This window comes from Tachyglossus aculeatus, chromosome X1, assembly GCF_015852505.1.
Source record: "Tachyglossus aculeatus isolate mTacAcu1 chromosome X1, mTacAcu1.pri, whole genome shotgun sequence".
Classification (NCBI taxonomy): Eukaryota; Metazoa; Chordata; class Mammalia; order Monotremata; family Tachyglossidae; genus Tachyglossus; species Tachyglossus aculeatus.
This window is the reverse complement of record NC_052101.1, coordinates 19326114-19398202: the sequence shown is the minus strand read 5'-3', so window position 1 is coordinate 19398202 and position 72089 is coordinate 19326114. Positions and strand designations below refer to the sequence as shown.

Genomic DNA, 72089 nt, shown 5'->3' with positions numbered 1-72089 from the left:
ATAAATAAATTACAGATATGTACATAAGTGCTGTGGGGCTGGGATGGGGGTTGAATAAAGGGAGCATGTCAGGGAGATGCAGAAGGGAGTGGGAGAAGAGGAAAGGAGGGCTTAGCCAGGGAAGGCCTCTTGGAAGAGATGTGCCTTCAATAGGGCTTTGAAGGGAGGGAGAATCATTGTCTGTCATACTGGAGGGCGTTCCAAGCCAGTGGGCGGCAGCAAATCTCTTTTATGACTCCTGTTTTGGGGTCTGATTTCATTTTTTTCTAATAATCACAAAAACTGTGGTATCTGTAAAGTGCTGACTATGGGCCAAGGACTGAATTAAAAGCTGGGCTAGATAAACAGGATGGACCCAGTCCCTCATTTGTGGCCTAATTTGTTGAAGTCACATGTCAAACTTTCATTCAGGTGACTGTCCTTTTTCTCCACTGAATAGCTTGCTCAGGAGATGTTTACTGTTATGTGTTGAAACTCAACATACGCCTCTTGTAAGAGCAAGGGAACGGGCAGTAATCCATTCATTCATTCATTCAATCGTATTTACTGAGCGCTTAGTGTGTGCAGAGCACTGTACTAAGCGCTTGGGAAGTACAAGTTGGCAACATATAGAGACGGTCCCTACCCAACAGCAGGCTCACAGTCTAGAAGGAGGAGACAGACAACAAAACATATTAAAATAAAACAGAATAGTAAATATGTGTAAATAAAATAAATAGAGTAATAAATATGTACAAACATATATGCAGGTGTTGTGGGTAGGGGAAGGAGGTAAGGCAAGGGGGAGGAGGGGGAGAGGAAGGAGGGGGCTCTGTCTGGGAAGGCCTCCTGGAGGACGTGAGCTCTCAGTAGGGCTTTCAAGGGAGGAAGAGAGCTAGCTTGGCAGATGTGTGGAGGGAGGGTATTCCAGGCCAGGGGGAGGACGTGGGCTGGGGGTCGACAGCGGGACAGGTGAGAATGAGGCACGGTGAGGAGGTGAGGGGCAGAGGAGTGGAGGGTGCAGGCTGGGCTGGAGAAGGAAAGAAGGGAGGTGAGGTAGGATGGGGAGAGGTGATGGAGAGCCTTGAAGCAGAGAGTGAGGAGTTTTTTTCCTGATGCATAGGTAGATTGGTAGCCCCTGGAGATTTTTGAGGAGGGGAGTAACATGCCCAGAGCATTTCTGCACAAAGATGATCTGGGCAGCAGTGTGAAGTATAGCTTGAAATGGGGAGAGACAGGAGGATGGGAGATCAGAGAGGAGGCTGATGCAGTAATCCAGTCGGGATAGGATGAGAGATTGAATCAGCAGGGTAGTGATTTGGATGGAGAGGAAAGGACGGATCTTGGCAATGTTGCGGAGGTGAGACTGGCAGGTTTTGGTGACGGATTGGATGTGAGGGGTGAATGAGAGAGCGGAGTCGAGGATGACACCAAGTTTGCGGGCTTGTGAGGCGTGAAGGATGGTAGCGCCATCAACAGTGATGGGAAAGTCAGGGAGAGGGCAGGGTTTGGGAGGGAAGATAAGGAGTTCAGTCTTGGACATGTTGAGTTTTAGATGGCAGGCAGACATCCAGATGGAGATGTCCTGAAGGCAGGAGGAGACATGAGCCTGAAGGGAGGGAGAGAGAGCTGGGGCAGAGATGTAGATTTGGGTGTCATCAGCGTAGAGATGATAGTTGAAGCCGTGGGAGCGAATGAGTTCATCAAGGGAGTGAGTGTAGAGAGAGAACAGAAGGGGACCAAGAACTGACCCTTGAGGAACCCCTACAGTAAGGGGATGGGAGGGGGAGGAGGAGCCTGCAAAAGAAACTGAGAATGAATTGCCGGAGAGATAAGACGAGAACCAGGAGAGGACAGAGTCTGTGAAGCCAAGGTTGGATAGCGTGTTGAGGAGAAGAGGGTGGTCCACAGTGTCGAAGGCAGCTGAGAGGTCGAGGAGGATTAGGATAGAGTATGAGCCGTTAGATTTGTCAAACAGGAGGTCATTGATGACCTTTGAGAGGGCAGTTTCGGTGGAATGTAGGGGAAGGAAGCCAGATTGGAGGGGGTCGAGGAGAGAGTTGGCGTTGAGGAATTTGAGGCAGTGCGTGTAGATGACTCGTTCAAGGAGTTTGGCAAGGAATGGTAGGAGGCAGATAGGGTGATAACTAGAAGGGGAGGTGGGGTCAAGAGAGTTTTTTTAGGATGGGGGAGACGTGGGCATGTTTGAAGGCAGAGGGGAAGGAACCAGTGGAGAGTGAGCGGTTGAAGCTTTACAACCCCCTTCCAGATCCAGGTTTATTATTCTAGTACTTAATGTTTTCGATGTGTTTTGCAGCTATGATTATGAGTCATTTTTCATCATCTTGCTATGAGGTAGGTCATTATTCTCAGCTTCTAGTAGAGGCAATTGAGCCCCCGAAAGACTGACTTAGGCCCAGAAGCTACTCAGAAGTAGTGTTGGATAGCTTACCCATGAGGGCCTGGGCATACAAGGGTGGAGAAGTTGGGCACAGTTGCCCAGGTTTGGCACAAAGAGCTCTTCTTCTGTCTTCTTTGGTTGTTTGGCTTTTGTTTTTTTTAAATGGCATTTATTATGTGTCAAGCTCCTAGATAATTAGGTTGGACACAGTCCCTCTCCCAGTCTGAATCAGAGAAAGAAGGATGTAATCCACATTTTACAAATGAGGTAACCGAAGCATAGAGAAGTTTTGTGGCTTGCCCAACGTTGCACAGCAGACAAACGGCAGAGCTGGAGTTAGAACCCAGGTCCTCTAACTTCCAGGCCTGTGTTTTTCCCACTAAGCCATGCTGCTTCTCCTTCTCCTCCTCCTCTTCCAGCGGCGTGGCTCAGTGGAAAGAGCCCGGGCTTTGGAGTCAGAGGTCATGGGTTCAAATCCCGGCTCCGCCAATTGTCAGCTGTGTGACTTTGGGTAAGTCACTTAACTTCTCTGGGCCTCAGTGACCTCATCTGTAAAATGGGGATTAAGACTGTGAGCTCCCTGTGGGACACCCGGATCACTTTGTAACCTCCCCAGTGCTTAGAACAGTGCTTTGCACATAGTAAGCGCTTAATAAATGCAATCATTATTATTATTATTCTTTTCTTCAGCTTCTGCTGTTCTTCCATGTGAAAGACATGCAGGACTCTGCTCCGGGTCTCGGATTCTTCTTGCTCTACTACACCCATATTCTTGGGAGGTCATCTACTCAACATGGCTTTAGCTACCACCTCTAGGTAGATGACTTTTTTTCAATGGTATTTTTTAAGTACTTATTATGTGCCGGACAGTATACTAAGCACCGGGGTAGATACAAGTGCTTACTATGTCCCAGGCACTGTACCAAGTGCTGGGGTAGGGGTAAGATACAAGCTAAACAGGTTGGACACAGTTTATATCCCACATAGGGCTCACAGTCTTAAGCCCCGTTTGACCGATGAGGTAACTGAGGCACAGAGAGGTTAAGTCACTCATCCAAGGTCACACAGTGGACAAGCGGCAGACACAGGATTAGAACCCTGGTCCTTCTTACTCCCAGGCCCAAGCTCTATAATAATAATAATAATAATAATAATAATGATGATTTTTGTTAAGTGCTTACTACGCACCAAGTAAGCACTGGGGTAGATACAAGGTCATTAGGCTGTCCCACGTGGGGCTCACAATCTTCATCCTCATTTGACAGATGAGGGAACTGAGGCCCAGAGAAGTGAAGTGACTTTCCCAAAGTCACCCAGCTGACAAGTGGCAGAAGTGGGATTAGAACCCATGACCTCTGTGTCCTAAACCCAGGCTCTTTCCACTAAGCCATGCTGCTTCTTGATAATAACAATAATAGTAATAATAACTGTAGTATTTGTTAAGCACTTACTATATGCCAAGCACCATACTAAGCTCTGAGGTGGATGCAAGCAAATAGGTCTCTGTGCCTCAGTTACCTCATCTGTCAAATGGGGATTAAGACTGTGAGCCCCCCATGGGACAACCTGATCTCCTTGTAACCTCCCCAGTGCTTAGAACAGTGCTTTGTACACAGTAAGCACTTAACAAATGACATTATTATTATTATTATTATTGTTATTATTATTATTATTACAGTCCCTGCTTCCACATGGCCTAGTGGATAGTTAGAAAGACTCCCCAAAACAGACCTCTAACCCTTAATCCTTCAACTCCTCTTGCCTCCTGGACATTTCCACTTGGATGTCCTGCTGGAATCTCAAGAGTAATTTGTCCAAAACCAATCTACTTTTCACTTCTCCCTTGACTGCCCACACGTCGACTCCTTTTCCCAACTTGAAGGAGCTAGAAGAAGCAGTGAATTCAGCGGGAAGGGGTTGTGGCAGCTGAAGAGACAAAACTGGGAATTAGAGGAGCAGTGTGGCTCAGTGGAAAGAGCCCGGGCTTTGGAGTCAGAAGTCATAGGTTCAAATCCCGGCTCCGCCAGTTGTCAGCTGTGTGACTTTGGGCAAGTCATTGAACTTCTCTGTGCCTCAGTTACCTCAGCAGTAAGACTGTGAGTCCCCCCGTGGGACAACCTGATCACCTTGTAACCTCCCCAGTGCTTAGAACAGTGCTTTGCACAAAGTAAGCGCTTAATGAATGTCATAAAAAAAATTGACCAGCAGCCACAGCAACAATTGAGGTTTTTTCAATGTGGAAGTGACATACAGGGCCTGCCTGATCCTGCTTTTCTCTAGGGAAATGAGGGCCCCAGCTAATTGCCAGAGGGTAGAGGGGCAGGAAAGAGGAAAAAGCAGCATGGCGTGGTGGATAGAGCATAATCCTGGGAGTCAGAAGGTCACGGGTTCTCATCCTGACTCTGCCACTTGTCTGTTGTTTGACCTTGGGCAAATCACCTCTCTAAAACTCAACATGTCCAAGACAGAGTTCCTTATCTTCCCTCCCAAACCCCATCCTCTCCTTGACTTTCCCGTCACTGTGGACACGACACTACTATCCTTCCCATCTCACAAGCCCACAAGCTTGGTGTCATCCTTGACTCTGCTCTCTCAGTCACCCCACATATCCAATTGGTTACCAAAGCTGACATTATTTATTTATTATTATTATTATTATTTATTATTTATACTGATGCCTGTTCACTTGTTTTGATGTCTTTCTCCCCCCTTCTAGACTGCAAGCCTGTTGTGGGCAGGGATTGTCTCCCTTTATTGCTGAATTGTACTTTCCAAGCACTTAGTACAGTGCTCTGCATACAGTAAGCGCTCAATAAATATGATTGAATGAATGAATGGATTTTCAATGCCTCAGTTACCTCATCTGTAAAATGGGGATTGAGACTCTAAGCTCCATGTAGGACAGGAACTGTGTCAAATTCAATTTGCTTGTATCCACCCTAGTACAGTGTCTGGCACATAGTAAGTGATTAACAAATAATAATAATAATAATAATGATAATAACAATGAGGGCATTTGTTAAGTGCTTACTATGTGCCGAGCACTGTTCTAATCGCTGGGGTAGATACAAGGTGATCAAGTTGTCCCACATGGGGCTCACAATCATCATCATCATTATTATTGTCTGCTGTGCGACCTTGGGCAAGTCATTTCTGTGCCTCAATTACCTCATCTATGGGGTGTAAAACACGGATCTATCTTATCGCCTTATCTGTTCATCCTTTACACTGAATACCTAATGAGAGAAGCCAGATTGGATGAAGATAAATGGGGAGTAAAGATTGGAGGAAGGAATATAAACAACTTTTGTTATGTTGATGATACAAGCCTACTAGTAGAAAGTGAAGAAGACTTCCAAGGAACAGAGCAAAATGATGGGCCTACATTTGAATATCAAGAAAACAAAGATCATCACAACTGGAAGTTTTAACACATTTGTAGTGGAGAGAAGATTGAAATAGCTGACAATTTTCCTCTCCTGGGATCGATAATCAAGATTGCAAGATAATCAAGATTGTCAAAGATTAATGTTAGGAAGACTTGCTTTGAAAAGCTTGGAAAAAGTCATGAAATGTGCTGATGTAACAACTGCCACAAAAATATGAATTGTCAACTCTATGGTGTTTCCAGTGATAATGTATGGCTCCGAAAGCTGGACAGTGAAAAAACATGATGGGAAGAACATCAGTTCTTTTGAAATGTGGTGTTGGAGAAGGCTTTTGCGAATACCGTGGACTGCCCGAAAAACAAATGGATTTTAGAGCAAATTAAACCCACGTCGTCTTTGGAAGGCCAAATAACTCGACTTGGATTAGCATATTTTGAACACATAATGAGGAGGACTAATTCTCTGGAGAAGACATTAGTGCTAGGAAAAGTCCAGGGAAAACGTGGAAGAGGCAGACTAGCAGCTAGATGGATAGAGACCAAAACAATGATAATGGAAGAACCGTTAGAAAGGTTGAGGATTATGGCAGAGGACAGGACGTTCTGGAGAAACTATATCCATGGAGTCGCTATGAATCGGGAACGATTTGACAGAACGTAATAATAATACAATGGGGATTAAGATTGTGAGCCCCATGTGGGACGTGTACTATGTCCAACCTGATTAGCTTGTATCTATCCCAGATTTTAGTACAGAGCCTAGTACATAGTAAGCCGTCAACAAGGTAAGGGTGGAGGAGAACAGAGGGACAAATGGGAAGGAGAGCCGGAGATTGAGAGGCTAGCTCCGTCTCTCTTAGTGAAGTGGAAACAGACAGGAATGGAGGAAGGTGGCAGAATCGGTCTATCAGTCAACTGTATTTATGGAGCGCTTGTTGTGTACTGGGCACTGTACTAAGCACCTGGAAGTGTATAGGATGGCAGAGTTGAGAGACATGCACCCTGCCCACAACAAGCTTACAGTTTAGAGGGGGAGACAGATGTTAATATAAGTAAATTATGGATCTGTACATAAGTGCCGTGGGGCTGAGGGAGAGGTGAATTCAGGGTGCAAATCCATGTGCACTTGGGGCATTGAGTCTGGGGACTTTTTAAGATCTTTATCTGTTTAGCTCTTTAATCAATCAATCGTATTGAGCACTTACTGTGTGCAGAGCACTGTACTAAGTACTTGGGAAGTACAAGTTGGCAGCATATAGAGACGGTCCCTACCCAACAGTGGGCTCACAGTCTAGAAGGGGGAGACAGAGAACAAAACAAAACATATTAACAAGATAAAATAGAATAGATATGTATAAGTAAAATAAATAGAGTAATAAATACGTACAAACACATATACATATGTACAGGTGCTGTGGGGAAGGGAAGGAGGTAAGGCGGGGCGGATGGAGATGGGAAGGAGGGGGAGAGGAAGGAGGGGGCTCAGCCTGGGAAGGCCTCCTTTAAGGGCAGGGATCATGTCTGCTCTATTGTACCTCCCAAGTGCTTAGTACAGTACTCTGCGTTCAATCGTATTTATTGATTCAATGGTATTTATTGAGCACTTACTGTGTGCACACAGTAAACCAGTCAATAAATGCCATTCACTGATTGGCGTGCAGTAAGAAACGCAACAGAGATTAGTTAACCTTGATCATAGTTTCTCTGATTTATCTGCCCTAACACAGATCTGAGCCAGGAACATAAAGGCCCTCTCTGTTCCGGGTCCCTGTTTGTTCAAAACCAGCTTTCCGGACCTGTTCTGTTTTGCTTTGAATCAAACTCCTTTGCCGCCCTCTTGATTCTTCCCCAAAGCGTAAACGTGCTCCGGCAGTAACTGCTTGTCCGGACACGGTCCTTGGCCGTTCGGTGACCAGGGAGCTCGTCTCAGAGGACGTATCGGTCAGGGGCTGGTCTCCTTTCTCCATGGGTTTGCGTCGGGTTTCCCAGAGAACTCGAGTTCATCCTCGTCACAGTGTAATATCTCAAGGGGTCTCAGGCACTGTTCCAAACGCTTTGTAGATTTCTATTTTCTCATTCCTCCTCGCCCTAGACCAGGAAGATGAGGAAGGGAAATGACTTTTTTCAAATGGTATTTGTAAAGTGCTATGTGCCAGGTTGTGTAGACACAAGCTGATCAAGCAGTTCCTGTTCATTCATTCATTCAATCGTATTCATTCATTCAATCGTATTTATTGAGCGCTTACTGTGTGCAGAGCACAGTACTAAGAGCTTGGGAGGGCATATGTTGCCAATTTGTACTTCCCAAGAGCTTAGTACAGTGCTCTGCACACAGTAAGTGCTCAATAAATACGATTGATGATGATGATAATACAACAGGATTAGCATTCATTCATTCAATCGTATTTATTGAGCACTTACTGTGTGTAGAGCACTGTACTAAGCGCTTGGAAAGTACAAGTCTGCAACATATGGAGATGGTCCCTACCCAACAACGGGCTCACAGTCTAGAAGCGGAAGACAGACAACAAAACAGTGGAGCTTACATGGAGCCACATGGAGCTTACAGTCTTCATCCCCATTTTACAAGTTAGGTAACTGAGGCCCAGAGAAGCAAAGTGAGTTGCCCGAAGTCACTCAGCAAACAAATGGCAGAGGAGGGACTAGAATCTAGGTCCTCCTGACTCCCAAGCCTGTGCTTAATCCACTAGGCCAAGCTGCTTCTCCAGTGACTTGTCCAAGGTCACAAGGACAAGTCAGTGGAAGGGGCAGAAATGCAACCTACTCTGAAGTTCTGGATCAGTGGTTTTTTTTCCAGAGTGGATGAATGAATGCCTTCCTATGGATTTCATCTCCATTCCTTTCCAGAGTGTTGATTAGCTAGAGATACAAGGCTTCCCTCCTTGGTAAATCCTTAAAATAGAAATTCAGGAGATCAGCTGGCTTCTAGGAAGACATTATCAGCTTCCCTGATAGCTCACTTTCTTCAGATCTAAATTCTAAGGCTGAGAGGGATGACGTCTCCTTAACTTATTAGCTCTAACCTTTAGGATAAAATGGTAACCCAGGTCTGCACATTAGATTTGTTTTAAACCTCTCATCGTGCAAATCATCACCCTTATGTACTGAACACCGAGCGGGAATGTATACTAGAAGTAGAAGACACAGCTGCAAAGCAGTGCAACCTGATTACCTTGTATCCACCCACTTTTCTAAGTGCTTGACACAGAGTAAGCACTTAAATACTATTATTATTGTAAAGTGGACTACCACTGATACTATCAAAGCAGGTTATTAAATAAAGCAATAAATATGAACGTATTAAGAGTAGCTGAAGGGATGACATCACCCAGGAGGTGGGGAATGCTTCCTGAAGGAGGTTGCTTTGTTTTGGAGGAATTTGTAGGTGAGAAGGAAGATAGTTTGGAGATTTAGAAGCGGGGAAGGACTCCCACAGAAGGGGACAAGAGAGCACATTGGCTCAGGGACAGAGGGAGGATCATTCATTCATTCATGCAACTGTATTTATCAAGTACTTACTGTGTGCAAAACACTGTACTGAGTACTTGGGAAAGTACAGTATAACAATAAAGACACATTCCCTGCTTAAAACAAGCTTACAGTCTAGAGGGCGAGACAGACAGTGATATAAATAAAAAAATAAATTACAGAGTCAGAAACAGAAGTAGGGAGGCCATCAACAAACTAAATTTCTAACCAGAGTCCAAAACTTATATATTTATATTAATGTCTGTCTTTACCATTCTAGACTGTAAGCTCATTGTGAGCAGGGAATGTGCCAGTTTATTGTTGTATTCTCCCAAGTGTTCAGTACAGTGCTCTGAACACAGTAAGGGCTCAATAAATATGATTGAATCAATCAATGGAATGAAGTGGGCTTTGTGGGAAAAATTGGGGATAGTCACAGTGATCCTACAGGGCAACTGGTCAAGGTGGGAATGCCGGGGTCACCTAATTCCCGGAAACAGCCATTCCTGGACTCTTTCTTATTCTGGAGTTGTGTTTTTGTCAGTTCTGATTTCTGGCACGGGACCACACTCAAAAATGTGGGGCAAACTCTCCTTTGCCAATCTTTCTTCCTTTCTCCTAGCGGATTGGAGACGGGCCAGCTGAAAACCGAGATGTCCAGGGTAAAACTGGATAAATTGACCAGTAAGTGCTTAACAAATGCCATTATTATTATTATTATTGACCACCCTGGAGAGGAGGTGAACTTGGGAAGAGCACAGAAAGCCAACTGAGGTGTCAAGAGAAAAAAGAGTGGATGTTTTCAGTCCAACGACCCTTGCTCTGGGCCTTTCCTCTCTTACCAGGGATAGGGTGGATGGCCCGGAGGCTCGGTGAGCTGAGGGGAGCAGGTCATTTCAGTTTCAGCTGACAATCTTACTTGCCTAGAGTCTTTTGTCTTTTTCCCTTGCTGCTCAGAGAAAGGTTTGGGGTTGAAGTCTAAAATGTCCAGATGATTTGCCTAACACATCCGACAAACTTGCTGCCAGCTTCCCGTTGGTTGAATAAAGTTTGCCAGCTTGTACTTCCCAAGCACTTAGTACAGTGCTCTGCACACAGTAAATGCTCAATAAATACGATTGAATGCATAAATGAAGAAATGATATGGAGAGGGAAATGGAAGCCCCAGAAATCAAACGCTAGTTTCCCCTCGGGCTCCTCAGATTGGTACTAGACACCCCCAGTTGGTCCCCAGAAGCAGCATGGCTTAGTGGAAGGAGCACGAGCTTGGGAGTCACAGGTCATGGGTTCTAATCCGGGTTCTGCCACTTGTCAGCTGTGTGACTTTGGGCAAGTCACTTACCTTCTCTGTGCTTCAATTATTCATTCATTCAATCGTATTTATTGAGCGCTTACTGTGTGCAGAGCACTGTACTGAGCGCTTGGGAAGTACAAGTTGGCAACATATAGAGATCAATCAATCAATCATATTTATTGAGCGCTTACTGTGTGCACAGCACTGTACTAAGCGCTTGGGAAGTACAAGTTGGCAACATATAGAGATGGTCCCTATCCAACAGCGGGCTCACAGTTACCTCATCTGTAAAAGGGGGATGAAGACTGTGAGCCCCACGTGGGACAGCCTGATTACCTTGTATCTACCCCAGTGTTTAGAACAGTTCTTGGCACATAGTAAGCGCTTAACAAATACCATTATTATTATTTTTATTATTCTTTTTTTTCCATTGGGAGCTCAAAGTTCTAGACTGTGAGCCCGTTGTTGGGTAGGGACCTTCTCTATATGTTGCCGAGTTGTACTTTCCAAGCGCTTAGTCCAGTGCTCTGCACACAGTAAGCGCTCAATAAATACGATTGAATGACAGTGCTCTGCACACAGTAAGCGCTCAATAAATACGATTGATGATGATTGAATGAATAAATGAAGTGGCCTCCACCCAATAAGCGCCCAATAAATAGGACTGATTGATTGATTCACAGCTGGGTAGATGAGCACTTAGAGCCACCTAGTGGCCAACAGTTGAACATTCGGCCAATAACCACACAAGTGCCCAAGGGTAATAATAATAATAATAAAATAATAATAATAATAATAATAATAATAATAATAATAATGTTTATTAAGCGCTTACTGTGTGCAAAGCACTGTTCTAAGCGCTGGGGAGGTTACAAGGTGATCAGGCTTTCCCACGAAGGGCTCACAGTCTTAACCCCCATTTTACAGATGAGGTAACTGAGGCCCAGAGAAGTTACATGACTTGCCCAAAGTCACACAGCTGACAATTGGCGGAGCCGGGATTTGAACCCATGACCTCTGACTCCAAAACCCGGGCTCTTTCCACTGAGCCACGTTGGGTACTGTACAAACCAGGGGAATTTGGGATAACTGCGACACCAAAAAAGATTGTAGAGATGTCAGTGCCTCTGGCTGAGCCATTGCTTCAGCAGATAACGAGCAGGGGAAAATCCAGAGGGCTTGGTTTGTGTTTTTTATGGTATTTGTTAATAAGAATAATAACAATAATTATGGTATTTGTTAAGTGCTTACTACCTGCCGAGCACTGTTCTAAGTGCTGGTGTAGATACCCAAGCGCTTAGTACAGTGTTCTGCACACAGTAAGCGCTCAATAAATACGATTGAACGAATACAAGATAATCAGGTTGTCCCACGTGGGGCTCACAGTCTTCATCCCATTTTACAGATGAGGTAACTGAGGCACAGAGAAGTTTAGTGGCTTGCCCAAGGTCACACAGCGGACAAGTGGCGGAGCTGGGATTGGAATCCACGTCCTCTGACTCCCAAGCTCGGGCTCTTTCCACTAAGCCACGCTGCTTCTCTAGCTTTAAGCGCCTTACTATATGTCAAGCACAGTTCTAAGCGCTTGGGTAGATACAAGGAAATCAGGTTGGACACAGTCCCTGTCATCATCAATCATCAATCGTATTTATTGAGCACTTACTATGTGCAGAGCACTGTACTAAGCGCTTGGGAAGTACAAATTGGCAACATATAGAGACAGTCCCTACCCAACAGTGGGCTCCCTCATAGGGCTCAAGTCTAAGTCCCAAGGAGAAGGATTTAATCTTCATTTTACAGGTGAGGTAACTGAGGCACAGAGAAGTTAAGTGACTTGCCCGTTGGTCACAGAGCAGACCAGTGGCAGAGGCAGGATTAGAACCCATGTCCTCTGACTTTCAGAGCTGTGCTCTTTCAACTAGGCCATGCTGCTCTCAAAACATCAGAACCTTGGTCTCTAATTCTAATAATAATAATAACAATTGTGGGTTTTAAGTGTTTCTTGTATCCCAAGTACCGTATTAAGCACTGGGGTAGAGACAAGATGATCAGATCAGACACAGCCCCTGCCCCACACGGGGCTCTCAGTCTTAAAACAGTGGTGAATCCCCATTTTGCAGTTGAGGAAACTGAGGCACCAAGAAGTTGAGTAACTTGCCCAAAGTCACACAGCAAGCCAACGGCAGAGGCGGGACTAGAACCCAGATCCTCTGGCTCCTTGGCCCAGTCTCTCTCCACTAGGCCACACTGCTTTCCATGCTGTGTCTGACCCGATATAGTGCTTGGCACACAGTAAGTGCTTAACATGCCACAGTTATTATTTAGAGCAGCAGCACGGTGTAGTGGACAGAGCATGGGAGTTGGAAAGCCATGGGTGCTAATCCCGGCCAAATCACTTATCTGCTGTGTGACTTTGGGCAAGTCACTTGACTTCTCTGAGTCTCGGGTACTTCATCTGTAAAATAAGGATTAATAATTCATTCATTCAATCATATTTATTGAGCGCTTCCTGTGTGCAGAGCACTGTACTAAGCGCTTGGGAAGTCCAAGTTGGCAACATGTAGAGACGGTCCCTACCCAACAGTGGGCTCACAGTCTAGTAATAATAATGGCATTTGTTAAGCACTTATTATGTACAAAGCAATCAGTCAATCAATCGCATTTACTGAGTGCTTACTGTGTGCAGAGCACTGTACTAAGCGCTTGGGAAGTACAAGTTAGCAACATATAGAGACAGTCCCTACCCAACAGTGGGCTCGTAGTCTAAAGGACTGCTCTAGGTACTGGGGAGGATACAAGGTGATCAGGTTGTCCCATATGGGACTCATAGTTTTAATCCCCATTTTACAGATGAGGTAACTGAGGCCCAGAGAAGTCAAGTGACTTGCTCAAAGTCACACAGCTGACAATTAGCAGAGCCGGGATTTGAACCCATGACCTCTGACTCCAAAGCGCGTGCTCTTTCCACTGAGCCACGCTGCTTCTCCAAGTCTGGGAACCCCACAGGGGACAGGGAATGTGTCCAACCCAATTTGCTTGTATCTACCTCAGCGCTTAGTATAGTGCCTGACACATAGTAAGTGCTTCACAAACACCATTATTATTGTTATTATTATTAAAAATGGGAAACCCTGGGATTCAGAGCAAGTCTAATTCCCAGGCCCACCAGTCTCTCCATGGAACTTCACCTGCTGCCAATTTGCCAGAAGGCAGGAACCTGCCCTTTACACTAACACTGACAGCACTGACATCATCATTATTATTATGATTATCAATTAATCACATTTATTGAGCTCTTACTGTGTGCAGAGCACTGTACTAAGCGCTTGGGAGAGTACAATATAACAGAGTTGGTAGATAGATTCCTTGCCCATAATGAGAATACAGTCCAGAGGGGTGAATAATAATAATGATGGCATTTATTAAGCGCTTACTATGTGCAAAGCACCGTACTAAGCACTGGGGAGGTTACAAGGTAATCAGGTTGTCCCACAGGGGACTCACAGTCTTAATCTCCATTTTACAGATGAGGGAACTGAGGTACAGAGAAGTGAAGTGACTTGCCCAAAGTCACATGGCTGACAAGTGGCAGAGTTGGGATTTGAACCCATGACCTCTGACTCCAAAGCCCGGGCTCTTTCCACTGAGCCACGCTGCTTCTCGCTACAATACCGATATAAGTGCTGCGGAGAGGAGAGGGGGGATGAATAAAGGGAGCAAATCAGGGCAACGCAGAAGGGAGTGGGAGCAGAGAAAACGAGGGCTTAGTCAGAGAAAGCTCAGATTAGCATCCTTATGATGTACCGGCATATTTTAAGTACTTGCTTGGAATAAATTATACGTAAATAGTTCTTAACTGAGAATCCTATCATCTAAGCATCTCAGGATCTCAGTGGCTACTAATCCCGCTTGTGGCTAACGATGATGATGATGGCATTTGTTCAGCTCTTACTATGTGCCAAGCACTGTTCTAAGCATGGAGGTAGATACGAGGTAATCAGGTCATCCCACATGAGTCTTCATCCCCATTTTACAGACGGACGCACAGAGAAGTTAAGTGACTTGCCCAAAGTCACACAACCGATAAGTGGCGGAGCCGGGATTAGAATCCACGTCCTTCGACTCCGGCGCTTTCCACTAAGCCACACTATTTTTCAACGAGAGAGGTGTCCATGTGTCCAGTTTACAGATGGTACAGAATGATCATTTGACGGGTCAGTGGCAGAATTAGCTAAAAGAGCCAGTCAACAGCTCTTCAGCGACATCCACTCTACGCTTTATTGAAAAAATTAGTAAAGCTCAAGCCAACTTGTACTTCCCAAGTGCTTAGTACAGTGCTCTGCACACAGTAAGCGCTCAATAAATATAATTGAATGAATTAATTTTTGCAGATCTTTGGATTGGATTGCAGAACTCCACTGGTTATATCTGCCATCGGTCAGTCAATTAATAGTATACTGAGTGCCTAAATCGTCATCATCATCGTCATCATCAATCGTATTTATTGAGCGCTTACTGTGTGCAGAGCACTGTACTAAGCGCTTGGGAAGTACAAGGTGGCAACACATAGAGACAGTTCAGAGCACAGAACTAAGTATTTAGGAGGGTGACTGCTACCCTCAAGGAGCTTGCAATCTAGAGGAGAAGCACACACCAAATAAATGACAGCTTGGAGGACCAAAGGGATGGAAAGATGCCTATGAGGATGAGAAAATGCATTAGTAGGACAGATGAATTGTTATGGACAGAAGTGTTATGGGTATGTTCCCTCTAGGCTGTAATCTCACTGCAGGCAGGGAACGTATCTACCAATTGTATTGTACTCTCCCAAGTGCTTAATACAGTGCTCTGCACACCGTAAGTGCTCAATAAATGCCACTGATGATGATGACGGTTGATTGTGAGGGCTTAAGTGAGGAAATGTCACCAAATTCCTGAGGAGGTCATGAGGAGGAGCATTAGTACAGTGCTCTGCACACAGTAAGTGCTCAATAAATATGATTGATTGATAGGAGGATATGACCTAAGGAGAGAAAGATTAATCAGAGAAGGCCTCCTGAAGGAGATGGGATTTCAGAAGGAATTTGAAGATGATCTTCACTTAGTACTTTGTCCAATGCTTTGAACACAGTAGGCACTCAATAAATATTCCAGGCTGATTGATTGACGATAAAGTTTTTCTCCTCTAAAGTCTCTTTAAGTCAACAGCAGGCTACCCTATGCGGTTTTTCTTTTCCTCATGGTATTTGTTAAGCGCTTACTGTGTTCCAGACACCATTCTATGAGGTGGGATAGATACAAGCTAATCAAGTTGGACACAGCCTTTGTGCCACTTGGAGCTCACAGTCTTAATCCCCATTTTACAGATGAGGTAACTGAGGCCCAGAGAAGTGACGTGATTTCCCCAGGGTCACACAGCTGGCAAGTGGCAGAACCAGGGTTAGAACCCAGGTCTTCTAACTCCCAGGCTCATACTCTTCCCAATCCTTACCCTCCTGAAGGGGAATTTGAAGTGTTGGGTGTAAAGGGCTGTAAAACAATAAAATAAGTAAAAAAGAACAAGAATTCCCAGGGCAACTTCTAGGTAATATTACACCAGAGATAACACAAATGGGATTGATTTAAGTCAAGATTCACTTCAGCTCCTCAGGTCAAATGAACAGATGGACATTGCTGTAGCAAGTACGTAAAAATGTAAACATTAACATAAACGAGGACTGAACTCTGTTCTTTAGGCACGTTAGAGAGGGAACTAATTAAGCGTAAAATAAAACATCTGAAATGGAAAACAAAATGTATAGAAGGGCACGTTATTACGAGTGATAAAAGACGCTTCTTTTCTCTGGGCAGCCGGTTGGAATGTAAACCAAGATTGCTGAGAAGGAAGATTTCCATCAGCATTCACCGTAGCCTCTCTGTAACTCAACTGGAATCTGAAGCCGATCTCAGAATTTTTAACAGTGATGCATCCTCAAAACTTCACTCTACAAACATGGATATTTCCACTCGTGCAAAACTGTACTGTCAAAATGGTTTGCTGGCCATCCTGGTCTGAGTTGGGAGAAGGGCATGGTGTGGGGAGGATTGGGAATGGGGTGGGGAGATAGAGAGTTGTGGGGAGTGGTTTGCAGGGGGCCGGGAGACTGTAGTAGCATACTTTTACGAACTTTAGAATCGATCAATCCTATGTTTGGAGCTCTTATTTTGTGCAGAGCACCGTGGTCAGCATTTGAGAAAGAAGACTAGAATTATTAATAATAATTACGGTAATTAACTGCTTATTAATGTGTCAGGCACTGTACTAAAGCGCTGGGGTAGATAAAAGAAAATAGGGTTAGACACGGTCCCTGTCCCACATGGGGCTCATAGTCTTAATCCCCCAATCCTTAATCTCTGAGGCACAGAGAAGTGAAGGGATTTACCCAAGGTCACACAGCAGACATGTGGCAGAGCCAAAATTAGAACCCAGGTCCTTCTCCCAAACCAGTGCTGTATCCACTAGGCCTTGCTGCCTAGACACGATCTCTACCCTCAAGGAGCCTACAGTCCAGACGAGGAGGAGAAACTTAAATAAATTATAGGTAGGCGGAAGCCAAAGAGTTTTAACAATATGATCATAGGGACTAAGAGGCGGGAGGGTGGCTTAAGGACTCAAGTGCTTTGGCAGTGCGGAAGTGTCAAAGTTGAAATAGCAAGGGAAATAAAACTTGGAAAAGCTTGTGGTGACTGCTAGGCTCTGGACAGCCCCACCTGGGTGATAAACGAGTTTGAAAAATAGCCCTTTTTAACCACAATATTCTTGTGCCCTGACAACATTCATTCTTCATTCATTCTAAGACATTTTGTTGTCTTAGCTTTATTTATTCCATCTTTCATAATAATAATAATAATCATAGCAACAGTAGGCGCTCAATAAGTTCAATTGAATGAAAGAATGTGTTAAGTGCTTACTATGTGCGAGGCACTGTTCTAAGCACTGGGGTGATATAAGGTGATCAGGTTGTCCCACGTGGGGCTCACAGTCTTAATCCCCATTTTCCAGTTGAGGTAACTGAGGCTCAGAGAAGTTAAGTGACTTGCCCAAGGTCACACAGCAGACATGTGGCGGAGCTGGGATTAGAACCCATGACCTCTGACTCCCAAGCCCAGGCTCTTTCCAGTGAGCCACGCTGTAGTAGTACCAGTATCAGTCTAGACTGTGAGCCCATTGTTGGGTAGGGACCGTCTCTATATGTTGCCAACTTGTACTTCCCAAGTGCTTAGTCCAGTACTCTGCACACAGTAAGCGCCCAATAAATACAATTGAATGAATGAATCAATCAATCTAGACTGTGAGCCTGTTGTTGGGTAGGGACCGCCTCTATATGTTGCTAACTTGTACTTCCCAAGCGCTTAGTACAGTGCTCTGCACACAGTAAGCGCTCAATAAATACGATTGAATGAATGAATCAATCAATCAGTCTAGACTGTGAGCCTGCTGTTGGGTAGGGACTGTCTCTATATGTTGCCAACTTGTACTTCCCAAGCACTTAGTACAGTGCTCTGCACATAGTAAGCGCTCAATAAATATGATTGAATGAATGAATGAATCAATCAGCAGCATTTATTGAGCACTTACTGTGTGCAGAGTACAGTACTAAGCACTTGGGAGGGTACAATGCAATAGAGTGGGTAGATACATTCCCTGCCCACAGTGAGCTCCCAATCCTCAAATCCATCTGGGCAGTCACAGGCTATAAAGTTGGGAAATTCTACTGGCCACAGTCTAATAGGCCGGAAATTATAATAGCCAGAGAGGGTCCCGAGAGTAAAGGAAACTTCCTCTGCCTTATTTCTCCAGATCAGATCTCTCTCTCTCTCCCCAAAGTGGATTTTGTTCCTCTCAATCCCAGCCTCAGACCTTCGTCTTTGCCTCTTCTGTGCCAAAACATGTAATGTTCAGCGGAGTAATAGGTGATCAGTCGTATTTATTGAGAGCTTACTGTGCTAAGTGCTTGGGAGAGTATAATATAGCAGAGTTGGTACACCTGTTCCCTTCCCACCAGGACCTTACAGTCTAGAGCAGCATGGCTCAGTGGAAAGAGCCCAGGCTTTGGAGTCAGAGGTCATGGGTTCAAATCCCCGCTCCACCAATTGTCAGCTGTGTGACTTTGGGCAAGTCACTTCACTTCTCTGTGCCTCAGTTACCTCATCTGTAAAATAGGGATTAAGATTGTGAGCCCCATGTGGGACAACCTGATCGCCTTGTATCCGAACAGGGCTTTGCACATAGTAAGTGCTTAACAAATACCATCATTATTATTATTATTAGAGGGGAAGGCAGACATTAAAATAAATTATGAATATGTACCTAGGTGCTGTGGGGCTGAGGGTGGGTAAATAAAGGATACTTTAGCAGCATGGCTCAGTGGAAAGAGCCCGGGCTTTGGAATCAGAGGTTATGGGTTCAAATCCCAGCTCCGCCAATTGTCAGCTGTGTGACTTTGGGCAAGTCACTTAACTTCTCTGGGCCTCAGTTACCTCATCTGTAAAATGGGGATTAAGACTGTGAGCCCCCCGTGGGACAACCTGATCCCCTTGTAACCTCCCCAGTGCTTAGAACAGTGCTTTCCACATAGTAAGCGCTTAATAAATGCCATCATTATTATTATTTTTATATACAGATCCAAGTGCAAGGTTGATGAAGAAGGGAGAGGGAGTAGGGAAAATGAGGATTTAGCTGGGGGGGTGGCCTCTTGGAGAAGATGTGATTTTAATAAGGCTTTGAATGTGAGGAGGGGGGTGGTCTTTTGTATCTGGTGGTGAGAGGGTTCCAGGACAGAGGCTGAAGATGGGCAAGATGTGAGTGGTGAGATAGCCAAGATCAAAGTACAGTGAACAGGTTGGCATCATAGGAGCAGAGCAAGTATGCTGAGTTGTAGTAATAATAATAATAATAACGGCATTTATTAAGCGCTTACTATGTGCAAAGCACTGTTCTAAGCACTGGGGATGTTCCAAGGTGATCAGGTTGTCCCACGGGGGGCTCACAGTCTTCATCCCCATTTTCCAGATGAGGGAACTGAGCCCCAGAGAAGTGAAGTGACTTACCCAAAGTCACACAGCTGACAAGTGGCGGAGTCAGGATTTGAACCCATGACCTCTGACTCCAAAGCCTGGGCTCTTTCCACTGAGCCACGCTGCTTCTCTAGCCACGCTGCAGAAAATGAGTAAGGTAAGGTAGGAGGGGGCAAGGTGATTGAATGTTTTAAAGCCAATGGTTAAGAGTTTCTGTTTGATGCAAAGGTGGATGGGCAACCACTGGAGGTTCTGGAGAATAATAATAATAATAATGATGGCATTTGTTAAGCACTTACTATGTGCAAAGCACTGTTTTTTTATAATAGCATTTATTAAGCGCTTACTATGTGCAAAGCACTGTTCTAAGCGCTGGGGGGATACAAGGTAATCAGGTTGTCCCACGTGGGGCTCACAGTCTTCATTCCCGTTTTACAGATGAGGGAACTGAGGCACAGAGAAGTTAAGTGACTTGCCCAAAGTCACACAGCTGACAACTGGCAGAGCCAGGATTTGAACCTATGACCTCTGACTCCAAAGCCCGGGCTCTTTCCACTGAGCCTCGCTGCAAACGTGGATTGAATGACCACATTTTAACACCAGGGTACTGCCACTGCCAGAGCAAACTCACTGAGAATATTTTTCTTCAGTGCATCAAGTCTTTATTACAAGAAGTTTTCAATATCAGTTATTAATCTCAGGATATCTTTCCAGATATCTTTCCACGAACTAACATGTATCATTCCTCATTTAGAAAGGGAAACTGAGGCTCAGGGAGGTTCAGCTCCCCTCCCCTCTACCCCCGCCGCACACACACCCCAAGTTCCTGCCACACGTCAACGGCAGAATCGGAACCAGAACTTTTGATTTCCAAACCTGGGGTTCCTCCCTTATGCGCCCCACTTGGGAAACCACATAAGATCAGATAAATGATTAAATAATTTAATAATTATAAACTCACTGATAAACAGCAACAACAAAAATCTATAGAGCCACAGTCCTGGCATCTCTATAAAGGCACATTGTTCGGAATTCACTGTGGACAACTGGTCCCATCTGTCACCCTGGCTCTGCCAGGCAACCAGACATTTTGGAAAATAACTTTCCTCATTATCCAGATGTTCTTAACTCTTAACCGTGTCGTTTCTGAGGACTAACACTCATCCGCTCTGTGTCCTAAGAAACTTAAAGGATTCCCCTTCTGGAATATGGTTTCAATAATCAACATTTGGTTAGGCCTCTTGTTGCATTAAGTGTACATTATTCTGCAGGGAATGGGTCTACCAATTCTGTAATATTATACTCTCCCAAGCGCTTAGTACAGTGCTCTGCACACAGTAAGTGCTCAATAAATACCATTGATTGACTGATTGCTATACAAACTATATTGCAGAGAGTGTGTCCTATTTGAAAGGGTTTTCAGCTTAAAGGGGAACGCTTACCAACCAGCTTGCTCCCTCTCAATCCAGCTATAGTCTTCAAGGATTTGTGGCCATGAATCATTCTTTACTTCTGGGATCACTGGTAATTTTTGTTTTATGGTATTTGTTAAGCGGTTAACTATGTGTCAAACACGGTTCCAAGCACTGGGTAGGTACAAGTTAATTAGGTAAGACACTATCCTTGTCCCTCATTTGGTTCAGAGTCTAAGTAGGGGGGAGAACATGTTATTTAATCCCCATTTTACAGTTGAGGAAACTGAGGCACAGAGAAGTTCAGTGACTTGCCCAAGGTCACACAGCAAGAAATTGGCAGACCCAGGATTAGAGCCTAGGTCCTCCAACTTCTGGGCCTGTGCTCTTTCTGCTAGGCCACCCTAAAGTCAAGCAAGGCTGGTCCCACCCCTGGAGTTGGAGAGACGAGCCCAGAGGTTTCTCAGATGGGTGACAACTTTTTTCTATAGCATTTGTTAAGGGCTTATTATGTGCCAGGCATTGTACTAAGCGCCGGGGTTGATAGAAGCAAATCAAGTTGGACTGTGTTGCTGCCTCACATAGGACTCACAGTCTTCATCCCCATTTTACAGATGAGGTAACTGAGGCACAGACCAATGAAGTAATTCGCCCAAGGCCACACAGAAGATAAGCGGCAGAGCTGGAAAGAGAACCCAGGCTCTTCTGACTCTCAGGTATGTGCTCTAACCACTGGGCCTTGCTGCTACTCCCTCACTCCTAAGTAACCCCTCCCAAAGGGAAAGGTCATCTATGTTGAGCACCATTCAAATGACTGGCACACTATTAACCTGTTAAAATCAGATGGAACCCAGCCAAACACAAGAGAGGATTAGGGAGAAGGAGCTAGCGATTTGTGGGGGGAAAAAAAATCCCTGTCCATTTTAAACTTAATTGGAACCAGGTGAGCATGAGGATGGGAAACCAAACTCAGCTGATACCGGGGAATCCTGGAGGAAGAGCCGACGAGTGAGTATAGAAGCTGTAGGTCTTCTGGAAGGGCTGTGTTCAGCCAGGTGGAGAACCAGGATTCCTGGAGGTAGGAAAGACAGCCCTGGCCCATTTGCAGGGAAGGGTAAGGCCACTGGGGAGGGGGAGATGGGGAGAGGAGGCTAACCCTTTCAGGAATGATTTAGCTTCTGGGGTGGGTGTTTCAATTCTGGATTTGATTTAAGGTCAAGTGCATAACTAAATAGAAAAGATGCCGGTTAATCCTTCATTAAAAGCTGGTTATAACACACAATCCCCAGTGTATGTGCGAGTCACATATTTCAGACAAGGAGTTTCGGCAGTGGCAGCGTGGAGAGAGAGACTGTGCATTCTCCAAGCCTAAATGAATAGCCCTCTAGAAGCTGGACTAGTTAACTGACACCCAGATGCTTGTCAGCCCACCTGGAAGTACAATTCCGAAAAGCAGGGGGTGATAGCATAACCTCAAGGGGTCCGCTACCACGAACTCCTGAAGTCACTCCTACTTCAGCAGCACGAAAGTCCAGGGTGCTTTTCTGCGCAGTTTAGCAGTGGCTCCGGGAATCATTTCAGCTGAGGAAAAGGCTTCACAAACCACCACAATCCTACTCCTGTTGTCCTGTTTACCACATCTCTAAGCCAGAAAGAGGCAAGAGGCTAGAGTGGCCCAAACGGGGAATGAATGTCGATGGAAGTAATTCAAGCACTCTCTTGTGGAGGCTGGGGTCCTGGAACATTCCCCACCAAAAGTACCCTGCTCATATCACTGCTCCATTGTTCCCTACCCATCTCTGGCAGCAGGGCGTGACTAAGTAAATTCATTCAGTCATTAGCTTCTCCATTCATTCATTCAATCGTATTTATTGAACGCTTACTGTGTGCAGAGTACTGTACTAAGCGCTTGGGAAGTACAAGTTGGCAACATATAGAGACGGTCCCTACCCAACAGTGGGCTCACAGTCTAGAAGGTGGGCTCACACTAGAGGTGTTGATGACTGATGCAGATTAGAAGCAATAGGTAGCTACTGAGAGCCCCAAAGAGATTTCTGTCCCTTCCCAAAGCTCCCAACATCACCCTCTTGTGTTTATATGTTCCTCTAGGCCAAGGCTGGTGGTTATTTATAATAATAATTGTGATACTAATCTCTACTATGTGCCAGGCACTGTACTAAACGCTGGGGTGGATAAAAGCAAATCGGGTTGGACACATTCCCTGTCCCACATAGGGCTCTCAGTCCCAATCCCCATTTTCCAGATGAGGTAACTGAGGCACAAAGAAGTAAAATGACTTGCCCAGGGCCACACAGCAGACAAGAGGAAGAGCTGGGATTAGAACGTATGACCTTCTGACTCCCAGCCTTATGCTCTACTACACCATGCTGCTTATTAGGTGGTCAATTCCAAGATTCGGTTGGCTTCTGCCAACTTCCCGATATAACTTCTTCAAATTCTATCGATGAGTCTCAGCCCACCCATCACCCCCTGATTCTTACCCAAGGGTCGACATTGGGCTTTCATCCCTGACAAACCCACACACACACAAAACCACACACCCATCTTGTCTGGCCCCTTTGTATCACTCACAGTGTCAACCACATCTCTCCTCCTGATTCCACGCCACCCCCAAGCCTGACAATTAGCTCTCCTATAATCCTCGAGGACCACCAAGGCCTGGGGGCGGGGTAGAGACTGCAGTTGAGAGGCTTCCTCCCCTCTCTGCCCCATCTCCTCTTCACCCACCCTGGGTTTCCTCTTCTTCCTCCACCAAGAGTCCAGTCAACCTCAGGTTCTGACTTCGAACTCCATCGCCGACTCCTCTGCCTGCTACGGACCCTCCATGGTACTTGCCCCTTGGGTGTCTCCCGTCGTTACTGAGCAGGTCCCCCCAAAGCAGCTGAGCACCAGCCCCAGGGCTTGGGGACGGGCACTGTGACCAGAAAGGAGGAGGGCACGTAGCCCCGCTGCCCGCTAACTTCCACCAGGCTCCATTCGGGGCTGCCCTTCTTGTCGTGGGGCTCCAGGACGGTCACCAGCTGACCAGCCTGCAGGCTGACTTCATGCTCGCTCCGGGCAGCAAACGGGTAAGCTGCCACCACCTGAAAGTGCACAGGAAAAGTCTTTGGAGCAAGCACGATCGGGCCTGGAAACTAAACCACGGCTAGCCTAGTTTCATATCGGCTGGGGTGGGCTTTCAGGGGGGCTTTGCTCTGCAGGGTGCCAGTCCTGATAACACCTCTCCGGGGACGTTGCAATTTGTTTTATGCTTCCTGTGCTGTTCGTTAAACACTCACTATGTGCCAGGCACTTAGAACATAGTAAGAGCTTAACAAATGCCATCATTATTAAGAGAAGCAGTGTGGCTCAGTGGAACAAGCCCAGGCTTGTGAGTCGGAGGTCATGGGTTCTAATCCCGGCTCTGCCACTTGTCAGCTGGGTGACTTTGGGCAAGTCACTTCACTTCTCTGGGCCTCAGTTCCCTCATCTGTAAAATGGGGATGAAGACTGTGAGCCCCATGTGGGACAACCTGATTACCTTGTATTCGCCCCAGTGCTTAGAACAGTGCTTGGCACATAGTAAGCACTTAACAAATGCCATTATTATTATTAAGCACTGGGGTAAATGCAAGCTAATCAGGTTGGACATTATCTTGACCCACATTTTCATCCTCATTTTAATCCTGCATCATTTCTCGGCTCTGCGTTGCCAGGCTTGGCGCTGAGTAAAGGGGAGAGGAAGAGGCAGGCTGATGATGGTCTAAATAGGCAAATAAATCTAGTCCTGCTTTCTTGTGCTGGTACCTCCCCATTTTTTCTGCCTCTCCCTCTCTCTGTCTCTCCTCTCCCCAACTTCTTTGAGCTTTGGGCAGAAGAGTATGATAAATATTAGGTGCTCATGCCTAGATCTACGGAAAGAACAGAAATCCCTGCACTTTCTATCAAACCTTCGTACTTGGAAAATAGGTTCAACAAAGTGGACTGGGGCTTTGGGATTCTCCAGGGGCGTATAAGAATGTCTTCTCTTTTCTCCCGCCTCATCCGGGGCCAACGTCTGGGTCTTGGGGGTCTGAGTTTGGGCCAGGTGGTAGGGCTGCAGCTTTCCAGCTGGCACATACCCTCGGTGACCTGCAAAGACATGTGGCACATGGGTTACTGTGAGTCTGATCCGCCCTTCTTTCTACCGAGGAGAGACTCCCTGCAATTGACACTGCTGTGGAGTCTTCTCCGATTCCTTTTCTTGCTGGACGAAACTGGTCTCCCCGAAACCAGTGGTTCAGGAACCCCAGCAGGGTGAAGGAATCTTGTGCCCCAGTGCTTAGGGCAGTGCTTGGCACATAGCCCTTAAAATATTATTATTATTCAAGAAATTTTCACTTATTCTTGCATTGCAGCTCTACCGGTATTACTGCAGAGCTGGGATTAGAAGCTATGACCCTCTGATTCCCAGTCCCATGTTCTATCCACTATGTCATGTTGCTTGCTAGTGGTCAATTCCAGAATTTGGCTGACTTCTGCCAGCTCCCCAATATAAACTACTTCAAACTCTATCAGTGAGATACAGCCCACCCCTCGCCCCCTTTCTCCAGCCCTTCTCCAACTTGATCCCCTCCTCATCTGGCCATCTTTTAGGAGTTAGGGTGAGAGAGCGCAGCAGGGAGGGAATGTGACTATTTATTGCTGTATCATATTCTCCCAAGTGCTCAGTACAGTGCTCTGCACACAGTAAGCGCTCAATAAATGTGAATGAGTGAATGAAAGATACTGAGACGATGGGAGTGGGGGAAAGACAGTCGGCTGCGACATCCATCATCCTTGAAACGTTCCCCAAAATGAGGGACCTGACAGACTCCATCCAGGAGAGGGTTCCTTCCCTCACTCAGAGCAAAGACCTGAGCAGAAAGACAGGAGAGCACTTTAAGATGGGTTACTTAAGGATTTAGCCAGTGATCCAGTTCCCACAGCCAAATCCCTGACATGCTTCTCTGCCTTGGACATTTCAATGCTTCTCCGAAAGCTTGGCCTCAGGGGAAGCAGGATGGCCTAGTGAATAGAGCACGGGCCTGGAAATAGAGAAGGACCTGAGTTCTAATTCCAGCTCTGCCAACTTGTCTGCTGTGTGACCTTGGGCAAGTCACTTTCACTTCTCTGAGCCTCGGTTACCTCATCTGTAAAAATGGGGATGAAGACGGTGAGCCCCCTGTGGGACAACCTGATTACCTTGTATCTACCCCAACGCTTAGAACAGTGCTTGGCACATAGTAAGCGCTTAACAAATACCATAGTCATTATTATTCTCTGAGCCTCGGTTACCTCATCTGTAAAAATGGGGATTAAGACTGTGAGCCCCATGTGGGACAGGGACTGTGTCTAACTTGATAAGCCTGAAGCTTCCCCAGCGCTTAGCACATAGTAAGCATTTAACAAAAACCATTTTTAAAAAAGTGACGTGACTACGATCTCTGTTGTATTGTACTCAGGTGCCCAACCCAGTGTTCCGCACACAGTGAGCACTCAACAAATACCATTGAGGGACTGATGGATGGTTTCGATTGGCTCAGGGTGGCAGCAGCATCCCAGGGCCTCGGTTTACCTCCAGAATCCACTAGCCACCGATCCCTGTGGCCTTTGGTGTCCCGGTCTTGCAAGAGAGCCACGATCTGCCCCCTCTGAAGGACAAGGTCCAGCTCTCGGCTCCCGCTGACGTTGCTGGTCACCTGGTACAGCTTGTCGGGGCCATGTTTGCTCACCAGCGCCTGGACCTGTCTCTCGGTTCTAGGGCTGAGAGGCTGGGAGAGGAGGGAAGACGTGGAAAATGCTGGGAACACCACCTCGTGAAACCGTGTAAAATCCCCCAGAAATCCTTCTTGAGTAGGTCTATCGTCCCCAGGGTTCTGCTCTTAGTATAGTGCTCTGCACACGTTAAGTGCTCAATTAGTAAGTGCTAGACTGTGAGCCCCTTGTTGGGTAGGGATTGTCTCTATTCGTTGCTGAATTCATCATCATCATCATCATCATCATCAATCGTATTTATTGAGCGCTTATTGTGTGCAGAGCACGGTACTAAGCACTTGGGAAGTACAAGTTGGCAACACATAGAGACAGTCCCTACCCAATAGTGGGCTAACAGTCTAAAAGGGGGAGATGTTCTGCACACAGAAAGCGCTCAATAAATACGATTGAATGAAATTAATATGATCGCCTGATTGGCTTCTCTGGTGTAGCAACCCCCCACCCTCCACCCGACACGAACTTTGGTGTGTGGTAATTATAATTATAATAATTATTATGGTACTTGCTAAGCATTTACTATGTGCCAAGCACTGTTTTAAACGCTGGGGTAGATATAAATTAATCCGGTTGGACACAGTCCCTGTCCCCCATAGGGCTGACACTCTTAATCCCCATTTTACCGATGAGGTAACTGAGGCCCACAGAAGTGAAGTGACTTGCCTAAGGTCACACAGCAGACATATGGCAGAGCCAGGATTAGGACCCATGACCTTCTAACTTCCACTACGCCATGCTCCTTCTCTACTAACACCTTGAATTAATGCATTCTTCAGAGAAAACTGGGGCTCCATGGATCGTACAGAATCGCAATTTGTCCTCCCAATACACATCCCTGGGAAACAAGGAGTGGGTAAATATAATGGTCAGAGTTCCCTATTTTGAAGGGTTTGAGCCCGTTGTTGGGTAGGGATTGTCTCTATTGGTGGTTAAATTATACTTTCCAAGCGCTTAGTGCAGTGCTCTGCACGCGGTAAGCACTCAATAAACACGATTGAATGAAAGGGTGTGTGAATTCAGATATGAGGCTTGTCTGGGATAAAGGTGCCATGCAGTGAACTGTAGTAACAATCCTCATATGTTTATTCGCTGGGCCTCAGTTACCTCATCTGTAAAATGGGGATTAAGAGTGTGAGCCCCATGGGGTCAGGGTCTGTGTCCAACCTGATTAACTTGTGCCTACCTAGCGCTTAGGACACTGTTTGGCATATAGTAAGCGCTTAACCAGTATCATAATAATAATAATAATTATTATTATTATTGCCCTCTGCCCTCGGCAATTGGGCACAGCTGAATTTACTCACCCATCAGAATAGGGGAGAATTGTGCTTAGGACTCTGTCCCTGAAGGCACTGAGAAATGGAGAGTCTAAGTGGCTCACCTCAAGGCTCACTGAGTCAGGGGCAGAACTTTAATATAAACCATAGCTTGTCTTCTTCTCAGTGTCCTTTCCTCTATGCTACACTAAGCGCTAGACTGTAAACTGTTTATGGTCAGGGAATGTGTCTGCTAATTCTGTTGTATTGTCCTCTCCCAAGCCCTTAGTACACTGCTCTGCACATAGTAAGCACTCAATAAACGCCATTGACTGCTAGTAGCTTGTTTAATTACTATTATTATTGTTATCAAATTGGTTAAGCGCTTTCTTTGTGTCAAGCACTATTCTGAGCTCAAGTTAATCAGGTTGTACAGTTTCTGTACCACTTGGAGCTCACATTCTTTGTAGGAGGGAGAATGGGTATGTAATCCCCATTTCACAGCTGAGGAAATTGAAGCATAGAGGAGTTGATATGCAACAGAGCTGGGATTAGAACACAGGTCCTCTGATTCCCAGACACATGCTCTTTGCACTCTTTGGGCAAGTCACTTAACTTCCCTGGGCCTCCGTTCCCTCATCTGTAAAATGGGGATTAAGACTGTAAGCCTCGTGTGGGACATGGACTACGTCCAACCTGATTAGCTTGTATCTACAGTGTTTAGCTCAGTACCTAGCACACAAAAAGGGCTTAACAAATACGATTAAAAAAGTGCTGTGAACACAATTTTGAGATTACTCAGCAATTTGTACTTAAAGTGCTCAAAACACCTCAGTCTAATAACAACACATTTTCTTGACAAAAGATGGATCCCCCATAATAATAATAAAATAATAATGGCATTTATTAAGCACTTACTATGTGCAAAGCACTGTCCTAAGCGCTGGGGAGGTTACAAGGTGATCAGGTTGTCCCACAGGGGGCTCACAGTCTTCATCCCCATTTTACAGATGAGGTAGCTTAGGCCCAGAGAAGTTTAGTGATTTTCCCAAAGTCACATAGCAGGCAATTGGCAGAGCCGGGATTTGAACCCATAACCTTTGACTCCAAAGCTCGTGCCCTTTCCACTGAGCCACGCTGCTTCTAATAAATAGAATAAATAATAAATAATGAAGTCTAATAAATGTGTGGCCTCCCTTAAGTGAGTAGGATTGAATTCCTTTGAGCTAAAATACAATGAACGGGACTTATTTCTCTCTGATCAATCAATCAATCGTATTTATTGAGCCCTTCCCAAGTGCAGAGCGCTTGGGAAGTACAAGTTGGCAACATATAGAGACGGTCCCTACCCAACTGATCACCTTTCCCCTCAAAGCCTACCCTCTTGACAAGTTTGCCTGACCAATCAGGAGAACGGTCCCAGAATCTCCATAGGATTTCTTGTCCGTTCCTGGCCAGCAGTCCTCTCCTAACCCAACCTGCTAGGATTATCCCTTTCCTTGGGAACCTGTTCCGGAGGGAAGTATCCGCTGTGCTTCGGGGAAGATTGGGATGAGCAGGAGGCAGGTTCCACCCCTTCCCACATTTCCCCAGAGGTCACAGTAAGGTGAGATGCTCTACTTCCTGGATGCCTACTTGTACTGTGGGGCTTGGCATGACTGCTTCAAATGTCTGGCAGAAGGACTGAAGCTGATAGCTGGCCTGGTCCACTGAATCCTGCACCAGTTTCCTGAAGTTAGCCTCCGGGATTTGACTGTGAGGAAGCTGGAAGACAAAGGGAAGACTTATTAAGTGAGGCTCATTGTGGGCGGGGAATGTGCCCACCAACTCTGTTGTATTGTACTCTCTCAAGTGCTTAGTGCAGTAAGCACTCAAGAAATACGATTGATTGATTGATTGAGACCTCAGGGTAGGGAGCAGATGCAGATAGCCTGGAAAGACAACATGCAGAGGCAGAAAAGGGAAGGTCCTCCAGTAGGTGAAGAGTCCTCTTTTCCTAGCACTGGGGAAGTTCATTCATTCATTCAATCATATTTATTGAGCTCTTACTGTGTGCAGAGCTCTGCACTAAGCACTTGGGAGAGTACAATATAAACAGACACATTCCCAGAGAGTACAATATAACAATAACAGACACATTCTCAGCCCGCAAGAAGCAATACACCGCCCCAAGCACGAAACTCAGTGGCTCTTTTGGATTTCCCAGACAGTAATGACTTGGTCTCCACAGTTGAGATTCTCTGAGTGAAGCCATTATTAATGGCTCTCTTTTCTGATTTAAAGTAATAGGGTCTGGGTTCCCTCATCACCGTTAGGGTTGTGGAGAGCTCAGAAGCACCTACTCTTCCGACCCTGAGGTTATGGTCATAGGAAAGGTTTCTTCCATCCCAAACTACCACGGGCGCCAGTAGGACCTGCCGTGGGTGAACCAATTTAGGATGGAGATGGCTCTGAGGTGCCATCTCTCCACCCAGAGACACTTCAGTCTTGAGGTTAAGGACCGTACCGACCTGGATTTCTATATATTCTGCATTACAGGAGGAGGCATGAAGAATATTCTTAAGTGGAAAGAGGCCCAGGTGCAAGAATTATCTGCCCGCGGTTGACGTATTTCACAGAAACCTTCAATCAGTGATATTTGAGTGCTCAATGTGTGCAGAGCCCTGTACTAAGCACCAGGGAGATTACACTGTAACAGAGTGGTAGACACCTTCCCTGCCCACAAGGAGCTTGTAGTTTAAGGAGAAGCATATGGTCTTGAGGGCCAGCTGAGCCACCTTTACAGCACGAGAGAGTACATGTAGGAGATGAGGAAAAATTGGCCTGTTTGGGAGCGAGTTGAGGCTGCAGTTTTCATCACCTAAAAGGCTTCAATCTCATCAAGCTTCTGCTTCTGGGGTCAATATGGGTCTGTTTGTCGGTGTGGATGTGGAAGGTGGTGGTATATATGTATATATGTTTGTACATATTTATTACTCTATTTATTTTACTTGTACATATCTATTCTATTTATTTCATTTTGTTAGTATGTTTGGTTTTGTTCTCCGTCTCCCCCTCTTAGACTGTGAGCCCACTGTTGGGTAGGGACTGTCTCTATATGTTGCCAACTTGTATTCCCAAGCGCTTCGTACAGTGCTCTGTACACAGTAAGCGCTCAATAAATACGATTGATTGATTAGTGCCATGAATGGATTTCCCCACTCCTCCTCGACGTTTGACCGTTCATTCATTCATTCAATCGTATTTATCGAGCGCTTACTGTGTGCACAGCACTGTACTAAACGCTTGGGAAGTACAAGTTGGCAACAAATAGAGACGGTCCCTACCCAACAGCGGGCTCACAGTCTAGAGTAGCTGGCAGGGATTTTGCCTCCCAAATTTGCCCTGCGTGGCCAGTATTTTTGGAGCCGACTTTCACTGCCGTAATAACCTGATGATGATAATAATAATGGCATTTGTTCCAGTGCCCTCTCCCTCATCTGATTGGCATAGGGCAGACACAGAAAGCTCCTTTACCTGAGCCAACTCTCCCTCCGCCTCACTCAGCACCCGCTGGGCCAGGTCCCGCTGGAGGGCCATCAGCGTCCGGAGGATTTGTCCCAGCCAGCGGCCGGCCACCCGGTTAAAGCGGGGGAGCTCGGCCACCAGCAGGGAGTTCAGCGCCTGGTAGGTGTGCCTGGTGGCCTCCTCCTCGTAAGTCACGCTGCCCGTCTCGGCCCGCTTCTCCTCCACCCGCTCGAAGTCCAGCAGCTTGTCCAGGCGCTTCTTGATGAGGTTGCGGGGCCCCGCCAGCGATTCCGTCAGGTGGCCCAGCGGGCGGTACACGAGGCCTTCCAATCGCCGCTTCTGCCGGGAGACACCAAAGACCCCCAGAGATGCTGCCATTTCCCCACAGCATCCGGCAGGATTACAGACTCTGTTGTGGCGTAATAATAATAACAATTGTAAGAGAAATAAAGCGTGGCTCGGTGGAAAGAACCCGGGCTTTGGAGTCAGCGGTTCAAGTCCCGGCTCTGCCAATTGTCAGCTGTGTGACTTTGGGCGAGTCACTTCACTTCTCTGGGCCTCAGTGACCTCATCTGGAAAATGGGGATGAAGACTGTGAGCCCCACGTGGGGCAGCCTGATCACCCTGTCACCTCCCCAGCGCTTAGAACAGTGCTTTGCACATAGTAAGCGCTTAATAAATGCTATCATTATTATTATGATTAATTGTGGAGCTTGTTAAGCAACTTACTATGTGTCAGGCACTGTACTAAGCAACTTGGCTCAGTGGAAAGAGCCCAGATTTTGGAGTCAGAGGCCATGGGTTCAAATCCCGCCTCCACCAAATGTCAGCTGTGTGACTTTGGGCAAGTCACTTCACTTCTCCAAGCCTCAGTTACCTTATCTGTAAAATGGGGATTAAGACTGTGAGCCCCACATGGGACAACCTGATCACCTTGTATCCCCCCCAGTGCTTAGAACAGTGCTTTGCACATAGTAAGCGCTTAACAAATGCCATTATTATTATTACTAAGCATTGGGGGGAGTGGATATAAGCAAATGGGGATGGACGCAGTCCCTGTCCCACAATGGGCTCACAGTCTTAATCGCCATTTTACAGATGAGGTAACTGAAGGCCAGAGAAGTGAAGTGACTCGCCCAAGGTCACACAAGTGGCAGTGCCAGGATTAGAACCCATGACTCTTTGACTACCAGCCCCATGCATTATCCATTATGCCATGCTCCTCTTCCATATGCTCAGTTAAGCAGATCTGACTGAATTTGGAACTGGGTCTTGTTCTCTTCGTTACTTTCCAGGCCAATGCCGTATTGTAGATACAGTAACAACTTTGTCCATTGTTATATGAGAAGCAGCGTGCCTCAGCGGAAAGAGCACAGGCTTTGGAGTCAGAGGTCAGGGGTTCGAATCCCGGCTCCGCTGCATGTCTGCTGTGTGATCTTGGGCAAGCCACTTAACTTCTCTGAGCCTCAGTTACCTCATCTGTAAAATGGGGATTAAGACCGTGAGCCCCACGTGGGGCAACTTGATCACCTTGTATCCCCCCCCCAGCGCTTAGAACAGTGCTTTGCACATAGTAAGCGCTTAACAAATGCCGTCATTATTATTATTATATGGTACTCTCCCAAGCGCTTAGGACAGTGCTTTGCACACGGTAAGTGCTCAATAAATATGAATGAATGAATGAACGAATGAACTGTGTCATGTCTGCTGCTCTTACCAGGTGACAGGGCTAAAGTTGTTACCGTACGTACGCAGTTCATTCATTCAATCGTATTTATTGAGCACTCACCATGTGCAAAGCACTGTCCTAAGCGCTTGGGAGAGCACCATATAACAATAAACAGACATTCCCTGCCCACAACAAGCTTCCAGTCTAGCTCTAACTACTGCTTTAGTTCCCACCTCCTCACCAAACCCCCGTTCCCCACAAAAACAGACTTAGGGCTTGGCCAGCATTCTCACACTCCCATCTGCCCCAGGAGGAAATGAATGCACCAAGGTCTCACTTACGAACTCCAGGAAGACGAGATGGTGGAGGTTTTTCGCAAGGTGACGGTAGTGTTGGACTGGACCCTCTTCAATCTCCAGGTCACATTCGTGTGGTTTCGAGCTAAGGAAAGTCTAATCGAGAGGAAGAGAAGGACCTGAGAACCGGGCAGACCTAAAGCACATTTTCGTGTTTCAGAATGGAAAAGGAAACTAGCCCTAGGGAGCTTTCCAAGTAAATTTAAAAATAATGATAGTGATGGATATTTGTAAAGTGCTACTATGTGTCAAGCACTGTTCTAAATCAATCCATTCATTCATTCAATTGTATTTATTGAGAGCTTACTGTGTGCAGAGCACTGTACTGAGTGTTTGGGAAGTACAAATCGGCAACATATAGAGACGGTCCCTAGCAGACAACTGGCTCAAATGCTGGGGGAGATTCAAGCTGATAATAATAATAATAACGATGTGCAAAGCACTGTGCTAAGCACTGGGGAGGTTACAAGGTGATCAGGTTGTCCCACGGCACAGTCTTAATCCCCATTTTGTAGATGAGGTTACTGAGGCCCAGAGAAGTGAAGTGACTTGCCCAAAGTCACACAGCTGACAATTGGTGGAGCCTGGATTTGAACCCATGACCTCTGACTCCAAAGCCCGGGCTCTTTCCACTGCACCATGCTGCTTCTCTTAATCAGGTCGGGCATAGTCCCTGCCTACATGGGGCTCACAGCATTAATCTCCATTTTACAGAGAAGTGAAGTGACTTGCCCAAGGTCACACATCAGACAAGTGATGGAGCTGGGATTAGAACCCATGACCTTCCAACTCCCAGGCCCGAGCTCTAGCCACTTTGCCACGCTGCTTCTCACAAAATCATCCAGCAAGAACATGGTCTGAGAAACAGCGTGGCTCAGTGGAAAGAGCCCGGGCTTTGGAGTCAGAGGTCATGGGTTCAAATCCCAGCTCCGCCAATTGTCAGCTGTGTGACTTCGGGCAAGTCACTTCACTTCTCTGGGCCTCAGTTACCTCATCTGTAAAATGGGGATGAAGACTGCAAGCCCCCCGTGGGACAACCTGATCACCTTGTAACCTCCCCAGCGCTTAGAACAGTGCTTTGCACATAGTAAGCACTTAATAAATGCCATCATTATTATCTTCTAGACTGTGAGCCCACTTCTAGACTGTGAGCCCACTGTTGGGTAGGGGCCATTTCTATACGTTGCCAACTTGTACTTCCCAAGCACTTAGTACAGTGCTCTGCACACAGTAAGTGCTCAATAAATACGATTGAATGAATGAATGCTTTGCACATAGTAAGCACTTAATAAATTCCATCATAATTATTATTATGGTGAAGAAGAGTAGCATGGCCTACTGGAAAGAGCCTGGTTCGGGTGTCAGAGGAACTGGGTTCAAATTCCAACTCTGCCACTTATCAACCAAATAATCATATTGCTGAGTGCTTGCTCTGTTCAGAGCACTGTATTAGGTGCTTGGGACTGTACAATATAGCAGAGTCAATAGTCACGTTCCCTGCCCACATCGAGCTTAAAGTCTAGAGGTCTGTTTTGTGACCTTGGGCGGGTCACTTAATTTCTCCAAACCTCAGTTACCTCACATGTAAAATGGGGGTTAAATCATCCTTCCTGAAACTTAGTCCGTGAGCCCCATGTGGGACAGGAACTGTGTCCAACCTGATTATCTCGTAGCTACCCTAACGCTTAATACGGTACTCGTTACAGAATAAGCGCTTAACAAGTACCATAAAAATAAGGAGTGAGAGAGGAACAGGTTAAGGATGAAGGGGAGTTTGCCTACGAAAGAACAGATGATTCAAGGAATCTCTGGGACCTGCTTAGCCAAACTGGGATGAGTCCAGGAAGTCTGAAGATGCTAGTATTGAAGAGCCCACATAGACACTGAGTTCTGGAGTCCTTTGGATTTCTGCCCCATTTAGAATTGGGAACCTGTTCCCATTTCAATCAATCAATCAATCAATCAGTAGTATTTATTGAGCGCTTACTGTGTGCAGAGCACCGTACTAAGCACTTGGGAAGTCCAAGTTGGCAACATATACAGTCCCTACCCAACAGAGGGCTCACAGTCTAGAAGGGGGAGACAGAGAACAAAACCAAACATATTAACAAAATAAAATAAATAGAATAGATATGTACAAGTAAAATAAATAAATAGAGTAATAAATATGTACAAACATATATACATATATACAGGTGCTGTGGAGAAAGGAAGGAGGTAAGACGGGGGGATGGAAAGGGGGATGAGGGGGAGAGGAAGGAGGGGGCTCAGTCTGGGAAGGCCTCCTGGAGGAGGTGAGCTCCAAGTTGGCAACATATAGAGACGGTCCCTACCCAACAGCGGGCTCACAGTCTACTGGGTAGGGACCGCCTCTATATGTTGCCAACTTGGACTTTCAAAGCGCTTAGTACAGTGCTCTGCATGCAGTAAGCGCTCAATAAATATGATTGAATGAATGAACAGCGGACTCCCTCAAGCAGATAATAATAATAATAATAATAATTATGGCATTTATTAAGCGCTTACTATGTGCAAAGCACTGTTCTAAGCGATCAGAATTCCTTGGCTGGAACAGGATCAGAACGGACCATCCCAACATAAGTCTCCTGGGCCTCTTCAATTTGAACTGAAGCAGCGTGGCCTAGTGGATAGAACTCAAGCCTGGGAGTCAGAAAGACCTGGTTTCTAACCCCAGCTCTGCCACATGCCTGCTGGGTGACCTTGGGTAAGTCACATTGCTTCTCTGTGCCTCTGTTCTCTCACATGTAAAATGGAGATTAAGACTGTGAGAGCCACGTGGGACAGGAAGCGGGTCCAACCTGATTAGCCTGAATATACCTCAGTGCCTTAACACACAGTAAGCACTTAAATACCAAAAAAAATCCCCCCTACAAAACAAAAAACTGAACCTATGGGGCCCCCAAACTGATCCTTAATCAATAATCAGTGTAGAATCTGGGCAATTGGAAAGATAATGCTGCAGCAGAATTCAAAAAGTTAATCAGAGGATAGGAAGGAGGTTGGAAGAGAGGATGGTATTCTGTTGCCCCTAAGAGTCTTAGGGACCAGTACACAACCATCACTCTCTAGCACCTCTCTTCCAAGGTGATCTCATTTACTCAGTTTACCCCTGAGTTGTTTCCAAGGTCTCCCTGTGAGCCGGAAGTTCTAACTATGAACGCCTTTGTCTCTCTACCCTTCAGATCCTCTTTTTCGCTGGTAGATACTCAGGAAACCTACCTCCAAGTTCTTCAGGTAAGAGGCCACGTTTTCCTTCAGCTCAGTCACACACAATGCCACATCGTGGAACTTCTCTTCCAAGTCATCAAACTCTTTGTCTTCGGTCTGAAATTCAACAGATAGAATTATTTTTTAAATGGCATCTGTTAAGCCCTTACTATGTGCCAGGTACTGTACGAAGCGCTGGGGTAGATACAAGCCCTGATACAACTGTATCAGGTTGGATACAGTCCCTGTCCCACATGAGCCTCATAGTCTTAATCCCCATTTTACAGAGGAGGTAACTGAGGCACCGAGAAGGTAAGTGACTTGCCCGAGGTTAAGCAGCAGACAAGTTGTGGAGCCAGGATTAGAACCCAGGTCCTTCCGACTCCAAGGCCGGTGCTCTATCCACTGGACCACACTGCTTCTCCGTAGATCACACTGGGATGGTCTGCCCTGCTTGACTTGGTGGTCACGGGGCTGTAGCAGCCCATTCCTCACTCCAGAAATCATAGGCCCTAAACCACTTAATAATAATAATAATAATAATAATAATAATAATGGCATTTATTAAGCACTTTCTATGTGCAAAGCACTGTTCTAACCGCTGGGGAGGTTACAAGTGATCAGGTTGTCCCATGGGGGGCTCGCAGTCTTAATCCCCATTTTACAGATGAGGGAACTGAGGCACAGAGAAGTGAAGTGACTTGCCGAAAGTCACCCAGCTGACAATTGGCCAAGCCGGGATTTGAACCCATGACCTCTGATTCCCAAGCCCGGGCTCCTTCCACTGACCCAGAGTTTCCAGTCCTCTTCCAGTCTGAGCAACTGGAGGGAGAATCAAGCAGAGGCCTATCCATCCCCTTCCTAGCTTGGGCAGTGGCTAGCGAGTGGAAGGCAATCGACTACAAATCAAAACTCACCCGTGCTGGGCAGCAGTGGTGTAGGAGAGAGTCAGTCAATCAATCAATCAATCAATCGTGTTTATTGAGCACTTACTGTGTGCAGAGCACTGTACTAAGCATTTGGGAAGTACAAGTTGGCAACATATAGAGACAGTCCCTACCCCAACAGTGGGCTCACAGTCTAGCAGAGTCGAGGGCGGAGACTCAAGTTCACTACATGGAAGAAGGCAATGGTAAACCACTTCCTTATCTTTATCAAGAAAACCCTATAGATACACTATCAGAAGATTAGTAAGAGGTGAGGCATTCCGGGAGAGATGTGTCCTTGGAGTCACTTTGGGTCAGAGGTGACCCAACAGCGGACTGTGAGCCCATTCTGGACGGGGATTGTCTCTCTTTATTGCTGAATTATACTTTCCAAGCACTTAGTACAGACCTCTGTACACAGTAAGGGCTCAACAAATACGATCGAATGAATGAATAAGACAAGACGGACTACTAATCGGTGAAGACAGAAGCAAAGCCAAGCTCACACACGCTTAGGGAACCTCAGGGTTGCCCTATTCTGGTCTGATCTACCTTATCTTCTACAATATGGAAGAGTTCTTAGACACATTCCCCGCCCACAGTGAGCTTACAGCTTTCAGTAATAACAATAATAATAATAATAATAATAATGGCATTTATTAAGCATTTACTATGTGCAAAGCACTGTTCTAAGCACTGGGGAGGTTACAAGGGGATCAGGTTGTCCCACAGGGGGCTCACAGTCTTCATCCCCACTTTATAGATGAGGCAACTGAGGCCCAGAGAAGTCAAGTGACTTGCCCGAAGTCACACAGCTGACAAGTGGCCGAGCCAGAATTTGAACCCAGGACCTCTGACTCCAAAGCCCGGGCTCTTTCCACTGAGCCACGCTGACTTGCCCAAGGTCACGCAGCGGACAAGAGGTGGAGCTGGGATTTGAACCCAGGTCGTCTGCCTCCACCTTGGTTTTTGTGTTGCTCTCCGTGAGCCCACTGTTGGGTAGGGACCGTCTCTATATGTTGCCAACTTGTACTTCCCAAGCGCTTAGTACAGTGCTCTGCACACAGTAAGCGCTCAATAAATATGATTGATTGATTCCCCTCTCATCCCCCGTGCCATTTCTAGACGTCAATGGCCATGTTGGGTGGCAGGGCCCCAAGCAGAGTGATTTAGCGGAGGGATACTCACCCTGGCCACAATCCCAGCTTCCTGTTTTAACAGCTGGCTCAACCGTGTAGTCTTCTTGGAAATGGAGTGTGTGTTAAGGCGATAAAACCGCTCCCTCAGAGTTAGGTGCTCGGCTTTGTTGTACTTAGTTGCTGGAGTGTGTACCGTGGAGCGGAGAGAAAGGGAACAGATTAAAGCTAGAGACATCGTTGAGAGATCCGGTTTAGGTTCTTTACACACCATCGAGCCTAGCAGTTGAGGGAGGAAGTCTCTGAAGGTTAAAGGCAAAAAGGCTTAGATCTGACCCACCAGAGGCTACCGAATTCCTTTAATCTTCCATAATTAACAATAATAATAATAATGATAATAACGATGGCATTTATTAAGCGCTTACTATGTGCAAAGCACTGTTCTAAGCACTGGGGAGGTTAAAAGGTGATCAGGTTGTCCCACGGGGGGCTCACAGTCTTCATCCTCATTTTACAGATGAAGTAACTGAGGCACAGAAAAGTGTGCCTCACTTATTCATTCAATCGTATTTATTGAGCTCTTATTGTGTGCAGAGCAATCAATCAATCATATTTATTGAGCGCTTACTGTGTGCAGAGCACTTTACTAAGCTCTTGGAAAGTACAGTTTGGCAACAGAAAGAGACAATCCCTACCCTACAACAGGCTCACAGTCTAATAATAATAATAATGGCATTTATTAAGTGTTTACTATGTGAGAAGCAGTGTTCTAAGCACTGGGGAGGTTACAAGGTGATCAGGTTGTCCCACGGGGGGCTCACAGTCTTCATCCCCATTTTACAGATGAGGTAACTGAGGCAAAGAGAAGTTAAATGACTTGCCCAAAGTCACACAGCTGACAATTGGCGGAACTGGGATTTGAACCCATGACCTCTGACTCCAAAGCCCGTGCTCTTTCCGCTGAGCCGGAGTGGCCTGGGGAATAATAACAATAATAATGATAACAATAATAATAGTATTTGTTAAGTCCATACTATGTGTCTGCATATATATAATTCTATTTATTTTGATGGTATTGATGCCTGTCTACTTGTTTTGTTTTATTGTCTGTCTCCCCCTTCTAGACTGCGAGCCCTCTATTGGGTAGGGATTGTCTCTATCTGTTGCCAAATTGTATTTTCCAAGCGCTTAGTACAGTGCTCTGCACACAGTAAGCACTCAATACATATGATTGAATGAATGAATGAAAGCACTGTTCTAAACGCTGGGGTAGATACAGGCTAATCAGGTTGGACACAGTCCCTGTCCCACATGGGGTTCACAGTCTTAATCCCCATTTTACAGATGGGATAATTGAGGTACAGAGTTAAGTGAGTTGTCCACGGTCACCCAGCAGACAAGTGGAAGTGGATAGGGACCGTCTCTATATGTTGCCGAATTGTACTTCCCAAGCGCTTAGCACAGTGCTCTGCACACAGTAAGCGCTCAATAAATACAATTGATTGAATGATTGAATGAATGTACACATCTGTCATTTTATTTATCCCTTTGGTCTTCCCCTGCCTTCCAGCCCCAAAGTACTTAGACATAACTCTCACGTGGCTCAGTGGAAAGAGCCTGGGCTTGGGAGTCAGAGGTCATGGGTTCTAATCCTGGCTCCGCCACTTATCAGCTGGGTGACTTTGGGCAAGTCACTTAACTTCTCTGGGCCTCAGTTACTTCATCTGTAAAATGCGGATGAAGACTGTGAGCCCCATGTGGGACAACCTGATTACCTTGTCTCTCCCCCAGCACTTAGAACAGTGCTTGGCACATAGTAAGTGCTTAGTAAATACCAAAATTATTATTATTATTACCTTCTAGACTGTGAGCCCATTGTTGGGTAGGGACCGTCTCTATATGTTGCCGAATTGTACTTCCCAAGTGCTTAATACAGTGCTCTGCACACAGTAAGCGGTCAATAAATATTGAATGGAAGAGCCGGGAGTAGAAGCCAGGTCCTTCTGCTGCCCAGGCCCTTGCTCTTTCTACTAGGCCAGCCCACCGGGAGGAAGCAGGGGAGGGAGCGTTGGATAACGGGCCGACATCCTCACCAACTTCTCTGCGCCTCTTGTACTCGTTGATGTTGGCGTTGATCTCCTGAAGGGCCACGGTGGCTTCCTGGAGGCCTGGGAAAGCGCGGTCCTTGGGGGAGGTGTATTGGAGAATCTTCTGCAGCAGCAGAGGGTACTTGGTAATCCGCTGCACGGGCATCACCAGCAAGAAGGTCAGCCCTGAACGTCCAGCTTGAGGCCTGGAAGAGAATGTTGGACTAGAAACTGGACCAACTTAAAGGACAAAGCAGAGAAAGTCCACCCCTCTAAGGGCTTGAATGTGACGGGGGAGAGCCACTGTACTCTCACCAGCAAGAAGGTCAGCCCTGAACGTCCAGCTTGAGGCCTGGAAGAGAATGTTGGACTAGAAACTGGACCAACTTAAAGGACAAAGGACAGTAAGGGCTTGGATGTGAGGGGGAGAGCCGCTGTAGTCTCCTCATGGGCAAAGGTGCAGTCTTTGGGGGAGGTGTATTGGAGAATCTTCTGCAGCAGCAGAGGGTACTTGGTAATCCGCTGCACGGGCATCACCAGCAAGAAGGTCAGCCCTGAACGTCCAGCTTGAGGCCTGGAAGAGAATGTTGGACTAGAAACTGGACCAACTTAAAGGACAAAGCACAGTAAGGACTTGGATGTGAGGGGGAGAGCCGCTAGACTCTCCTCATGGGCAAAGGCGCCGTCTTTGAGGGAGGTGTATTGGGCAAGTCACTTAATTTCTCTGTGCCTCAGTTACCTCATCTGTAAAGTGGGGATTAAGACTGTGAGCCCCCTCAGTGCTCTGCACACAGTAAGCGCTCAATAAATACGATTGATTGATTTGGGACAACCTGATCACCTTGTAACCTCCCCAGTGCTTAGAACAGTGCTTTGCACATAGTAAGCACTTAATAAATGCCATCATTATTATTAATATTATTATTCTCTGAGCCTCAGTTACCTCATCTGTAAAATGGGGATTAAGACTGTGAGCCCCACGTGGGACAACCTGATCACCTTGTATCCCCCCAGCGCTTAGGACAGTGCTTTGTACTTAGTAAGCACTTAACAAATGCCACCATTATTATTATTATTATTACCAGCTAGTCGAGTTGGACACAGTCCATGTCCCTCATGGGGCTCATAGTCTTAATCCCCATTTTGCAGGTGAGGTAAATGAGACACAGAGAAGTTAAATCAATCAATCAATCAATCGTATTGAGCGCTTACTGTGTGCAGAGCACTGTACTAAGCGCTTGGGAAGTACAAGTTGGCAACATATAGAGATGGTCCCTACCCAACAGTAGGCTCACAGTCTAGAACAAAACATAGTAACAAAATAAAATAAATAGAATAGATACGTACAAGTAAAATAAATAAATAGAGTAATAAATACATACAAACATATATACATATATGCAGGTGCTGTGGGGAAGGGAAGGAGGTAGGGCAGGGGGCTGGAGAAGGGGGAGGAGGGGGAGAGGAAGGAGGTAAGTTAAATGACTTACCCAAGGTCACACATCAGACAAGCAGATTTAAATACCATAACTAACTAACCTCATATTATCAGCTAGTTGAGACAGGAGTACCAGCCCCATAGTCATGTACATTTCACAGCTAAGGATCTCTTCAGTAGCAAGTGGGGCTAAGGATAAGCTCTCAGGCCTTTCCACTGGGCAGGAGAAAGGAAGGACGGGGAAGGGAGGGAGCAACGGATCAGGGTCCCATGAGGGCAGCAGATCCAGGAATCTTTTGGTCAGGGGAGGAGGGAAGCGGAGCAAGCTAGAGTCAGCTGCCGGGTGTGCACAAAAGTCCGTCTTCTGGACGGAACAACTGGTCTCCACTGGGGTTGGCGGGTCAGTCAGCTGCCGCCCTTGGAAAGGTCAGGCTGTGGGCATCTGAATGAAAGCATTTGTCCCCTTTTCTGTCCTCAGGGCCCTCGGGTCTCAGAGCGAGCTCCCACTGGGATTTTCACAGATCGCCTTCCACCCAGCGGCTGGGATCCTGGCCTGCTGCTTGGGAGTTTCAGGAGAATGGCCGCATCCGTCCTAAAGAACAATATGCTTGGGGGGGTTAGGGAGGGAGAGGTAGATCCTATTGCGGGGCTGGGATCCCACCCCAGGCAACACCCCTGGGGCCGCTACTCACACTACGGCAGTGAGGACCTCCTGGATGCTCTGCTGAAGCCCAGCATCCTTCTTGTACGCCTCCACCAGGGACAGGGCCTGGTCATAGTTGACACAGTAGGTCCTGTAGACCCCCTCTATGTCCTCTCTGAGCTCCAAGAATAGGCTACCTGTGGGAACAAATAATAATAAATGTGGCATTTGTTAAGCGCTTATTATGTTCATTCATTCAATCGTATTTATTGAGCGCTTACTGTGTGCGGAGCACTGTACTAGAGAATAGAGAAGCAGCGTGGCTCAGTGGAAAAAGCACGGGCTTTGGAATCAGAGGTAATGGGTTCACATCCCGGCTCTGCCAATTGTCAGCTGGGTGACCTTGGGCAAGTCACAACTTCTCTGAGCCTCAGTTCCCTCATCTGTAAAATGGGGATTAAGACTGTGAGCCCCCTGTGGGACAACCTGATCATCTTGTAACCTCCCCAGCACTTAGAACAGTGCTTTGCACACAGTAAGCTCTTAATAAATGCCATTATTATTATGGGAGGCCCATCTCCTCCAAGAGGCCTTCCCTGACTAAGCCCCACTTTCTTCTGCTCCCATTCCCTTCTGCGTTGCCCGGACTTAGGCCTTTTATTTATCCTCCATCCCAGCCCCACAATGCTGATGTACATATGGAGAAGCAGCGTGGCTCGGAGGAAAGAGCGCAGGCTTTGGAGTCAGCAGTCACGGGTTCAAATCCCGGCTTCGCCAACTGTCAGCTGTATGACTTTGGGCAAGTCACTTCACTTCTCTGGGCCTCAGTTACCTCAGCTGTAAAATGGGGATTAAAACTAGGAGCCCCCCGTGGGACAACCTGATCACCTTGAAACCTCCCCAGTGCTTAGAACAGTGCTTCGCACATAGTAAGCGCTTAACAAATACCATCATTATTATATCTGTAATTGCATTTATTTCTATTAATGTCCGTCTTCCCCTCTAGACTGTAAGCTCCTTGTGCGCAGAGAATATGCCTGCTTATTGTTGTATTATACTCCCCCAAGTGCTTATTACAGTGATTCGCAGACAGAAGCGTTCAATAAATATGATGGGGAGAATAAGGAAGAGAGGGCAGGGGGACTCCAAGGTTGTTGTGGCTCTTGCCACAATATGCCATGATACCCCAGCTTGATCCATTGGCCCATTCCCAGATCACTTTAGTCAGGGAAAAATCCCAAGCAGTTTTCCTGTCACTGTGGCCCAGGAACCATGATGGAAAGGGTGACCAGTCTCTCAGTCAGTCAAACGTATTTACTGAGCACTTAATGTGTGCAGAGCACTGTACTAAGCACTTGGGAGAGTACAGTATAAGAATTCACAGGCACATTTCCTGCTCACATTGACTACAACTGGCCAGGAACTTCCCCAAAACTCCTAATGCATCATCCAATACAGTACCTTTCCCTCTAGACTGTAACCTCGTCGTGGGCCGAGTCTACCAACTCTGCTTGTTTTCTACTCTCCCAAGCACTTAGTACAGGGCTCAGCACAAAGTTATCAGCCCATCAATCAATGGTATTGAGCTCTCACTATGTGCAGAGCACTGTACTAAGCGCTTGGGAGAGTACAGTGCAACCGAGTTCCTTGCCTTTACATTCACATTCCTTGCCTTTAACCAGTTTACAGCCTAGAGGAAGGGTTCAGTGACATCACCCAACACTCCAGCCACCCAGATTTATGCCTGAGTCTAACATCTTTAAACCTGGAATGTAAATGCTCACTGGAAGGACCCTGGAGAGGAATCCTTCTCAAAGTCTTCATGAAAAGCAGCATAGTCTAGTGGTTAGAGCACGGGAGTCCAAAAAATCCAAGTTCTAATCTCTGCTCTGCCACTTTCATTCATTCAATCGTATTTGTTGAGCGCTTACTGTGTGCAGAGCACTGTACTAAGCACTTGACTGCTGTGTGTCCTTAGGCAAGTCATTTCATTTCTCTGTGCCTCAGTTCCCTCGTCTGTAAAATGGGGATTAAGACTATGAGCCCCAGGTAGGGCAGGGGCTGTGTCCAATTCATTCATTCATTCAATCGTATTTGTTGAGTGCTTACTGGGTGCAGAGCACTGTACTAAGCACTTGACTGCTGTGTGTCCTTAGGCAAGTCATTTCATTTCTCTGTGCCTCAGTTCCCTCATCGGTAAAATGGGGATTAAGACTATGAGGCCCAGGTAGGGCAGGGGCTGTGTCCAATTCATTCATTCATTCAGTCGTATTAATTGAGCGCTTACTGTGTGCAGAGCACTGTACTAAGCACTTGACTGCTGTGTGTCCTTAGGCAAGTCATTTCATTTCTCTGTGCCTCAGTTCCCTCATCTGTAAAATGGGGATTAAGACTATGAGCCCCAGGTAGGACAGGGGCTGTGTCCAATTCATTCATTCATTCAGTCGTATTTGTTGAGCGCTTACTGTGTGCAGAGCACTGTACTAAGCACTTGACTGCTGTGTGTCCTTAGGCAAGTCATTTCATTTCTCTGTGTCTCAGTTCCCTCGTCTGTAAAATGGGGATTAAGACTATGAGCCCCAGGTAGGACAGGGGCTGTGTCCTATTCATTCATTCATTCAATCGCATTTATTGAGCGCTTACTGGGTGCAGAGCACTGTACTAAGCGCTTGGGAAGTACAAGTTGGCAACATGTAGCTGATCCAATCTGATCAGCTTGTATCTACCCCGGTGCTTAGTACAGCGTCTGGAACGTAGTAAGAGCTTAACAAATATCATATTTAAAAAAAAAGGTTATGAATCACCTCAACTGAGAAAACCGACCTCAGCCTGAGGAACTGGATTTCCCCCTCAGAGGTGAGAGGCTTTGTCTTAGAGCTCAGGAGGGGGGCAGTTAAGATGGAAATGCCCACCCAAAACCCTGACCCCAGTTGGACTTCCCAGCTGATCCGATCCCGCTGATCCTCAGCCCGGAGTGACTGGCCAAGGGAATCCCCTCACTTTCAAACTTACTGATCAGACTGAGTTGTTCGGAACCTCCGGCGGATGCGGCCTCCAAGCCTCTGAGGAGATGGAGAGAGACCAGTACGATGTCATCCATGTTGGAGAAAAGTATATCCGAGTCACCCTCCGGCAGCTGGAAAGGCCGAGAAAGTCACATGAGGCCGTGAATGGGAAACAGCCTGGCTTGAGCGCTTTTAATAGGGGTCATGACAAAAATAATAATAATAATGGTATTTGTTAAGTGCTTACTATGTGTGAAGCACTGTTCTAAATGCTGGGGGGGGTTACAGTGTGAAGCAGCTGAGGAGCAGCGTGGCTCAGTGGAAAGAGCCTGGGCTTTGGAGTCAGAGGTCATGGGTTCAAATCCCAGCCCCACCAATTGTCAGCTGTGTGACTTTGGGCAAGTCACTTCTCTGGGCCTCAGTTCCATCATCTGTAAAATGGGGATTAAGACTGTGAGCCCCCCGTGGGACAACCTGATCACCTTGTAACCTCCCCAGCGCTTCGAACAGTGCTTTGCACATAGTAAGTGCTTAATAAATGCCATTATTATTATTATTATTATTACAAGGTGATCAGGTTGTCCCACATGGGGCTCACAGTCTTAATCTCCATTTTATAGATGAGGTAACTGAGGCACAGAGAAGTAAAGTGGCTTGCCCAAAGTCACGTAGCTTACAAGTGGCAGAGCGAGGATTGGAACCCATGACCTCTGACTCCCAAGCCCGTGCTCTTTCCGCTGAACCACGCTGCTTCTCTAATAATAATGTTGGTATTTGTTAAGCGCTTACTATGTGCCAAGCACTGTTCTAAGCACTGGGGGGGGGGAATACAAGGTGATCAGGTTGTCCCACGGGGGGCTCACAGTCTTCATTCCCATTTTACAGATGAGGGAACGGAGGCCCAGAGAAGTGAAGTGACTTGCCCAAGGTCACACAGCTGACAAGTGGCGGAGCCGGGATTAAAACCCAAACCACAGTCTCCCCCTTCTAGACTGTGAGCCCGCTGTTGGGTAGGGACTGTCTCTATGTGTTGCCGACTTGTACTTCCCAAGTGCTTAGTGCAGTGCTCTGCACACAGTAAGTGCTCAATAAATACGATTGAGTGATTAATTGATTGATTGATTGATTGACCTCTGGCTCCCCAGCCCGGGCTCTTTCCGCTGAGCCACGAAGCGGGTTAGAGTCTCTGTTCCAGGAGCTGGTCAGCTATGAAAGCTGGGACTCTTGAGGGAAGGAAATATCGCAAGAAGGAGAAAACTGGCAGTTGTTCTCCAGGATCACTTCTTTGGTCAGTTGCCTAGCTGGGTTGGCTCCAAGATGAACCGGGGAATTTCGCTTCCTGATGACGTGACTGTTACAATCTTACACTCTAATAGATTCTCCTCCTCCTCTAGAGAATAGATTCTCTTCTAGACTGTGAGCCCACTGTTGGGTAGGGACTGCCTCTATTTGTTGCCAACTTGTACTTCCCAAGCGCTTAGTACAGTGCTCTGCACACAGTAAGCGCTCAATAAATGCGATTGATTGATTGATTGATTCTCCTGCAGCCAGGGAGATCACCCCTGCCCTCTGTCCACCTCACCCCTCCCCAAGTTTTGACTAATCTCTCTCCCAACCTCTCCCCCCTCAATCAATACCACAATTCTAGACTGTGAACCCACTGTTAGGTAGGGACCGTCTCTATATGTTGCCAACTTGTACTTCCCAAGCGCTTAGTCCAGTGCTCTGCACACAGTAAGCGCTCAATAAATACGATTGATTGATTGATTGATTCAAGTGTGTATAGAGCTGTGCTAAGCAATCAGACTCCGGAGTTGTATGTTTGGCTCTTTCTCTCTATGGTATTTGTTAAGCACTTACTATGCGCCAGGCACTGCTCTAAGCGCTAAAGTAGAAATAAGGTAATCATTCATTCATTCAATTGTATTTACTGTGTGCAGAGCACTGTACTAAGCGTTTGGGAAAGTAATAATATTAATAATGGCATTTATTAAGCGTTTACTATGTGCAAAGCACTGTTCTAAGCACTGGGGAGGTTACAAGGTGACCAGGTTGTCTCACCGGGGGCTCACAGTCTTCATTCCCATTTTCCAGATGAGGTAACTGAGGCAGAGAAGTGAAGTGACTTGCCCAAGGTCACACAACTGACAATTGGCGGAGCTGGGATTTGAACCCATGACCTCTGACTCCAAAGCCCGGGCTCTTTCCACTGAGCCACGCCGCTTCTCTAAGCACTTCTCTAAGCTACAAGTACTGTACTAAGTACAGTACAATACATCTTGTACATATCTACTATCTTGTACATATCTACTATTCTATTTATTTTGTTAATGATGCACATTTAGCTTTAATTCTGTTTGTTCTGATGACTTGACACCTGTCCACATGTTTTGTTTTGTTCTCTGTCTCCTCCTTCTAGACTGTGAGCCCGTTGTTGGGTAGGGACCGTCTCTATATGTTGCCGACTTGTACTTCCCAAGCGCTTAGTCCAGTGCTCTGCACACAGTAAGCGCTCAATAAATACGATTGAACGAATGAACAGTACAGAGTGATAGTTCCTGCCCACAATTGCTCACAGTCTAGAGGAAACTCACAGTCCGTGTCCCAAATGGGGCTCACAGCCTGAATCCCCATTTTACAGAGGAGGGAACTGAGGCCCAGAGAAGGGAAGTGATCGACCCTCGGCCCACCTCATCCCCCGGGCCTGGAATGCCCTCCCTCTGCCCAACCACCAAGCTAGCTCTCTTCCTCACTTCAAGGCCCTACTGAGAGCTCACCTCCTCCAGGAGGCCTTCCCGGACTGAGCCCCTTCCTTCCTCTCCCCTTCATCGCCCTCTCCATCCCCCCATCTTACCACCTTCCCTTCCCCACAGCACCTGTATATATGTATATCAATCAGTCAATCAATCAATCAATCGTATTTATTGAGCGCTTACTGTGTGCAGAGCACTGTACTAAGCGCTTGGGAAGTACAAGCTGGCAACATATAGAGACATTCCCTACCCAACAGTGGGCTCACAGTCTAAAAGGGGGAGACAGAGAACAAAACCAAACATACTAACAAAATAAAATAAATAGAATAGATATGTATAAGTAAAATAAATAAATAGAGTAATAAATATGTACAAACATTACATATATACAGGTACATATTTCTTACTCTCTTTTGCTTGTACATATCTATTCTATTTATTTTATTTTGTTAGTATCTTTGGTTTTGTTCTCTGTCTCCCCCTTTTAGACTGTGAGCCCACTGTTGGGTAGGGACTGTCTCTATATGTTGCCAGCTTGTACTTCCCAAGCACTTAGTACAGTGCTCTCAACACAGTTAGTGCTCAATAAATACGATTGATTGATTGATTGATTGACTTGCTCAAGGTCGCACAGCAGGAAAGAGATGGAGCGGGGATGAGAACTCAGGTCCTTCCGACTCCAAAGCCTGTGTTCTATCCACTAGGCCATGCTGCTACATGCTTCTTCCTCCCGCAAACTCTCCTTTCCTCCGTTACCTGCTTCAGTTGGGGCCGAATATCCGAGGTGCACAGCTGGAGAGTGTGCACATAGCTCGCCTCTGTTCTGGTCAGCTCTTCCGCGGCCAGCCTTTGGTTCGACTCCATTTTGTCGAGGGTCTCCGTTTCCTCTTTCGGGTCACTTTGGTCCCCCGGCCCCTCTGTCGTACCAGACTTCTCGCCAGGACTGGAATCTGCCATGTCCTCAGACACTGAAAGACACAAAGGTAGCGGGGTGTCCATTAAATTCATCCATTCATTCATTCAATCGTATTTATTGAGCCCTTGCCGTGTGCAGACACTGTACTAAGCACTTGGGAAGTACAAGTTGGCAGCGTATAGAGACGGTCCCTACCCAACAACGGGCTCACGGTCTAGAGGGGGGAGACAGAGAACAAAACAAAACATGTGGACAGGTGTCAAGTCATCAGAATAAATAGAAGTAAAGCTAGATCAATCAAACAATCAATCGTATTTATTGAGCGCTTACTGTGTGCAGAGCACTGGACTAAGCGCTTGGGAAGCACAAGTTGGCAACATATAGAGATGGTCCCTACCCAACAGTGGGCTTACAGTCTAAAAGGGGGAGACAGAGAACAAAACCAAACGTACTAACAAAATAAAATAAATAGAATAGATATGTACAAGTAAAATAAATAAATAAATAGAGTAATAAATATGTACAAACATATATACATATATACAGGTGCTGTGGGGACATCATTACCAAAATAAATAGAATAGTAAATATGTACAAGTAAAATAAATAAAGTAATAAATCATCATCATCAATCGTATTTATTGAGCGCTTACTGTGTGCAGAGCACTGTACTAAGCGCTTGGGAAGTACAAATTGGCAACATATAGAGACGGTCCCTACCCAACAGTGGGCTCACAGTCTAAAAGGGGGAGACAGAGAACAAAACCAAACATACTAACAAAATAAAATAAATAGAATAGATATATACAAGTAAAATAAATAAATAAATAAATAAATAGAGTAATAAATATGTACAAACATATATACATATCTACAGGTGCTGTGGGGACATCATTACCAAAATAAATAGAATAGTAACTACGTACAAGTAAAATAAATAAAGTAATAAATCTGTACAAACATATCTACAGGTGCTGTGGGGAGGGGAAGGAAGTAAGGCGGGGGGGATGGGGAGGGGGAGAGGAAAGAGGGGGCTCAGTCTGGGAAGGCCTCCTGGAGGAGGGGAGCTCATCACTAGATTATTTCTCCCTCCCACATCCATTCTTAGAAAATCCTCCTTACACATCAAAGGAAGTTGCTGACTAGCAAGTGTGAATTGTGTCCGAGAAGGACACTTTAGTACTTCCCACTTCGGCCCGTAGAGAAGCAGCTTGGCCTAGTGGAAAGAGCCCGGCTTTGGAGTCAGATGACTTGGGTTGGAATCCCGGCTCCACCAATCAATCAATCAATCAATCAATCGTATTTATTGAGCGCTTACTGTGTGCAGAGCACTGGGCTAAGCGCTTGGGAAGTACAAGTTGGCAACATATAGAGACGGTCCCTACCCAACAGTGGGCTCACAGTCTAAAAGGGGGAGACAGAGAACAAAACCAAACGTACTAACAAAATAAAATAAATAGAATAGATATATACAAGTAAAATAAATAAATAAATAAATAAATAAATAGAGTAATAAATATGTACAAACATATATACATATCTACAGGTGCTGTGGGGACATCATTACCAAAATAAATAGAATAGTAACTACGTACAAGTAAAATAAATAAAGTAATAAATCGGTACAAACATATATACAGGTGCTGTGGGGAGGGGAAGGAGGTAAGGCGGGGGGGATGGGGAGGGGGAGAGGAAAGAGGGGGCTCAGTCTGGGAAGGCCTCCTGGAGGAGGGGAGCTCATCACTAGATTATTTCTCCCTCCCACATCCATTCTTAGAAAATCCTCCTTACACATCAAAGGAAGTTGCTGACTAGCAAGTGTGAATTGTGTCCGAGAAGGACACTTTAGTACTTCCCCCTTTGGCTGTAGAGAAGCAGCTTGGCCTAGTGGAAAGAGTCCGGGCTTTGGAGTCAGACGACTTGGGTTGGAATCCCGGCTCCACCACCTGTCTGCTGTGTGACCTTGGACAACTCACTTCACTTCTCTGTGCTTCGGTTACCTCATCTGTAAAACGGGGATGAAGACTGCGAGCCCCAAGTGGGATAGGGACTGTGCCCGACCCGACTGGCTTGTATCCACCCCAGCACTTCGTACGGTGCTGGAACATAGTAAGTGCTTAACAAACACCACAATTATTATGATTTTTGTTATTGTGATTATTATTATGGCTCTTTCTGAAGTCAAACTGTAGCTTCCAGGAGACCCCCAAGGCAGGCCTTCTTTGTGACTCTCCCCCTTTCAGCTGTAGAGTTACTTACCGAGAGCTCACCTCCTCCAGGAGGCCTTTCCAGACTGAGCCCCCTTTTTCCTCTCCCCCTCTCCATCCCCCCCGCCCTACCTCCTTCCCCTCCCCACAGCACCTGTAGATATGTTTGTACAGATTTATCACTCTATTTATTTCACTTGTCCATATTTACTATTCTCTTTATTTTGTTAATGATGTGCTTCTAGCTTTCCTTCTATTTATTCTGATGACACCTGTCCACATGTTTTGTTCTGTTGTCTGTCTCCCCCTTCTAGACTGTGAGCCCGTTGTTGGGTAGGGACCGTCTCTATATGTTGCCAACTTGTACTTCCCGAGCGCTTAGTACAGTGCTCTGCACACAGTAAGCGCTCAATAAATACGACTGAATGAATGAGTGGAGTCCAACAGTGGATGTGACCCCCAACCACCTCCTATTATTGATTCTGCCATCCTGGTGCCAGCCCACTCCTCCTCCCAACACCTGAAGATGCATAAAGTAGAGGGCAAGAATAATAATAATAATAATTGTGGTATTTGTTAAGCACTTACTGTGTGCCAGGCACTATACTAAGCGCTGGGGTTGATAAAAGCAAATCAGGCTGGACACAGTCCCTGCCCCACATAATAATAATAATAATGATGGCATTTGTTAAGTGCTTACTATGTGCAAAGCACTGTTCTAGGCGCTGGGGGGGATACAAGGTGATTAAGTTGCCCCACGGGGGGCTCACAGTCTTAATCCCCACTTTACAGATGAGGTAACTGAGGCTCAGAGAAGTTAAGTGAATTGCCCAAGGTCACACAGCAGACATGTGGCAGAGCCGGCATTTGAACCCATGACCTCTGACTCCAAAGCCCGGGCTCTTTCCACTGAGCCACGCTGCTTCTAATCCCCATTATACAAATGAGGTAACTGAGGCCTAGAGAATAATAATAATGATGGTATTTGTTAAGCGCTTACTATGTGCAAAGCACTGTTCTAAGCTCTGGGGAGGTTACAAGGTGATCAGGTTGTCCCACGGGGGGCTTACAGTTTTAATCCCCATTTCACAGATGAGAGAACTGAGGCACAGAGAAGTGAAGTGACTTGCCCAAAGTCACACAGCTGACAGTTGGCAAGCCAGTATTTGAACCCATGACCTCTGACTCCAAATAATAATAATAATAATGATGATGGCATTTATTAAACGTTTACTATGTGCAAAGCACTGTTCTAAGCGCTGGGGAGGTTACAAGATGATTAGGTTGTCCCATGGGGGGCTCACAGTCTTAATCTCCTCACCGTGCCTCGTTCTCGCCTGTCCCGCCATCGACCCCTGGCCCACGTCCTCTCCCGGGCCTGGAATGCCCTCCCTCTGCCCACCCGCCAAGCTAGCTCTCTTCCTCCCTTCAAGGCCCTGCTGAGAGCTCACCTCCTCCAGGAGGCCTTCCCAGACTGAACCCCTTCCTTCCTCTCCCCCTCGTCCCCCTCTCCATCCCCCCCATCTTACCTCCTTCCCTTTCCCACAGCACCTGTATCTATGTATATATGTTTGTACATATTTATTACTCTATTTATTTATTTATTTATTTATTTATCTTGTACATATCTATTCTATTTATTTTATTTTGTTAGTATGTTTGGTTTTGTTCTCTGTCTCCCCCTTCTAGACTGTGAGCCCGCTGTTGGGTAGGGACTGTCTCTATGTGTTGCCGACTTGTACTTCCCAAGTGCTTAGTACAGTGCTCTGCACACAGTAAGTGCTCAATAAATACGATTGATTAATCCCCATTTTACAGATGAGGTAACTGAGGCACAGAGAAGTTAAGTGACTTGCCCAAAGTCACACAGCTGACAATTGGTGGAGCCGGGATTTGATCCCATGACTTCTGACTCCAAAGCCTATCCTCTTTCCACTGAGCCACGCTGCAAGTGAAGCGATTTGCCCAAGGTCGCACAACAGACAAGTGGTGGAGCAGGGATTAGAACCCATGACCCTCTTACGCCCAGGCCCGGGCTCTATCCACTAGGCTATACTGTCAAAACTTCCCTGAGCTTTGTCAGCAGCAGCCTGCTAGGAGCAGCTGATCGGCCAATCAATCAATCAATGATATTTATTGAGCGCTTACTGTGTACAGAGCACTGTACTAAGCACTTGGGAAAGAATAATAAAACAGAGTTGGTAGACATGTTCCCTGCCCACAGTGAGCCTACAATCAAAAGTGGGGAGATGGACAAAAATTTTGGCTGTGGACATAAAGGGCACCAAGATGAAGCGCTTAGTACAGTGCTCTACACACAGTAAGTGCTCAATAAATACAACTGAATGAATGAAGATGCTACCAAACCCCCACAACTCAAAACTTATGGGAGGATGGGGGCTCGTACAGCAGTGTGGCTCAGTGGAAAGAGCCCAGGCTTCGGAGTCAGGGGTCATGGGTTCTAATCCCGACTCCGCCAATTGTCAGCTGGGTGACTTTGGGCCAGTCACTTAACTTCTATGGGCCTCAGTTACCCCATCTGTAAAATGGGGATGAAGACTGTGAGCCCGCCATGGGACAACCTGATCACCTTGTAACTTCCCCAGCGCTTAGAACAGTGCTTTGCACATAGTAAGCGCTTAATAAATGTCAACATTATTATTATTATAATTATCCAGCACTTAGAACAGTGCTTTGCACTAAGTGCTTAATAAATGCTATTATTATTATTATTATTATTATTATTATTATTATTATTATTATTACAGCTCCCTGCTCTCCTGAGCATCTCTCAACCTGCTCAACAAGACAGTGACTTCTATGGTCAATCACCAACTAGGCCCTGATCCCTGGGCCGTGGCTTAGTGGGCGAAGATTAAGCCAACCACATATTATCCCGGCTCCGCCAGTTGCCAGCTGTGTGACTTTGGGCAAGTCACTTCACTTCTCTGGGCCTCAGTTACCTCATCTGTAAAATGGGGATTGACTGTGAGCCCCCCGTGGGACAACCTGATCACCTTGTAACCTCCCCAGTGCTTAGAACAGTGCTTTGCACATAGTGAGCACTTAATAAATGCTATTATTATTATTATTCTTATTATTATTATCATTGCCCAGTGGAGGCTGGACCCCCCTCAGGTGAGAGACCAGGAAGAAGCCCCCGGCCTGAGGAGAGACCAAGCAGAATGCTCAGTGGGTCAAGTCTCCCAGCCATCTCGTGTTTGGAAAATAGATCATTTGCAATTTAACGGGAGCAGAATCGGCATGGCGTAGTGGAGAGAGTACAGACTTGGGAATCAGAAGGTCATGGGTTCTAATCCGGGCTCGGCCACTTGTCTGCTGTGTGACCTTGGGCTAGTCGATTCACTTCTCTGTGCCCCAGTTACCTCATCTGGAAAATGGGGATTGAGACTGTGAGCCCTATATGGGACAGGGACTGTGTCCAACCTGATTTGCTTGTATCCACCCCAGCGCTTAGTATTCATTCATTCATTCATTCATTCATTCAATCGTATTTATTGAGCGCTTACTGTGTGCAGAGCACTGGACTAAGCTCTTGGGAAATACAAGTTGGCAACATATAGAGACGGTCCCTGCCCAACAACGGGCTCACAGTCTAGAAGGGGGAGACAGACAACAAAACAAAACACGTGGTCAGGTGTCAAGTCATCAGAATAAATAGAATTAAAGCCAGATGCACATCGCTGACAAAATAAATAGAACAGTACAGTGCCTGGCACATAGTGCTATTTATTATTCTATTTATTTTATTAATGATGTGTATATATCTATAATTCTATTTATATTGATGCTATTGACGCCTGTTTACTTTTTTTTGCTGTCCTTCTTCCCCTTTCTACACTGTGAGTCCCTTGTGAGAAGGGATTGTTTCTACTTGTTGCTGAATTGTACTTTCCAAGTGCTTCGTACAGTGCTCTGCACACTGTAAGTGCTCAATCAATCAATCAATCGTATTTATTGAGCGCTTACTGTGTGCAGAGCACTGGACTAAGCGCTTGGGAAGTACAAGTTGGCAACATATAGAGACAGTCCCTACCCAACAGTGGGCTCACAGTCTAAAAGGGGGAGACAGAGAACAAAACCAAACATACTAACAAAATAAAATAAATAGAATAGATATGTACAAGTAAAATAAATAAATAAATAAATAAATAGAGTAATAATAAATAAATAGAGTAATAGATTGAATGAATGAATGAATGAGTGCGTAATAAATACCATAATTTTTTTTTAAGCTGCGTAGCTAGCCCCAGATATTTCCAGAATCTCAGCTACAGGAGAGGTTGTCTACAGAGCACAGAGGAAGCAACGTGGCTCAGCGGAAAGAGCCCGGGCTTTGGAGTCAGAGGTCATGGGTTCGAATCCCGACTCCACCACATGTCTGCTGTGTGACCTTGGGCAAGTCACTTAACTTCTCTGAGCCTCAGTTCCCTCATCTGTAAAATGCGGATTAAGACTGTGAGCCCCACGTGGGACAACTTGATCACCTTGTAACTCCCCCCCCCCAGCGCTTAGAACAGTGCTCTGCACATAGTAAGCGCTTAACAAATGCCATTATTATTATGCCTGCTGTGTGACCTTGGTCAAGTCATTTCACTTCTCTGAGCCTCAGCTACCTCATCTGTAAAACGGGGATGAAGACTGTGAGCACCACGTGGGACAACCTGATCACCTTGTATCCCCCCCAGCGCTTAGAACAGTGATTTGCACATAGTAAGCACTTAACAAATGCCATTATTAATTAATTAATTAATTAAATTCTCCCAGGGCTGAGATCAGAGACCGGCTCAATCCTGCCTCAAACTTTTTCTCACCCACATTCTTCCCTGACGTTCTCCCAGTGCTGCCTTCACAGTGCCTAGTTCCTTGATGGGAACTCATGAAAAACTGGAAAATTCAGGAATCGAAAGGGGTGGGGAAGACTGTTGCCTGACTACTGAAATGAAGCGGAGTTTCAAACTCCTTCCTTGAAGGGCCTTTTTGTTTTAATTGCATTTGTTAAGCTCTCACTGAGTTCCAGGCATTGTCCTAAGGGCTGGGTTAGATTTAAGATAATTGGGTTGGACACAGTCCATATCCCACATAGGGCTCACGGTCTTAACATCCTTTTATAGATGAGATCACGGAGGCCCAGAGAAAAATAATAATGGTATTTGTTAGACGCTTACTTTGTGCCAAGCACTGTTCTAAACACTGGGGTAGATGCAGGGTAATCAGGTTGTCCCACATGGGGCTCACACTTTAAATCCCCATTTTACAGAAGAGGTAACTGGGGCACAGAGAAGTTAAGTGACTTGACCAAGGTCACACAGCAAACAAGTGGTGGAGGCGGGATTAGAACCCACGTTTTCTGACTCCAAAGCCTGCGCTCTTTGCACTCAGCCAAGCTGCTTCTCTGAGAAGCAGAGAAGTGAAGTGACTTACCCAAGGACACCCAGCAGACAAGAGACCGAGCTGGGATTCGAATTCAGGTCCTTCTGACTCCCAAGCCTGGGCTCTATTTATTAGGCCACGCTGCTTCTTTTGACAGAGACGGGCGGCTGCGAATCGGGCTGATAATTCTGGGAGGCGAGAGCTTCTGGGTCTGTGCTTAGTTGGGGGGAAGAAGCCCAAGATTTAGGAGAAAGTACGTTCCATGGTAGCTCCCCCTCACCACCTCATAGCCCCTCACCTGGCCAGCAGCCCACTAATAAATAGATTAATATAATATAACCTTAATATAAATTAAAAAATAGATTAAATAAATAAACGTACCTATGAAATGCTATTTCTATAGAACAGACATCTGGAGTGAATCTAGTGATGCCAGGCTCACAAAAGTCCTGAAGTGACAGAGCACAGTTGGGTAATAATACTACTACTACTACTAATAATAATAATAATAATGGCATTTGTTAAGCGCTTACTATGTGCAAAGCACTGTTCTAAGTGCTGGGGAGGTTACAGGGTGATCAGGTTGTCCCCGGGGGGGGGGCTCACAATCTTAATCCCCAGTTTACAGATGAGTAATTGAGGCCCAGAGAAGTGAAGCGACTTGCCCAAAGTCCCACAGCTGAGTTCAAATCCTGGCTCTGCCAACTGTCAACTGGGTGCCTTTGGGCAAGTCACTTCACTTCTCTGGGCCTCAGTTCCCTCATCTGTAAAATGGGGGTTAAGATTGTGAGCCCCCCTGGCCAACCTGATCACCCTGTAACCTCCCCAGCGCTTAGAACAGTGCTTTGCACATAGTAATCGCTTAATAAATACCATTATTATTATTATTATTATTACCCAACTGTGCTCTGTCACTTCAGGACTTTTGTGAGCCTGGCATCACCTTATTCACCCCAGATATCTGTTCTACAGACATGGCATTTCGTAGGTACGTTTATTAATTTAATCTATTTTTTTATTTATATTAAGGTTTGTCTCCCCCGCTAGACTATAAGCTCCTTGGGGAGAAGCAGTGTGGCTCAGTGGAAAGAGCATGGGCTTTGGAGTCCGAGGTCATGGGTTCAAATCCCAACTCCGCCAAATAGCTGTGTGACTTTGGGCAAGTCTCTTCACTTCTCTGGGCCTCAGTTCCCTCATCTGTAAAATGGGGATGAAGACTGTGAGCCCCCTGTGGGACAACCTGATTACCTTGTAACCTCCCCAGTGCTTAGAACAGTGCTTTGCACATAGTAAGCCCTTAACAAATACCATTATTATTATTATTATAAGGAATGCATCCACTTGTTATATTGCACTCTCCCAAGCACTTATAATACAACCTTAAGGCCTCAGTTACCTCATCTGTAAAATGGGGATTAAAACTGTGAACCCCCTGTGGGACAACCTGATCACCCTGTAACCTCCCCAGCGCTTAGAACAGTGCTTTGCACACAGTAAGCGCTCAATAAAAACGATTGAATAAATGAATGGGACTGCAGGGGGTTGTGGGGGGGAGACTGTAAGCTCCTTGTGGGCCGAGAACGTGTCTATTGTTATATTGTACTTTTCCAAGCGCTTAGTACAGTGCTCTGCACACAGAAAGTGTTCAATAAATACAATTGACTGAGAAATGGAGCAGCACAGACGAGAGAAGGGGCAGCAGGACTTGGGAGTTTGTTTATTGTCAAGCAGAAATCAATCAATCATATTTATTGAGCGCTTACTATGTGCAGAGCACTGTACTATGTGCAAATCCCAGCTGCGGACAAGCCTTTTCTTGTCAGCAGTGACGCCATAGTTTCTTTCCTGTGCAACCATCCTGGGGGGTCCAGGGACTGACCCGCACACCCTGTATTCACTGCTCAGATCTTTTAGACCGTGAGCCCACTGTTGGGTAGGGACTGTCTCTATATGTTGCCAATTTGTACTTCCCAGGCGCTTAGTACAGTGCTCTGCACATAGTAAGCGCTCAATAAATACGATTGATGATGATGATCTGGAAGTTGAGAGTTCTGGGATTTGGGGTTTGTTTGGCTTTTGTTTGTTTTTTGAGAAAAACATTCTGTTCGCACCACAGTCCAATTCTCATCTTTCTCTCATGCAGCGCAAAGCTCCTGAGAGCATTCATCACACCATCTCACACAACTAGTAATGAGAAAAACACTCACGCAATCCCCGCATGCTCCTCTCCTGTTTTGGAAGCACCATGGCCTAGTAGAGAGAGCGTGGCTCTCGGAGTCAGAAGGACCTGGGTTCTAATTCCAGCTCCGCCACTCTGCTGTGTGACTTTGGGGCAAGTTACTTCACTTCTTTGAGCCTCAGTTACCTCGTCTGTAAAATGGGGCTCAAGAATGTGACTTGAAGGACGGTGTCCAACCTGATGAGCCTCTTATCTACCCCGGCGTTTAGAACAGTGTTTGACACATAGTAAGCACCATCACCACCCCTCTATGTGCAAAGCACCATTCTAAGCACTGGGGAGGTTGCAAGGTGATCAGGTTGTCCCACGGAGGGGCTCACACTCTTCCTCTCCATTCGGCAGATGAGGTCACTGAGGCCCAGAGAAGTGACTTGCCCACGGTCGCATAGCTGACAAGTGGCAGAGTCGGGATTTGAACCCATGACCTCTGACTCCAAAGCCCAGTCTCTTGCCACTGAGCCAGCAGGGCGGCCCAGTGGAAAGAGCGGAGGATGTGGGTTCTAAACCTGCCTCCGCCACTTTATCCACAGAGAAACATCATGGCTTACTGGAAAGAGCCTGGGCTTGGGAGTTAGAGGTCGTGGGTTCTAATCCCGGCTCCGCCACTTGTCAGCTGTGTGACTTTGGGCAAGTCACTTCACTTCTCTGGGCCTCGGTGACCTCATCTGTAAAATGGGGATGAAGACTGTGAGCCCCCCGTGGGACGGCCTGATCACCTTGTAACCTCCCCAGCGCTTAGAACGGTGCTTTGCACATAGTAAGCGCTTAATAAATGCCATAAAAAAATCATCTTCATTGAGCACGTGCTGTGTGCAGAGCGCTGGACTAAGCACTTGGAAAGCGCCCGTCTACATGTTTTGTTATACTACTACTAATAATGGCATTTATTAAGCACTTACTATGTGCAAAGCACTGTTCTAGGCGCCGGGGAGGTTACAAGGTGATCAGGTTGAGCCCCCCATGGGACATAGTCTTCATCCCCATTTTCCAGATGAGGGAACTGAGCCCCAGAGAAGTGAAGTGACTTGCCCAAAGTTACACAGCTGACAATTGGCGGAGCCGGGATTTGAACCCATGACCTCTGACATGTTTTGTTTTGTTGTCTGTCTCCCCCTTCTAGATTGTGAGCCCGTTGTTGGGTAGGGAAGTAGCGTGCAGAAGTAGCGTGGCTCAGTGGAAAGAGCAAAGGCTTGGGAGTCAGAGGCCATGGGTTCGAATCCCGACTCCTCCACTTGTCAGCTGTGTGACCTTGGGCAAGGCACTTAACTTCTCAGTGCCTCAGTTACCTCGTCTGTAAAATGGTGATTAAGACTGTGAGCCCCACGTGGGGCAACCTGATCACCTTGTATACCCGCCCCAGCGCTTAGAACAGTGCTTTGCACATAGTAAGCGCTTAGCAAATACCGTTATTATTATTAGGGACTGTCTCTAGATGTTGCCAAGTTGTACTTCCCAAGTGCTTAGTACAGTGCTCTGCACACAGTAAGCGCTCAATAAATGCGATTGATTGATTGATTGCTCTGCACACAGTAAGCACTCAATAAATACGATTGAATGAATGAATGAATGAATGCATGAAAGAAAGAATGAATGAATGAATGAATGAATAAAAACCCTCTGGATTATCAGCTTAAAACTCTCAGATGTAGGATTGTTGCTGAGCCCATCTCATTCATTCATTCGAGTGAACGAATGAATGGGAGAGTTGTTGTTATCGTATGCGGTCAAGTCATGTCCGACCCATCGCGACGCCATGGACACATCTCCCCCAGATCGCCCCACCTCCATCTGCAATCGTTCTGGTGGTGGATCCATAGAGTTTTCTTGGTAAAAATACAGAAGTGGTTTACCACTGCGGTAAACCTGAATTTCCGCCCTCGACTCTCTCCCCTGCTGCTGCTGCCCAGCACGGGGGAGTTTTGACTTGTAGAAGACGGCCTTCCACTCGCTAGCCACTGCCCGAGCTGGGAAAGGAATGGGAATGTCTCTGCTTGACTCTCCCTCCTGTAGTCGAGACTGATAGACTACTGGGAGCTCTCCAGGTGCCACCCTGAGAGATCAATCAATCAATCAATCAATCAATCATATTTATTGAGCACTTACTATGTGCAGAGCACTGTACCAAGCGCTTGGGAAGTACAAATTGGCAACATATAGAGACAGTCCCTACCCAACAGTGGGCTCACAGTCTAAAAGGGGTAGACAGAGAACAAAACCAAACATACTAACAAAATAAAATAAATAGAATAGATATGTACAAATAAAATAAATAAATAAATGGAGTAATAAATATGTACAAACATATATACATATATATATATGTATATGTATATACATATATATGCTTGACTCTCCTTCCTGAAGTCGAGACTGATAGACTACTGGGAGCTCCCTAGGTGCCACCCTGAGAGATCAATCAATCAATCGTATTTATTGAGCGCTTACTGTGTGCAGAGCACTGGACTAAGCGCTTGGGAAGTACAAGTTGGCAACATATAGAGACAGTCATCATCATCATCATCATCATCAATCGTATTTATTGAGCGCTTACTGTGTGCAGAGCACTGTACTAAGCGCTTGGGAAGTACAAGTTGGCAACATATAGAGACAGTCCCTATCCAACAGTGGGCTCACAGTCTAAAAGGGGGACGGAGAACAAAATCAAACATACTAACAAAATAAAATAAATAGAATAGATATGTACAAGATAAATAGAGTAATAAATATATACAAACATATATACATATATACAGGTGCTGTGGGGAAGGGAAGGAGGTAAGATGGGGGATGGAGAGGGGGACGAGGGGGAGAGGAAGGAAGGGGCTCAGTCTGGGAAGGCCTCCTGGAGGAGGTGAGCTCTCAGTAGGGCCTTGAAGGGAGGAAGAGAGCTAGCTTGGCGGATGGGCAGAGGGAGGGCATTCCAGGCCCGGGGGATGACGTGGGAATGGGAGAGTACAATATAATAATAAACAGACACATTTCCTACCTACCACGGAGCTTACAGTCTCCCTTTGTCCCAAAGTCTAAATTCCAGGAGTCCCTTTTGTGTGATGGTGAGCACTGGGGTGTTTACAGAGTTATTTCAGGCTGCTCACAAGCATTCCCAAGAGCTCTCCACCTACCCCAGGGAAGCAGCGTGGCTCAGTGGAAAAGAGCCTGGGCTTTGGTGTCAGAAGTCATGGGTTCAAATCCCCACTCTGCCAATTGTCAGCTGTGTGACTTTGGGCTTTAACTTCTCTGTGTCTCAGTTCCCTCATCTGTAAAATGGGGATGAAGACTGTGAGCCCCCCGTGGGACAACCTGATCACCTTGTAACCTCCCCAGCACTTAGAACAGTAAGCGTTTAGTACAGTGCTCTGCACACAGTAAGCGCTCAATAAATATGATTGACTGATTGATTGATTACACCAAGGAAGGAGAGATCTTACCTTACCTTACCATCTTACCTCCTTCCCTTCCCCACAGCACCTGTATACATGTATATATGCTTGTACATATTTATTACTCTATTTATTTATTTATTTTATTTTACTTGTACATATATCTATTCTATTTATTTTATTTTGTTAGTATGTTTGGTTTTGTTCTCTGTCTCCCCCTTTTAGACTGTGAGCCAACTGTTGGGTAGGAACTGTCTCTATATGTTGCCAACTTGTACTTCCCAAGCACTTAGTACAGTGCTCTGCACACAGTAAGCGCTCAATAAATACGATTGATGATGATGATGATGATGAGAGATCTCTCATCTCCCTGACTAAGCCCTCATTTCCTTTTCTCCCACTGTCTTCTGAGTTGTCCTGATTTGCTCCCTTTTGTCTTGTCCCCTCCCAGCGCTGGGGTAGATACAAGCTAATCAGGTTGAACACATTCCCAGCCCCATAGAACTTACTACTACTACTACTACTACTACTAATAATAATAATAATAATAATAATAATAATAATAATGGCATTTATTAAGCGCTTACTATGTGCCACGCCCTGTTCTAAGCGCTGGGGAGGTTACAAGGTGATCAGGTTGTCCCATGTGAGGCTCACAGTCTTAATCCCCATTTTACAGATGAGATAACTGAGGCACAGAGAAGTTAAGTGACTTGCCCAAAGTCACCCAGCTGGGATTTGAACCCATGACCTTTGACTCCAAAGCCTGTGCTCTTTCCACCGAGCCACGCTGCTTCTCACGTACATATCTGTAATGTGTTTATTTATATTAATGTCTGTCTCCCCCTCTAGTTTGTAACTCTTTGTGGGCAGGGAATGTGTCTGTTTACTGTTGTTTTGTACTTAGTACAGTGTTTTGCTCACAATAAGCACTCAGTAAATATGGTTGACTGACTGACTGTCTTGGAAGACCGCTGTGCCGATCACCCACCCTGCATTAGATTGGAATCATTTTTTTTAATGGTGTTTGTTAAGCGCTTCCTATGTGCCAGGCACTGTACTGAGTGCTTGGGTAGATAGATACAAGCTAATCAGGTTGGACCCAATCCCTGTCTTATGTGGGGCTCAATATCTTAATCCCCATTTTACAGATGAGGTAACTGAGGCGGAGAGAAGTTAAGTGACTTGCTCAAGGTCACCGAACAGATCCTCTGAGTCCCAGGCCTGTGCTCTTTCCACTAGGCCATTTTGCTGTGCGAAGGGAATGTGTCTACTAACTCTGCTGTGTTGTAATAATAATAATAATAATAATAATGGCATTTATTAAGTGCTTACTTTGTGCCAAGCACTATTCTAAGCGCTGGGGAAGTTACAAGGTGATCAGGTTATCCCATGGGTTGCTCACAGTTTTAATCCCCATTTCAGATGAGGGTAACTGAGGCCCAGAGAAGTGAAGTGACTTGCCCAAAGTCACACAGCTGACCATTGGTGGAGCCGGGATTTGAACCCATGACCTCTGACTCCAAAGCCCGGGCTCTTTCCACTGAGCCACGCTGCTTCTACTGCTGTACTCTCCCAAGCATTTAGTACAGTGCTCTGCACACAGTAAGTGTTCAGCAAATGCCACTGATGGATAGATCGATTGGAGCTTTAGGGAAAGAAATTACAGAAACTGAGTGGGGCAGGTCTGAGCAGAGGAAAGGGAAGAGTCCAGCAGCTAGAAAGAAGAAGAATGTAAACAAAAAAGAGGAGACAATAAAGGGGAGGGAGGGAAATGGAATCTGATGATTGAAGGTAGGAGGGTCAGGGGAATGTTCTGGAAGGGATGTGAGGGAAAGATTTGGCAGAGGGGAAAGAGGAGAATATTTGGTTCACTTCATTTTTTTATGGTACTTGTTAAGCACTTACTGTGTGCCGGGCACTGTACTAAGCACTGGGGTAGATACAAGCTAATCAGTTTGGACACGGTCCCTGTCCTACATGAGGCTCAGTCTCAATCCCCATTTTATAGATGAGGTAACTGAGGCGCAGAGACATGAAGTGGGTGGTCCAAGGTCACAGAGCAGACAGGTGACGGAGCCGGAATTAGAACCCAGGTCCTTCCCCCTCCTAGGCCCCTGCTCTATCCACTAGGCCATCCTGCTAACATTTCGATTGTTAGCAGGGGAAGGGAAGGTCTTGAAGAGGAGGTTTCTCAGGCTCCAAGTTGAGAAATGCAGGAGCAAACACGTAAGCCGCAGGGATAAGAGAGACGTGCCTGGGGGGAAAAAGCAGGATGAAGCCCGTCTCCATCCGGGCCTGATGGGTTTCTGCAGGACGGCACAGATCCCAGGGGAGAAGGCTCCACCCTGATGGGGAAGCAGGAAATATTTTTTAAAGCAGATGGCAAACCCTATCGGCAGCAAAATACTAAATTTCACAATGGGCTTTGAGTTTAGGTTTGGGGTGGCACCTTAATAATAATAATAATAATTACGATAATGATGACATTTGTTAAGCGCTTTCTATGTGCCAAGCACTGTTCTAAGCGCTGGGGGGGGGGGGTACAAGGTCCCACATGAGGCTCACACTTTAATCCCCATTTTACAGATGAGGTAACTGAGTCCCAGAGAAGTGAAGTGACTTGCCCAAGCTCACACAGTTGACAAGTGGTGGAGCTGGGATTAGAACCCATGGGTCCCAGAGTTCAGTGGGCTGTGATAATAATAATAATTGTATTTGTTAAGCACTTACAATGTTCCAAGCACTGTTCTAAGCTCTGGGGTAGAATGAGCAAATCGGGTTGATCGCAGACCCTGTCCCACATGGAGCTCACAGTCTTAATCCCCACTTTGCAGATGAGGTAACTGAGGCACAGAGAAGTGAAGTGACTTGCCCACGGCCATACAGCAGACAAGTGGCAGAGCCGGGATTAGAACCCATGACCTTCTGACTCCCAGGCTCGGGGTCTATCAATTACACCCTTCTGCTTCCCAACTGGAGAATAATGCAGTGTGGCTCAGTGGAAAGAGCCCGGGCTTTGGAGTCAGAGGTCATGGGTTCAAATCCCGGCTCCGCCAATTGTCACCTGTGTGTCTTTGGGCAAGTCGCTTCACTTCTCTGGGCCTCAGGTACTTCATCTGAAAATTGGGGGTGAAGACTGTGAGCACCCCGTGGGACAACCTGATCACCTTGTAACCTCCCCAGTGCTTAGAACAGTGCTTTGCACATAGTAAGTGCTTAATAAATGCTATTACTATTATTAATATTAATGGTCAGGATTACAAACCCACGGTGATGAGGTTCAGGGCAGGTGGAGGATGGTTGAAGACTCATCTCACCTTCTGCACAATAGCATGTACGTACTAATAATAATAATTATGGTATTTGTTGAACTTACTATGTTCTAAGCGCTGCGGTAGATACAAGGTAATCAGGTTGTCCCACGGGGGGCTCAAAGTCTTAATCTTAATTTTACACATGAGGAAACTGAGGCACAGAGAAGTTAAGTGGCTTGCCCAAGATTGCATAACAGACAAGTAGAGTAGAGAAGCAGCATGGCTCAATGGAAAGAGCCCAGGCTTTGGAGTCAGAGGTCATGGGTTCAAATCCTGGCTCTGCCAATTGTCAGCTGTGTGACTTTGGGCAAGTCACTTCACTTCTCTGGGCCTCAGTTCCCTCATCTGTAAAATGGGGATTACGACTGTGAGCCCCACGGAGGACAACCTGATCACCTTGTAACCTCCCCAGTGCTTAGAACAGTGCTTTGCACATACTAAGCGCTTAATAAATGCCATCATTATTATTATTTTAAGGAGCAGAGCTGGGATTAGAACCCATGTCCCTCTGACTCCCAGACTGGTGCTCTATCCTCTAAGCCACTCTGCATCTCGTGAGGATGATAACACCTTTCCCTTACCCTGATCGCTAGGCTAGGTGCGGAGGAATGAGATAATGTCTATAAAATTATCTGTATTCTGTGGAGGAGAGAATTTATATGAATCAGCCTAAGGGGTCCCTTTTTAACACTTAACCTGCAAATATTTCTAGGTGCCCATAATATCATCTCCAGTCTTTCTCCCTCTAAGCAAGTTTTCAGAAGCTAAAACATCCTCTAGACTGTAAGATCACTGCGGGCAGGGAACATGTCTACCAACTCTGTTGTATGGCTTAGTGGAAAGAGCCCGGGCTTGGGAGCCAAAGGACATGAGTTCTAATCCCAGCTCTGCCATTTGTCTGCTGTGTGAGTTTGGGCAAGCCACTTCACTTCTCTGTGCCCCAGTTACTTCATCTGGAAAATGGGGATTAAGACTGTGAGCCCCACGTGGGACAACCTGATCACCTTGTATCTAACCCCGGCGCTTAGAACAGTGCTCGGCACATAGTAAGTGCTTAACAAATACCATAATAATAATAGCAATAAATACAGTGTTCCACATATGGTAAGCACTCAATAAATGCCAATGATTGATGGATCTAATGGCAGGAGTATTTGTTGCCTGGTAATAATAATAAATAATGATGGCATTTGTTAAGCACTTACTATGTGCAAAGCACTGCTATAAGCACTGAGGAGGTTACAAGGTGATCAGGTTGTCCCACTGGGGGCTCACAGTCTTTAATCCCCATTTTACAGATGGGGGAACTGAGGCCCAGAGAAGTGAAGTGACTTGCCCAAAGTCACACAGCTGACAATTGGCGGAGCCGGGATTTGAATCCATGACCTCTGACTCCAAAGCCTGGGCTCTTTCCACTGAGCCACACTGATACCTTGTCTCAAGGTAGTCAGGTTGCCCCACTCAGGTCTCAGTCTTAATCCCCATTTTCCAGATAAGGTAACTGAGGCCCAGAGAAGTGAAGTGAAGTGTGCCCCTCATGGGACAGGGACTGTGTCCAACCCGATTTGCTTCAATCCACCCTAGCGCTTAGTACAGGGCCTGGCACATAGTAAGCGCTTAACAAATTAACACAATTCTTCTTATTAATAATAATAATGGCATTTGTTAAGCACTCACTATATGCCAAGCACTGTTCTAAGCACTGGAGTAGATACAAGGTGTCCCACGGGGGCTCACAGTCTTAATCCCCATTTTACAGATGAGGGAACTGAGGCACAGAGAAGTGAAGTGACTTGCCTAAAGTCACACAGCTGACAAGCGGCGGAGCCTGGATTTGAACCCGTGAGCTCTGACTCCCAAGCCCGGGCTCCTTCCACTGAGCCATGCTAAACGTTTAACAAATACCGCATATTTTTTAATTATGGAGAGTGATGGCTGGGTATCTTATTTTGCCTTGCCAAGTGGGTCCCAGTCCAAAAAAGTTTGAGCATCCCTCACTTAGTGGGCTGGAACGTAAAAACGTGGCCATTCCTCTCACTTCATCCACAGATCAAAACATTTATTTACCTATAGTCTCTTATCAGCCAACCTTGAATGGCTCACAGGGCTTTACCGTCCGATCAGCCGCAGCCTGCAATGTTATTAATTCATTCGTTCAATCGTATTTATTGAGCGCTTACCGTGTGCAGAGCACTGTACTAAGCGCTTGGGAAGTCCAAGTTGGCGACATATAGAGATGTCCCTACCCAACAGTGGGCTCACAGTCTAGAAGACTGGCCCGGGTTCCACATTGAAGCCCTGCTTCTGACTTCCATGCATTTTCCCTCTCCTCAGAATCTTGCTAAACTTAACCTGGGAAAATAAAAACCAATATACGACATCCCTCTCGACAGGCTGCTTCCTGTCCCCGTCTGATTAGCAGGATTTCTGTTCCTCAGCCCTCGCGAGGCAGGGAGACTCCATAAGGTGGATAATTTTTCCAACCCTCCAGGGACACAGCCGGGCCTTCAGTCTGTGCCACCCGGAGTCGGGGAAACATCCAGGGACACCATCAAAGCCAACTGTTCGAGCACATCTCCAACGGCGACAGACTGATCGTCGTTCCTGGCATCCCCCATCTTTCCTTACCTCCCAATCCTCAAGGAATAAGGACCAGTGGAAGCTTTCTCTCCTCTGTCCAGGGCTTTGGTCGCAGTTGTTGCCTCTGAGGAAGTTAATGATCAACACCAACCCTTCCTCAGCTGGTGTATTTGTGTGTTGTTTGGAGCGGGAGGAATAACTTGCAGGCCGGCCTGCCTGTCAGCTGCAGGCATGCGCAGGAGCCGGGCTTGGCTGGATCCTTTTGTCGCTTGTCATTTTCCAGTCAGACCGTTTCCAGGAGGAAAGGGACAGAGCGTGCGGTGATATCCGAGCCGCCGACCGGGCTCGACAGGGGAGCCGAAGCCAAACAACTGCTTCTGGCCGTCGGCCTGCTGCGCCGCCGCGGCTAGTAGAGCAGGTTATGTGACTTATAGGGGCCTCTCTAACCTGGCCGGTCTGTCATTCAACAGGCTTGAGAAATGGCCAGGACCCGGGGGAGAGATATCGAAGGCCTGAAAGGATCTTTTCTTTCTTTTCCTGCTGTTGGCTAGTAATAATAATGGTATTTGTTAAGCTCTTATTGTGTGCCAGGCGCTGGGGTGGATACAAGCCAATCGGGTTGGACACAGTCCCTGTCCCGCGTGGGGCTCACGGTCTCCATCCCCAGTTTATAGATGGAGGTAACTGAGGCACAGAGAAGTGAAGTGACTTGCCCAAGATCACACAGCAGACAAGTGGAGGAGTCAGGATTGGAATCCATGACCTTCTGACTCCCAGTCCCCTGCTCTATCTGCTACACCATGCTGCTTGTTAAGCACTTAATATGATAATAATAATAATAATGGTATTTATTAAGTGCTTACTATGTGCAAAGCACTGCTCTAAGCACTGGGGAGTTTACAAGGTGATCATTTGTCCCACTGGGGGCTCACAGTCTTCATCCCCATTTTACAGATGAGGGAACTGAGGCCCAGAGAAGTGAAGTGACTTGCCCAAAGTCACACGGCTGACAATTGGCAGAGCTGGGATTTGAACCCATGACCTCTTACTCCAAAGTGCATGCAGTTTCCACTGAGCCATGCTGCTTCTCTATGTGCCAGACACTGTATTAAATAATAATAATAATAGTATTTATTAAGCGCTTACTATGTGCAAAGCACTGGGGAGGTTACAAGGTGATCAGGTTGTCCCCTGTGGGGCTCACAGTCTTAATCCCCATTTTACAGATGAGGGAACTGAGGCACAGAGAAGTTAAATGACTTGCCCAAAGCCGCACAGCTGACAATCGGCAGAGCCGGGATTAGAACCCATGACCTCTGACTCCCAAGCCCATGCTCTTTCCACTGAGCCACACTGCTTCTCTATGTGCCAGACACTACTAAATCTTGAGTTAGGTACAAGCTAATGATGGTGGACACATTCCATGTCCCACATGGGGCTCACGGTCTTAATCCCCCATTTTTCCTCCCCAACTCTATCTAGACCGTAACCTCACTGTGAGCAGAGAATGTGTCTGTTAATTCTGTTTTATTGTACTCATCCAAGTGCTTAGTACAGTGATCTGCTTATAGACTGTGAGCCCGTTGTTGGGTAGGAACCGTCTCTATATGTTGCCAACTTGTACTTCCCAAGCGCTTAGTACAGTGTTCTGCACACAGTAAGTGCTCAATAAATACGACTGAATGAACGAATTAATAATAATAATGATGGTATTTGTTAAGTGCTTACTATGTGTCAAGCACTGTTCTAAGCACTGTGGGGGATACAAGGTGATCAGGTCATCCTACGTGGGGCTCCCAGTCTTCATCCCCATTTTACAGATGAGGTAACTGAGGCACAGAGAAGTGAAGTGACTTGCCCAAAGTCACACAACGAAGTGGTGGAGGCGGGATTAGACCCGTGACCTCTGACTCCCAAGCCTGTGCTCTGTCCACTGAGCCACACTGCTTCTCTTGGGTGCTCAATAAATGCCACTGGCTGATTTTACAGATGGAGGTAAGCGAGGCACAGAGAAGTTAAGTGAATTGCCCAGGGTCAAACAGCAGACACGCGGAGGAGGCCGCGCTGCCTCTCCATGTCTTAACAATTTCACAAGCGAATTGGGAGGTTTAAAGCAAAGCACCTAAGAGCTCCTCGTGTGCTGTTAGCTCATCCTGACATTGTCTCACCAGCTTTGGATGCTAAAGTGCTCCCACACATGCTTGCTCCTCTTAGGTTATCTCGAGTGAAATGCCGAGAGCGTAATTCCTCCCACTGTGTTCTCCCTGCAGATATTTCACGCGAAGGTGTTGGTCCAGTTTAGTAATTTCCAATTATTCTTTGCTCGGTGCTGGTTTGGACATCTCCAACTGAGAATCCTTAATATCCAGGGGTTTTATAATGAAATCCCCTTACTATATACCACGGCCCAGGCTAAGAAGAGAAGCAGCGTGGCTTAGTGGCAAGAGCCCGGGCTTGGGAATAATAATAATAATAATAATAATGGCATTTATTAAGCGCTTACTATGTGCCAAGCACTGTTCTAAGCGCTGGGATAGATACAAGGTAACCAAGTTGTCCCACGTGGGGCTCACAGACTTAATCCCCATTTTCCAGATGAGGGAACTGAGGCCCAGAAAAGTCAAGTGACTTGCCCAAAGTCACACAGCTGACAAGTGGCGGAGCCGGGATTCAAACCCATGACCTCTGACTCCAAAGCTCGGGCTCTTTCCACTGAGCCACGCTGCTTCTCAGCGGGAATCAGAGGACGTGGGTTCTAATCCCCCCTCCGCCGCTTGTCAGCTGTGTGACCCTGGTGAGCAAGTCACTTAACTTCTCTGTGCCTCAGTTACCTCATCTGGAAAATGGGGATTAAAAGTGTGAGCCCTACGTGGGACAACCTGATTACCTTGTTTCTACCCCAGTGCTCAGAACAGTGCTTGGCACATAGCAAGCGCTTAACAAATACCATAATTATTATTAAGAAGTGATATGTGACTCACTGCAGCCTCTCTTTGCCTCCGGAGATCATGGCCTAATGGAAAGAGCACGGGCCCAGGAGTCAGAGGACCTGGGTTCTAATCCAGGCTCCACCACTTGTCTGCTGTGTGACTTTGAGCAAGTCACTTAACTTCTCTGGGCCTCTGTTTCCTCATCTGTAAAAGGAGGATTCATTACCTGTTCTCCTTCCTTCTTAGACTGTGAGCCTCATGTGGGACCTGATTATCTTGTATCTACCCCAGTGCTTAGTTCACTGCTTG

The 72089-nt window shown here is 46.3% G+C and overlaps 1 protein-coding gene across 1 annotated transcript; it reads right to left on the bottom strand.

Moving 5' to 3' along the window:
* Nucleotides 1-23349: 23349 nt before the first annotated feature.
* ARHGEF37 (Rho guanine nucleotide exchange factor 37) lies at nucleotides 23350-69105 on the bottom strand. The gene is made up of 13 exons (XM_038740775.1): nucleotides 68899-69105; nucleotides 49574-49785; nucleotides 46072-46195; nucleotides 43109-43256; nucleotides 40985-41184; nucleotides 38944-39074; nucleotides 36842-36946; nucleotides 33587-33697; nucleotides 31586-31915; nucleotides 29705-29833; nucleotides 26617-26812; nucleotides 24979-25151; nucleotides 23350-24124 (listed from the first exon to the last, which is right to left on the bottom strand). Exons 2-13 carry the CDS (start codon nucleotides 49772-49774, stop codon nucleotides 23897-23899), a joined length of 2076 nt encoding a protein of 691 aa, XP_038596703.1. The 5' UTR covers nucleotides 49775-49785; nucleotides 68899-69105; the 3' UTR covers nucleotides 23350-23896.
* Between the last annotated feature and the right edge of the window lie 2984 nt (nucleotides 69106-72089).

Bases quoted from the DNA above. Each gene is read 5' to 3' on its own strand.
- ARHGEF37 (XM_038740775.1), bottom strand. From the start codon at position 49,774: ATGGCAGATTCCAGTCCTGGCGAGAAGTCTGGTACGACAGAGGGGCCG. The intron at 36,947-38,943 runs GTGAGTATCCCT...GTTGAATTTCAG, and splicing joins AAGCTGGGATTGTGGCCAGG to ACCGAAGACAAAGAGTTTGA. The intron at 26,813-29,704 runs GTAGGCATCCAG...CTCCTCTCCCAG, and splicing joins TGCCAAGCCCCACAGTACAA to CCTCTCAGCCCTAGAACCGA.